Source organism: Hemicordylus capensis, chromosome 3 (genome assembly GCF_027244095.1).
Source record: "Hemicordylus capensis ecotype Gifberg chromosome 3, rHemCap1.1.pri, whole genome shotgun sequence".
Taxonomy (NCBI): domain Eukaryota; kingdom Metazoa; phylum Chordata; class Lepidosauria; order Squamata; family Cordylidae; genus Hemicordylus; species Hemicordylus capensis.
In genome coordinates, this window is record NC_069659.1 from 269,015,765 (window position 1) to 269,087,853 (window position 72,089).

General features: G+C 44.0%; 1 long non-coding RNA gene across 2 annotated transcripts; it reads right to left on the reverse strand.

Moving 5' to 3' along the window:
* Positions 1 to 25,352: 25,352 nt before the first annotated feature.
* Positions 25,353 to 35,044, reverse strand: LOC128352185 (uncharacterized). Of its 2 annotated transcripts, XR_008320250.1 has the most exons (4): positions 34,894 to 35,044; positions 29,064 to 29,172; positions 28,651 to 28,802; positions 25,353 to 27,044 (listed from the first exon to the last, which is right to left on the reverse strand). It is a non-coding gene; the product is annotated as an uncharacterized LOC128352185 (long non-coding RNA). The 2 variants fall into 2 exon arrangements; XR_008320249.1 differs by lacking the exon at positions 34,894 to 35,044 and having other exon boundaries at positions 29,064 to 30,093.
* Positions 35,045 to 72,089: the final 37,045 nt, after the last annotated feature.

Genomic DNA, 72,089 nt, shown 5'->3' on the forward strand with positions numbered 1-72,089 from the left:
AGTATGTGTGCCACATACACAGGATAGCTGCGCTTGTGTAAACTCTCTCGATTGTGCTTAATCCAGCATAAAAACAACATCAGTCCACTGCATTCACTCATATGAGAGACCTCAGGTATCTGCATGGTGAAGGCTTTAGGAATGTAGAGATTTGATACATTAGTGTCAACGGTCTTGTCGTTTCATATCCAACGTCACAGGACATGTCCTGTCCAGCAGAAATCTAATGACTGAAAAGCTAACCGGTCAAACTGCAAACTCTTTAAGGATTTAATCAGTATTTTAGAAACCTTTAATTCAGATTGGAGCTGCATCAAGCATAATTTGAGGTATTCTATCAGCACAGCTGATATGTTTAAAACTATTTTCCAAATTTGCTTTGGTCTTGGTATACTCAGAGTGAATCAAAATGTGGTTCAGATCACTTCAGAAATTGATGCTACTATTAATGACTCGTCTTGTTCCCTCCGTGTGTATGGAGATCTTTTATTTGCATCATTTTCAAAAAGCAAATCCTAAATATATACAGGTTTAATAGGCCGGAGAAAATATAATTTTGTAAGAAAAATTAATATATTGAGATGATTTAAAAAATAATTTTATGCCTTCACTAATCCAGATGCTTTGCAGATTAACTTGGTCTTTTAAGTTATTTCCAGCACTAGCAAATGTTAATTAGGAAATATTTTATTTTTAAGAGTCTAATGCTCAATAAAGAGACTTTTAAAAAAGTATTTTCTGACCAATATGTCTCTCAGGCTTCAAAGAAATCTATGTGTATACAGCGCCGCCTAGTGGAACGTGGCTGGAATAGTGAACGTAAATCTAATAGCAGTAAGCGAGGTATTTTTTTAAAAAATGGAAATTATTTTCTGTATATATTTCGTTCGTTACTTGTACCTTTCTCGACTAACATCAACGTAATTTTAAACACCTTTTCCATTTTCGAGATGTTATTATGTTCAAGATGTGGTATAATCTTAATGTCAAAAATTCCGAATCCATATTAAAAATTTAAACTTCTTTTTACAAGAAAGTTTGTTTAATATAAAAAATCCAACTTGGTCTCACTTGTTCATTCATATATCTGCTTATTAAGTTATCATGTTTTTATTACACATGTGATTGATATTTACCTAAAAGGCAAACTGAAACTGATTTCCAGTGGAAGTTAGTTCCAAATAAATGACCATGCTTAAAATCGGAATGTAAGATCTACTAGGAAGTAAGCGCCAAGGAATACGAAACACCTGAGTTTCCCAGTGCCAGTGTCCAACACCGTGGCTAGTATGAAAATATGTTTGTCGTTGCCTCTTTACCTATTTTATTTCTGAATTGTTAGTTAGAATCTTAAATAATGTAAATATAGATATATACTTCACAGAGAGGAAAATATTGCCTTTATCTCCCCCTACATTCCAGAGATATTTTTAAAAAAACTTGGATCCCAGAAATTTTGAAAAACTACTTTGCCTGAAATGTTTTCTGCAACAGAAAATATTCCTTTTCATACCCTTTCTTGCAATCCAACCTTTGTTTATATTTGAATGGAATCATCTCGTACTTTCAGATGGGTTCCGTTTAATGTCAAGTATTTTCAGCTGAACATTCCTAAATTCGCGTATCGGCTCCCTCTCCTAGATTTGCAGATAAAAACCCTTTGCACCAAAGCTTAAGTACGAAACGATGTTTTCTTCCACCTGCTTGTAGTTGGGACATCCCTAACACCTCCTCCTCCTCTAAGAACTATGGAGAGTGAATCCGCCCAGATCGCCCTGGGCGAACAAAGGGACGGGTCTGAAGGGCCTTCATGCCCCCGAGGCCTGCACTGCCTGCTGTTAAGTGCTTTAAGAAACCCGAACGTCTTGCTGAAGCCCACAAGCTAGTGAGTACCCCAGGTGAGTGACTCCTGGAAGAACCCCTTTGATTTCCAAAGGGACTTCAGTGGAGCTCTACCACACGGAATAGGTTGTGGGCTGCAGAGCTGCCAGCCCTCCTGTGTTCTTCTGTGACATTGCCCAGAGCTTTTTTTACCCCAGATCCCCTTGAACTTCCTTTCGGACCTTTCTCCTTGACAGTCCTTAGAGGCTCGCTTCTATCCAGGGGTGTAGCTAGGGGAGAGGGATGGTGTTCGCCCCTCTCCCTAGCGGCTCCTCAGGAGTGAGGGAGATAATGAAGAAAATAAGGAGGGATGGAGCTGGGGGCACTCAGGAGCTGGGGGGACCCAGGTGCTTTGAACCCATCCGCTCAATTATAGCGACAGCCCTGCTTCTATCCCTTCCTTCTCCCCTTCTCCGTCGATCTCTATTTAAGCCCCCCCCCCTTTCATCTCGACTCCCTTCTTGTTCTGCCTTTAGCCCACACAAGTTTGCACTCCCATCGGGCTGAATTCTGCATCTGCCTCTCGCCCGTCCTCTCACTTGGGACGGTTCCTCTACAGCTGCAAAGAGGCGCACCAGGTCAGGTTCTTGTTCCCTTAGACCCCCAGGCCATGAAGAGCTTTTCCAGACTTGCGGCTTCTCCGGACTAACTTTCCTGGCCAAACCAGGTTCGCTTGTGTGCTGGAAATTAATCCTTATTTCATACCAGCCACCAGGCAGAGAAAGCCAGATTAAAGTCCACGGGCATTCCAAGTAAAGAGCCAGATTGGATAGAATTGTGAGAACAATCTTGGGTGTTAATCTGGTGTGTTTGTGCCACATACTTAAAGCAGCAGCCCGCCCACCCCCACCCTGGCACCTTTGGTATTGTGGGGCGGATTTGTCTCACACTAATGATTAAACTCACTGGGGAACTTCGAAGGAGATTTTAACAGAATGTGATTTGTATGCTTGTATGTATTCGGTTTAGTACATTGACTGGATTAAGAACCCAGCGAGTCCAGCTTTCATTGATATTCAGAGTTTCTAGTCCTCGTGGCCGGGAAGAAAACTTTGGAACTGTATGAGCTGTGGGTGCAGCCAGGAATAATTGAAATCGTGTGGGTTTTGCTGTATCATAGTATTCCTCGGAATATATGGCACTCAGTTTCTGCTTCTGCAGGCCAGGGCTGCAGCCTCAGAAACTCCTCTGTTCAGGACCTCTGCATTCCCGAGGGCTTTGTGAGTTCCCTAAATCCCTGATCCCCTCCATGACATCACCTTTCTCACCCCTTCCCCCCCCCAAGAGCTTTCAACTCCCTCATTATTCAGAAGGGCATATTTCATAATTAAAATAGATTGGGCACATGATGTAGATGTATGTAAAGTGTATCCAGTTTACAGCCCCACCGCAGAATCTGAAGGCTGCTTTGTTGTGTTTTTGCCCTGCTAGACCTTAGCTGGATCTGTTTCTCATCCTTGGTTGCCCTCCTCCCCCACCTAACGTCTTCAATATGCTAATAATACAGACCTACCATACAGGACTGTAATAATTCCTGAGCTAATGAATGAGATCTGAGCTGGACACTTCAGTGCTATGTCAGTGATTTCACTTTAAAAAAAATTAAAGTATTTATTTCTATATCTGGTTCTTCCTCGAAGAAGTCCAGTATATGGTTTTGTTTATCCTTATAACAACCCTGTGAGGTAGGTTGGGATGAGAGATAAGTGAGTCCCAGAGTCACCCAGACCCACTGTGTTCCATGGCTGTGAGAATTTGAACTGGGCCTCCCCAGTCCTAGTCCAGCACTCTAACCTCTACACCACCAGTACACTCGCCCACCCACAGGGACTTCCGGTTCAGGAGGTCTCATTCAAATAAATAGCAAAAACTGCCATGGATTGCAAAGTGGTCAGAACCACTTCCCCTGTGGTGTGAGGTTCCATGTGTTTAGTAAACACAAAATAGGGGGAGGCCTTTGCATGTGGGTCTAGTTTCCTATAGTAAATGTGTGAACGAGTGAAACAATGTACTCTCAGGTAATTCTCTGATCAGAACAGAGGCTCCACCACTGGTCTCTTGTGCTGAGCTGGGCAAAGAGGGGACCCAGGTGCTCAGGAATAGATCACCTTTGTGTGCTCAAGTAACATGCAACCTGGTTCCTCCCACAACTCTGTGAAGGCAAATCCTGTCTTCGCCTCATGCAGCCTCATTGGCCATTCAGTTTCCAGGACTTCTGTTTATTTCCCTTTCAAATTGCAATGGACAGTCAAGTATGTGGAGACTTTTTTGCGTTCCCCTTTCTCTTCTTCTGTCTTCCCCGTCCTCTTTCCCACTCAGAATGCAGAAAGCGCTACTTGGTCCAGACGGTCACCTGCACAAAGCACCTAAACCGGCACAGTCGCATCGCATAGACCAACCTCAAAACAGCCCCATCGGGCTGGGTGCTGATATACAGATCCACTGAAGGCACTTGCGGATCGCAGACTCTGCGGCCCTTTTTGGCAAGTTTCATTCCTTCCAGAGCTGACTCTCCCTTTGTTTATTCCTCCTGCCCCGGCTCACAGCGTCTCTCATTTTCTTCCATCCTTCCCAGGCGCTCACTTCCAGCAACTGCGCACGTGAATTATAGTTGGAGGCAGAAGGAATTCTCCGCCAAGGAGACGGAGTACACATTCAAATAATAAGTCAGCCAGCTTCTAAAGCAAAGATTCAATATTAGCACATTAAAGTGTCATTTAGGATACTAATTAATACGTATTTCGTTTTAAATCATGCATTTTTCAAGGGCTTCAAGTGCGTAATTGCTTGCAGTGGCATCTTATGACTAGGAACATAAGTATGCGGAACTGAAACACACACAACCTTTGCTGATTGCCTTCTCCTCCTCCCTCGCTAGCCCAAGTCTGTTTCCCAAACAGCAACGCCGGCAGAACCCGAGCTATAGAATAGTCGGCCTCGCATGGCAGAACTATCAGCCTGCCTGGCCGCGTCTAGGTCCGGGTCGCAGGAAGTTGGGCCTAATGTAACCTCCACGGGCATTTCCGCTATGACGTCTTATACGCAGCCATTGTGAATAGAACATTTTCGACCCATGCATTTGGCCAAGCAGTGTATTATAGCGGGAACTGAAACCCTACCCTACCTGGTCTCCAGAGTCCCGAGCACTGACATTTAGGAAGCAGGCTCCCAATAACGAAGTGTGATTGCGTGGGTGAAGATCTGAAATAGAGAGACGTCCAAACCGCAATCTACGATCTCCTTTCTTCAGAAACCTACAACCTACTTTTCTCCTTTGATTTTTCTACCACCCCCACCCCCCTTTTAAATAGGATTATTCGTGAGAAACCCGCCAGAAATCCCAGAGGAGACAAACTTTTCAGCCAACAGACAGGACTTGAAAAATCGTGATCTTAACATGTACTTGGGCACCTTGTGTGCTTGCTTGTTTGGAAACAAACCCCAATAAAAATGAAGGGGTCGCTCTACCCCCAGAGTTTACACCTCTACTCTAAGCTCATGTACACGAAAGTCCCTTGGTTTATTAGGGCGTCATTCTACACATCTGGATTCTAAACCACACTTATTAAGGAATAAACCCCTTTGATTTTAGTGGGATTCGTGACCCAGTAACTCTATGTTTAGAGTCGGGTTGCAAAGATATATGCGAATTGGTAGAAAAAAAATCCAAACCTGCATTTGCAGGATGGTTATGTGTGAGTAAGCCACAAACTCTCCGTGGTATACTTTAGCAGCTTGATAGCGCGATCCTAACAGGCGTCCTTTCAAACGGTATGGACTTTTCTAGGAGCAGGACGCTCAGACCGGGAGGGATCACAAAGGAAGCTGCTAAGGAACTATCTGTTCTTACGATACATAGGGTTGCTTAAGATGGATTCTTTGAAAATTATTGAAGAGATTCTAGTTTATGGTAACAAACAGCAACTTAAACTTGTAGAAGTTGAAAAAACAAGCAAGGAAGGATGCGGGAATTCAACATCCCTTCAAGCCTAATGCTTTTCGATTTCTTTCATACCCACGGATTTACTTGTTTGCTTTGTTTGTTTGTTGCCTGGCACGCCTGATGCTATTCGCATTCTTTTGGAGAAAGTCAGTCTTCTCTGGAGCAGACTTTCAAGTAAGTGCGCTTAGGATCCGCCGCGGCCGCAACCAAACGTTTTAAGCCACGTTATGGGCGTCAAAGGGGGCTTTACATTGGGGTGATTGTCTCTGGGTGATTGCCTCCTATTCTCTCACCTTTTCCTTGTTGAAGCTGAAAATAACGTTGCCTTCTAATCATTTAATTTCAACCTACATTCCACAAGGTCAAGTACAAACCGATTTAAAACTACGAACTTGAAGACTACATTCTACTGAAAGTATCCAAGGAGTTTAATTCCAGGTGTTATTTGTTTTTGTTTTTTAAAGGGACGGGATGCATTTACTTCAATGGGACTTGGTTGGTTGGACAATCTGTCCTCTTTTGCCTAACGGGATTGTGGAGCAAGCCCGTTTGTTTAGATTCCCTCTGAGAACTAACACAGAACTCACGTAGAAGCAGTGTGATTGAAATCAGCGGGTCTACGTTGGTGGATTCAATGACTCGTTGTAGGTCTCACAGAGCTGGTTTCTATTCTCTCTCCCTCTCGCTTTCCCTCTCCCTCTTTCCTCTCTCAGAGAGAGAGAGGGAGAGAGAGAGAGAGAGAGAGAGAGATATGTTTGCTGGAGGTAACTGATTGATTCAGAGTCAGAGGGCACTGGAATTATATTTGGATGTGAGGACTGCGCGGTGTCCTCGATCCAGATAATATGCGAGGGTGAGTCAGAGCTTCCAGCGCAATATATCCTAAGCTGCGTGGAGCCGCCTAGAATGCAGCTCCTCTTGCCCGCGGATGTGTTACTCGTCGTCTGGTCTCCACATGCCGCAAAATCTGCTGGAGGAAAGCGCGTACTAAAGGATCCGAAGAGACCAGTCGGATCCCGGGCGGGCGAGATACTAAAAACTGAGGAGGATTTTGAGCACCACACAGACAGAGCGTCTTGCTAGGTTAGTGGCATTGAAGGGACGGAATGGGAGACTTTTTTTTTTTTTTTTTTTGCCAGGAAGGAAAAGGCATCTGAGCTGCGATTTACTACTGAAGTACTTGGGGAGCGATGCCCAGAAGTGGATTTGAAGCTAGTTTACGTCGTGGCTCTTGGTTATGACGGCGCATCAGCCCCAAAGGCACCTGAAAACAATCCGTTTAGAAGTATCCAATAAAATCCCCACAGCAGTAAGAGAGAAAACAGTCAGTAAAGTGGGGAAGTATTAGTTTTAGGACCTTTGAAATTATAGCCAGATTTCAAATTCAAGTTTCCGTGGAAGGAAGTCCTTCTAACTTACATCTAATTAGTAAGTGCCTGTCTCTAAGCTGCAATGGGGAGTGCATTTGCTTGGAACAGAAGGCTCTACACTGAAAACGATGTGGGTTGACTGATTTCCGAGTAAATCGAGCGGTCAGAGACCAAACGGCCTGGTATCTTTGTCCCTAAACCCAAACCGTTGGACCTGATTGGACCCGTTTTTGCGCCCACTGTACAGGATCGGGGTGTTCGTCTCCTTAGCGTAACGAGATAGAAACGTACATACCCTCCCATAAACATCACTGCATCGACTTAAGTGGACTTTCCGCGTTAAGCGTGCGTAAATATCGCCTAGGTTTAACTGGAGTGATGGGTACAGGCTAGAAATTCTCCTCCAACCCAGCACCTTGTCCGCGGAAACCAGGAGAAACTTCCCGCCCAGGCTGCGTATCGGAGACTGGCGCTGAAGTAGTAACCGATCTGCCTGCGCATTTCTTCTGCCCCGAATACCTATCCTATCAACAGGTTGCGTCAGTACAGAAGTCATAAGAACATATGACAACAGCATGTCCAGCAAGGCGCATTCAGAAGTGCTCCAGATTTTGCGCTTCAGCAGGGCATCCTGTGCGTGTGTGTATATGCAGGCCCGTCTAAATCTCCCTGCCTTCCTATTGAAACCGTGGTCATGTTGGCATAGAGGCGCATGGTACCCTCATCCACTCAGTTTTATGGGAAGTTGTGGGGAGGCGGGGGGGGGGAAGAGAAGAGGAGCATTGCAGGTGTCTTTGTACTAACCCGAGCCCTGATAATTCAGCTCGTTTTTCACATTAGCCTCTTGATCAGGAAACGGATTGAAAACAAATATTTGTGACATCCCCCTGCGCTTTCTGGCTCCCCCACCCCCATCCCTTGTGTGTGTGTTTGTGGATGCATCCCTTCCCCTCCCTTAAAAAAAAAGTATGAGGGATGCCAACTATGTAATGCTGTTGTACGAAGGAGAGAGAGTTGGATAAATGGCCTGGATTGATAGAACCTGTACACTGACTTCATGTTTGCTAGAAATGTGATGGTTAGTTTTCTTGTGGGGTACTGGTGGGTGGGAGGTAATAAAAATATTATCATTCTATGGTGATGTGGTTTTCTTTTTATATTAAAGCCCAATAAAATAATAGAAAAAACAGTTAAAATAGCAGTCTGCCAGAGTCAACTTTCAATAGCTGAAATTAACCAAACAGAGACACACACGTTGGGGTTATTTGGCTCTATGAGCAAATGACTTTAGTTGGACTACAGCTATGAAACTACTGGAGAGGCCCTTATTGCTTGGGAAGAGGTAGAGAGCTCATTATCTTTCCTTCCTTTCACCCTAGCAATGCTAAATGGAACCATCCGAAGTAAATGCTTCACAAGCCGTGTACAGTGAAACTCAAGAGATTTCTGAAAATGTTAACACAAAATATCAAATTAAGGCAAGGAAAGTGGTCAACAGTTCTGAAGAGAGAAAAATAAGTTTGTTAGAGATTTGGTTGGTCATGTTTTAATGACAGATTGTTCTCATAAAAAAGAACATTATCTCAAAGCCAGGACAGATGGTCAAGGGATGTTCAATAGGATATATGAACTAAAGAAGTTCTTTGTGAAGTTACCTGCATTATATACATAATAAAGCGGTTTATTGTATCATATGTAACACCTTGGGGCTAAATCTATTATTTGGAAATGTGCTCCATTGCAATCAGCATGGCTTACCTCCAAGTAAAGTAGTGGGATGTGGTGAAAGAATGAGGTGCAGAAAGAAAACGTTAAATGCACACACATCTTGCCATTACAAAATGATCTAGTCAACAGGAAGGAAGGATCTGTGCAGATATGTTAAATGCTGTGATATGTGAAGATATGATTTCATGGTGCAGCAGTACTATGTATATAAATCATATAGATACAAACATGACTATTTCCACACTCAAACCCCTTCACAAAACCTCATTCATGGTCCATCTTCCAAAGGATTCCTCCAGTTTCTAAATGTTTGTCTAGGATCTGGCATATAATTCATGATTGCTCACTCATTTTCTAGACAAGAAGAGCCAACTCTATATTGCAACTAAGTTTATGGTAGTTGAGCAGTGGTACTCAGTGTTGCTATCTTTGAATCATAGGAATTGCTCCCCTGAAACAATGGAATGATTACAAAGAATTTTGGTGAAGGCTACTCTGAATAAATAGGTAGGGCAGAGCTTAAGAGTATCCTCATCTCAACACACTGCTTCAAGGCAGGATAGAGAACTAGATTATATGGAGAAGCTTCTTGAGTGCTGCTGCTCCTCACCCCCTGGAACTTTCTTCTTCTGGAGATTTGCCAAAATCCAAGACTAAGCAACCAGAAAGGAACCAAGGTTTCAATATTTGTATTTAAGGCTGGAACCACAAATATTTTAGGGCTAGTAGAAAATTGTGTTGGGGATTGTTGGGGATAGAATTTGTTAGGAATGCAATATTTTTAATTTGAGTGTGCTTATTTTTTAGGGATATTCTCCCTCCCACCCCTTTTGCTTATTGTTACCCCCAAGAAACCTTCAAGATGAAATGGGTAAATAAAATATAGGCTGGGATCAGGCATGCCCACAAACCCATGGCAAGTTCTTCATGGGCTTAGAAAATTTGAAGATGTTTAGTCCTTAAGGGCCATTTTATTGGTTGATTGATTAAGTGCCATCAAGTCGGTGTCGACTCTTAGCAACCACATAGATAGATTCTCTCCAGGATGATCTGTCTTCAGCTTGGCCTTTTAGGTCTCTCAGTGGTGTATTCATTGCTGTTGTAATCGAGTCCATCCACCTTGTTGCTGGTCATCCTCTTCTCTTTCTTTCAACTTTCCCCAGCATTATGGACTTCTCAGGGGAGGTGGATCTTCGCAAAATGTGTCCAAAGTATGATAGTTTGAGCTTGGTCATTTGTGCCTCGAGTGAATATTCTGGATTGACTTGTTCTGTGATCCATTTATTTGTTTTCCTGGCTGTCCATGGTATCCTCAAAAGTCTTATCAAATTCCTCTGCAGCAGGGGTTCTCAACTTTAGGTCCTCAAATGCTATTGGACTACAACTCTCATCATCCCCAGCCACAATAGCCCTTGGCCATTTGTGGCTGAGGATGATGGGAGCTGTAATCCTACAACATTTAGGGACCCAAGGTTGAGAATCCCTGCTCTACAAAGTACATTCACTTGTTTGCAGATTTTATTTTATTTGTCTATATCTTGATTTACAGAAAAGTATCTACACTGATTACAACTGTGTTATAGCTAACTCAGTTATAACTACTAACGGAGCAAAGAGGCACCTTTTAAATTGGCGGTTCTCTTATACTTAGCAGGGGGAGAGCAACTGGCCCTATCCAACCCCAGCACAGCATCCCTTCAGTGACTGTTGCTGGTGACCACCTTATATTTCATTTTAGATTGTGAGCTCTTTGGTGACAGAGAACCATATTACTTTTTAAAAAAGTTATTTTCTACATAAACTGCTTTGAGAAACTTTGCTGAAAAGTGCTATATAAATACTTGTAGTAGTAGTAGTAGTAGTAGTAGTATAGGAATGAAACAATAGAGCTGGTAAAATACATCAACAGATATCAACAGCAGCAGTCTACAAAAACAGCTTATGATAAGAAACTAGCAAGCAATCCATAAATAGCTTCCCTCCAGAGTGCTTGATCAAATATTCACAAAAAGTCCTTGGCATAGCATGGTATAATTCAGAATGCAGAGGGCAAATTGTCAATTAATGCTCCTCTTTGTCAAAAATATCCTGAACATAGCAAGTAGGGCATAAGGGAGAAGGCATTATTGCAACCTCCATCTCTGAAGTTCTTCATCTCTGCTTGCAGGTTGTTGTTGTGTGTGCAGGGGCGTAACTACCGTTAGGCAAGGGGAAGCGGCTGCCTGGGGGCCCCCACGCCTCGAGAGCCCCCCCAGAGGCAAGTCACATGACTATATTGTGAAGTGTGTGTGTGTATATCAGCGAGGGGCCCATTTTAAAATTGAGTCTCTGGGCCCACTCCAGCCTTGTTACGCCCCTCTGTGGGTGTGTTTGGTTAATCTATGAGAGACATTCAAACATGGTGTACTCTTCCTGCATTCTGCATTCCTAACCAAGGCACTACCATATATTTGCACTGGAAAGCTACAATAGGCTATACACACAGTGAGAAACCCATGTATGAAAAATTAACCATCTTCACTTACATGTTACTGGTGACACGGTAATTCCTACAAGGAAGAGTCTGTCCTATAAAGTGAATGAATAAAATGTTGGGGGGTGGGGGGAGGAGTGTTGCAGTGTGCAGCAGAATCAGCCCAGGAAGGCTGCATAATCAGGGCTGCAGAGCAAAAAGGCATTTGCCAGACTGCTTTTCTTCCATCCTCATTGCAAGAGACCTGTAGACAAGGAGACAACCCACAGAGTCCTACCCTCTGGGCAAAGAGGCAACGTTTACAGTGGTTGGTTCTCTGACATTTAGCAGGAGGAGAGCAACTGTCCCTGTTGAGCCCAGCACAGCATCCCTGCCAGTGGCTGTTGCTGGTGCCCGCCCACCCCCTCCCAGGGTGTGTGTGTGTATGTGTGTGTGTGTGTGTGTGTGTTAATTTTGAGCACTTCAGGGACAGGGAACCACCCTTTGTTTTATTTTGCTATATCAACCACTTCAGAGTTGTTTTTGCTGAAAAGTGGTATATACATATTTACAGTAAAATAACTGTAGACAAATGGAAAAGTGTATTATAGATGTGTCTGAATGAATCAACATCTCTTTGTCACTGAGAGGTGTATTCCCCCTGCCCTGCACAAGAAAAGGGAGGTCAGAATTCTTGCTCATTTTCTAAAACTTTGAAGGGAAAAAAGTGCATTTGAAGCTCCTTACCATGCTGAGAGCAAAGCAAATAGCAGCAGCAATTATCAAGCAGCAAAGGGCAATGATTGACTGCACATGTGTTGGGGATCTCCAGCTATTCGAGGGTGCCTTGCACGACCAGTTTTGGGAAAGATCTCTCAGTCAGCCTGGATGGAACATGCCTGTGACACACAGGTGAACTGAATTTACATTCTGCCAGTCATAAAAGGTGCTGCTAAGTGAGTACATCCATAAAAACTCTCAGCTCACCATATTACTGCTGGCAGGCTGCTGCCTAGTGACAGTCAATGCTTCTCCTTGGCTTGAATCATAATTGGGCTACCCACTGTGAGCATAATTTGGAAATGCTTGGGGGGGGTTGAATTTGGGGGCCTTTTTTCTTAAGAGAAGAAGGCTTTTGAATGTAGGTGTGTGTGTGTATGTGTATGTACGCATGCGCACCCTGCTAATGACGTATGCTTACTGCCTAATACAAACCAAATTAACCACACATGGGAGGGGGGCCTAGGCAACCCTGACAAAGATTCCCTCTCCCCTCCACATTCCATCTTGGTTCAAGATGGTGGCTACTCACACTGCCTCTTAGAAACACATGCTGATAGTCTGAAGCAAACCAAATTAATAGCAGATAGGAGGAGGGTATCTTGTCAAGGTTTCTACATTATTTCTACATTAAAGAAGAGAGCTGGTCTTGTGGTAGCAAGCATGACTTGTCCCCTTAGCTAAGCAGGGTCCACCTTGGCTGCATAGGAATGGGAGACTAGAAGTGTCTAGACTAGAAGGAGACTAGAAATAAGATATTCTCCTCAGGGGATGGAGCCGCTCTGGGAAGAGCAGAAGGTTCCAAGTTCCCTCTTTGGCTTCTCCAAGATAGGGCTGAGAGAGATTCCTACCTGCAACCTTGGAGAAGCCGCTGCCAGTCTGTGAAGACAACACTGAGCTAGATAGACCAATGGTCTGACTCAGTATATGGCAGCTTCCTATGTTCCTATTAAAATCTATGCTGAACTGTGTTGAAAACAGATGGCAGTCATGTACGTTAAAAGCACCTCCCCTTTAAAACTGTATTGGGGGGGGAAAGTGGACAAAGAAGCCCATTTCCCCAAAATGTTAGTCATTTATGATCCAATAGGTTTCATTCTAAACCCTTAATGTGACTTCAGTGTTGAAAGCAGAAATAGGCTCCTGCTTAGATTTTCTTATTTTTCAGAAGTTCTGAATTGACTTGCTTTGTTTTACTCTTCTCTCTCTCTCTCTTTTGGCAAATGTCCATAAACTGTTGCCTTCAAATTGTAGCACACAGGGAGGTGGAGGAGGAGACAGCAGCAGCAGCAGCAGCTCTGCCATTAGAAGGGTGTCCTCTCGCTCCCTCCCTCCCTCCCTCCCTCCCAAACCCCAACTATACAATGTTGTAGTATATCTCCAATGTGCATGATATTACCTGAGCTTATGCTTGAGCATAGTAAAACAAAACCCACAACAGCAACAAAGACAGAAGGTGGGTCTTGGGCCATATCCAGCAAGGGTTTTCTTATGTTCTTAAGTGACTGCTCTAATTTGGATCTTACTTTTTATGCAGTGTGAATTTGTTTCTGTTTTCTGGGTGTTTTTGTGGGGATGGCCATTGGTGCTCAATGATCTTTATAAAACTAACTGCTCCTACATTAGTTAATGGGATGGGATATTCATGAGCTCAGATAGTTAACAGTTAAAAGACAAGCAGATGGACAGAGGTAACGGAACTCTGTGGTGAGGAGGGCTTGAACAAAATGAGAGGGACATTTATCAGCTTGAAGAACACTCCCTCAAGATAGTCACTAGCTCTCGTGCTTCTAAAGGGGAAGGGTGTGTACCACTCTTTTTTCTCATCAGCCATTTCACAGTTTTATGCTTCTGAGGAGAAGGGCTTTTAAAAAAGGAGCCACATTTCCCTAAAGTGGCATGTGGATGGAACCTTTATTAAATAAAAATCCTAATCCTAGAAAGGGTGTATACTGGTAGCATATATGCTTAGCAAAAGGAGTTGGATGACCTTCATCATTTGCTTTTATTTGGAAGCAACTGACAAGAGATAGAAAGGAAATGATTAGTGTAATTTTCCTAACAATTTATAATAGTACTGCTCAGATAAGCCCACATTTATGCAATTGCTGTCTAGAACAGTTAAGGATAGACTACTCAACTACTTAGGAAATATGTTACCAATTTTAAAATGGTACTGGTAACCTGACAACAGCATCATCCGACAATGCTTTCATCTCTTTGCATGTAACAACAGGGCCATGATCCCAAATACACGTCCTCATAAGTATATTCCACTGAAATTGATGACCTTTTCCTTTTAAAAAGGAATAGCAGCTGCAGCTGTCATTGCCTTCCTTTCAAGAACAAAAAGATATTTCTGCCTACTATGCAAAGCGAAAGCAAAAACAATTTGTAGCCCAATAGAAAGTGGCGGAGAAAGAAGTGGATTGGAAACCACCAACTGGGAAGACTTTGGAAATAAGTGCAAAAGCATGGAAATCTGGCATTATCCATAATGAATGTGTGTGTGGGGAAAATACTGGATAGCTTCCCTTTGCAGAAGAATGGAAATAACTGAACAGCTTTTCAGGTGTTCGCATAACCAGGAACACCTTTTATAAAGGGGAATAGCAACATATGGAGGGCTGCTCCTTGAGTCTTCATCCGCCTGAAAGCTTCACCAACAGGGCATTTCCATACTATGTTCTCACAGACATGGAGAATCCAGAATCACTGGTTCCTGGAGCCTGGAAAATCTGAGGAACAACCCTCCCCAACCTCTGATCCCCCATCTTCCATTGCTGTTTCTGGATCTTTTGGAGAAGAAGGAAAGGGAAAGGAAGTGAGCAGCTCAAAATGGGTTGAAATTACAGACACAGTGGTAAAGAGAGAGAGAAGAAGGCCACAATGATCTGCAGCAAATACTTTCTGCCTAACTTAACTTATTGTGAGGGCAGCCCCCTGTGTAGGGGATCATGGGAAATTGTCCATTCTCCCACCACCACCACCTCAGGGTAAGCTCTACCCTGGCTCTGAACTGGAAGCAGTTAGCTCCTACTCCTGTATCCATCTCACCTCACAGAGAGGCTCTAAATGAGTTGTGCTCCCCCTCCCCCTGATAACTTTGGGCAAGTAAGTCAAGAATAACCCAAGAAGTGTCCTCTTCCAGTGTTCAATGGTGCAATCCTTGAGAAATTGGTTTGAGAAATTCTCTCTCTTATTCTGATGTTTCAGGACACTTACCACACCACAATTACTTGCACAGCATTATTACTCTCTGCCATTGGAAGGGACTAACTCTGCTTAGCTCCTCACCACCACCTGCACATAATTACCTTGTGCAAGCCTTGTTGGTGTCCATTCTGGGCTGTAGACAACCTACCATGGAATAAGTCAGACTATTAGGGGTGAGAATCCAAGAGTGAGCCAAGAGTCAGAGACATAGCCAAGGGTTAATGTCAGACAACCAGGAAAAGCAAGCAAGCAGAAGTAAGGAGTAAAACTCCTTTACCCAGGAGTCAAAGTCAAGCAGATAACCAGCAAGTGTAAAGTTGGAGTAAAAGCCAGCCAAGAATCAGAGAAAACTTACTACGGAGGCAAGGTCTTAGTCCAAGCAGGAAGTCTTGATAGTGTTTCCTGTTCTGAAAGGATCCAATGGCTGCCATGAATGGGCAGGGCCAGATCAGAATCTGAGACCCCTGTATTCTGATGAGGCAGTCTGCCACATGGCGCAGCTGTATACAGAACCTATGACTCTCAGACAGTTCATGACAGTAGCATATCCCTCGGGAACATGTCATCACTTTTGTCTGAGAGATATATCCCATCACCCCTATAAAGATGTGACAGTGAATGTTTTATATTGGGGAGGGTCACATAATGCCCCCCCATCCCAACAGGGGGACCTCCTTCTCCAGATTAATTTTCTGGTGAGTAAAGTCTATACATGCCCCTCCCCCACACCCAGTACAATTTGGATTCTCTGCTGTAAAAGCAGAGACCTTTATTTATTTATTCATTCATTCATTCATTCATATCCTGCTGTTCCTCCAAGGAGCCCAGTGCCCTTTGGGGAAAACAACAACAACAACAGCTATTCCCTATTCCCCAAATACTTGAAACTTCTGTGCTTCACAGATCTCCCTAGCAGCAGCCTTGAGCTCCACTGTAATCAGTGCACATGGTTATGTTTGTCCTCACAGCAGTGCTGTGAGGTAGGTTAGCTTGAGAAATAGGCAACTGGCCCAGAGTCACCCAGTGAGTTTCATGGCTGAATGGGGATTTGAACTCAGGTCTTCCTGGTCCTAGTTCAACACTCTAACTACTGTACCACACTGGCTCTCATTATCACTACCCCAGGCCAGTGAACAACAACTATGCCCCTATCCCACAAGGACTTTGGCCACAAGGACTTGCCAGTAGTGGTCAAAGCCACCCCTAAAAAGTCGAGCGCAAGAGGCCTGTTCATGACCTCCCACAGAACATATGGCTGGACAGTGACTGAAATGGAAGTCGAAGTTCAGCACTATCTGTTGACCCACAATATCATTGCTATTATTCATGGAATGCTACAATTCTTTAGTTGTATAAAGGTGGTTTTAGAGCCCTTCCTAAATATTCTGCTTTCTTTTTCTTGGCAATTCAGTAGAAACACACATGCTATTGGCTGGTTGTGTTTCTGCCAGACCACAATTACAAACTGCTATTGCCTTCAAAAAGCTCTTGGTGGTTTTGGAAATAAAATGTGTCATTGGTATGGAAACAAACTTTCAGGCCAATTCACATAGGCCCCAATCCAGCAAAACACTTAGCCTTTGGGCAAGTGAATAGCTTCAGTGATTTCAAAGGGACTGGTCAGTAGGTGGGTTCAATCAATGGAATTCCTTGTGTTGCTAGATGAGGTGTTAGTGGTCTGTTGAGAACTGAAATCAATGAAATGTAAATTAAGATCCAAACAAAACAGTTATTTGCAGTAACTTTATTTGGTGCCATGAGAGGTTTGCCTACCCCTAGGGGGGAGTTATTGTCATATTCTGCCACTATCAAAAGTAGATTCCTGTAGTAGCCATATTGAGTTGTTTGAGAATTCCTAGGCCCAAATGTCAAGTCTTTTATCACTTTATTGATGTAAACTGCCCTGAGCCATTTTTGGAAGGGCAGTATATAAATCAAATAAATCAAACAAGTAAGTAAGTAAGTAAGATGGTATGCAGGCATGGTGGAATCAAGAGTTGTGTTTCTTGCCATTAGTGACATGACAGTAACTATCCAATAGGTGCCTGTGGCAAGCACACAATCATCTTGCACACAACAGTCCCTTTGATGATGGAGGCACTTAGCTAGGAAAGATAATCGTATGTGTGGTTGTATTATTTTATTCATTCATGCATGCATGCATTCGATTTCTATACCGCCCTTCCAAAAATGGCTCAGGGCGGTTTACACAGAGAAATAATAAATAAATAAGATGGATCCCTCTCCCCAAAGGGCTCACATTCTCAAACGAAACACAAGATAGACACCAGCACCAGTCACTGGAGGTTCTATGCTGGGGTGAATAGGGCCAGTTACTCTCCCCCTGCTAAATAAGAGAGAATTACCACATTAAAAGGTGCCTCTTTGCCAAGTTAGCAGGGGTTAATGTTTTACTGAGTTTCTTGCACTAAAAGCATGACCTGGGGCCTGTAATCCCCTACACCCAGAGGGTTACACTTTCTTCATCAGGAAAAATGATCATCTGTACAAGCCTCACCAGATTTTGAAGTATGATTTTACAGTTAATAACAATAGCCTAATATATATTAAGAGTTGCAAGTGGCGAACCCTTCCATGCACGCATGCAGAGGATGGTGAATTCTACAATAACTCAAACATTGCTTGCTTGCACCTCTTGAAAGTATGCTTCTGAGGGTTCCACAAACCTTAGGGACATATTTTTGTGCTGCACAAGCAGCTGCAGAGGGAAGGCTAGATTTCAAACAAAACAAACACACACACACACACACACCCTCTTCTGTTTGTTCATGGGTGGAAGTGTTCCCTGTGTACAAGTCTTAGTTTAGATGGAGGCCATTGTTTGTATGTTATGTTTTATAGAAGATGTCATGTTGGTGTTTAAATAGATGGTTGTCCTCTGTTCTAGGCAAGAGGCACCTTTAAAATGTGGTGATTGTCTTTATTTAGCAAGGGGAGAGCAACTGGCCCTATCCATCCCCAGCACAGTATCTCCAGTGACTGTTGCTGGTGTCTGTCTTATGTTTCTTTAAAGACTGTGAGCCCTTTGGGGTCAGGGATCCATCTTATTTATGTAAAGTAAAGTTGTGCCATTGAGTCAGTGTCGATTCCTGGCAACCAAGAGCCATGTGGTTTTCTCTGGTAGAATACAGGAGGGGTTTACCATTGCCATCTCCCGTGCAGTATGAGATGATGCCTTTCAGCATCTTCCTATATCGCTGCTGCCCAATACAGTTGTTCCCCATAGTCTGGGAAACATACCAGCGGGGATTCAAACCAGCAGCAACCTCTTGCTTCCCAGGCAAGTTACTTCCCTGCTGCACCATTAGGTGCTTATCTTATTCATGTATCTATTTATTATTTCTCTATGTAACCTTTTTTTGAAAAATAGTGTATATTTGTTGTTGTTTAGTCAATGCTGGAATGGGACAATCCACTAGGTAATAAAGTCCTATACAACCCTCAGCGAAGCAATGAAAGGTTATGTAGTGTGTATGAAAGGTTATGCAGGGTATGAAGCAGTGTGCAGCAGATTGTGTACTGGGTAATTTGGAAACATTTGTGCATGTCCCACTTTGCAGATCTGGACCATGTTGTAGCCAATTTCTAATTAAATGTAATTCAGGTAAGTTTATGAATCATTTTAGGTAAAGCCTAAGTGCACTTTAACATGCTTACTCTCTAGCCTGTAATTTGCCACTTTTAAGAGCATCATGTGCTAGAACTCAGAGCTGCTCCCAGGCATCTAAGAAATAAAAGTGAGTGTAAAGATTCTAAATATATCCTCTGTTAAATCAGAATGGTGCAGTGATGCATGAGAAGAAATATGTGATGTGGGTGCAAATTGTCTGAGGGAGAAGATTTTTTTAAAGGAGAATTCTCAAACAGGGATACAGGATGGGGTGATTTCATGAAGAAACCATTCAGTCACAGAAAGAGAGAATAGGAAGGGACTCAATTGGTCATTTAATCCTGGGAGGGCCAACTTTGTATTCTCGGGGATCCCTCTGGTCTCCAGATGGTGACCCACAGGATGGAGATATATTTTGCTGCACAAAATTACACTTTTCATCAAGGGCATAGCAAGGTTGGAGTGGGCCCAGAGACAAGATTTCAAAATGCCCCCCACCTCACTGAAGCTCAGCTCATGAAGTAAAGAAATCTTAAATGAGGCTGAATAGTGGTAACAAAAAGGATAGTGTTACACACACACACACACACACACACACACACACACCCCTATGTGTCACAATAGAACATCATCCTAAATTATTTTTTAAAAGGTTTTGTAAATTGTGGATGATGCAAGTCATTTAATGGTACTAGAGAAAGACATGCTGTTCCGGTAGCTCCAGGTCTTAACACTCACATCAGTTTCGGAGGATGAATACAACTGAAGGAAGCTGGGGCGGGTGTGCGGCTGGGGGATTCAGTCATGTGACTTGCCTCTGGGGGAGGCCCAAGGCAGTGGGCTCCCAGACAAATGTCTCCCCTTGCCCTATCATAGTTACGCCCCTGCTTTTCATGAATGGTCCGGTTCTGTAATAAACTCGGTGCCATTTAGCATAAATAGCTTCACAGTTATGGCATAGAATTACTTAGAAATGTGAACATTTGTATGTTGCCCTCAAAAGCCAAACATGAGATTTTTTATTCATTAAAATGTGCAATATCTCTGCAGCTTGAATTCCCACCCCCCACCCCTGTTTCTGAAAACAGAACTGTAGGCAAACTATTACCATATTTTAACTAATATGTCAGATAAGTTGCTTTGAAGGTTGGATCTGGTCTGCAAGTTCCCAGTCTGTTTGGCCATCCCTACCTGCCCTTAGAAATCATACCTTACACCAAAAGCATCCTCCAAAGAATGCCTTCCTAGTCTTTCCCTGCAAAATTAGCGATCTTCCTTGGCCGCTTATTCTGCTGCTGAACTGTTCTTCTAGGCAGAAATAGTTTCCTAATATGTAGTGTAAGACTACATGCTTGTAGTAAAAGGCCCAACAGTACAATGGCCTGTGAATGTCATAGGAGGAACCATAGCTGTGAATAGGAGGAACCATCGCTCAATGGCAGAGCACATATGTTGCATGCCGAAGACCCCCAGGTTCAACCACTTGCATTTCCAGGTAGGGCTGAGAAAGACATCCATTTGAAAACCCGGAAAGCCACTATCAGTGAGTGGAGACAATATTGAACTGGGATGGACCAAAGGTAGTTTCCTGTGTTCCAAACCACCCTGTTCAGTTTCCCCCCACTCTTCTTTCTTTGATAGTGATAGGCCTGCCATTTGGAAGGAGGTTGCACCATTAAGAAATGCACAGAAGAGGGAAAGGAATTTCAGCAGGTGAGCCTATCATGCAGGAGGAAGAAAAGCTGCACTACCTGAAATTTCCAATCCTGTACATTTATTAAAGGTAAAGGAGACCTTGTCCTCTTTTCCATATGGCAGCCCTAGGCAGTAACATCACAGCAATCTATATGGCTAGGGCATATTCACACAGAAGGTAAGGTCAGACAAGCGTAGGGTGCAAGCCAGAATGATAATATTGTAGTGGATCTCTGATCAGTGGCAGATCATATATAAATAAGGTTTCTAATACTAATGATCTCAATCAACACTGGCTACCAATATGTTTCTGAGCAAAATGCAAGGTGCTGGTTATAACCTATAAAGCCCTAAACAGCTTAGGCTCTGCGTATTTAAGAGAACATCTTTTCTATGAGCCCCACTGCCCATTGAGATCATCCAGAGAGGTCTGTCTGCAGTTGCCACCAGTTTGTCTGGTGGCTACGCGGAGATGGGCCTTCTCTTTTGCTCCCCACAAGACTTTGGAATGTGCTTCCTGCTGAAAATAAGAGCCTCCCCGTCTCTAACAACTTTTAAAAGGCTCAACACATTTATTCACTAAAGCTTTTTAATTAGAATTGTGGATTTAAATTGTTTGTTTTAATCAGTTTTATTTGGTTGTAAACCGCCCAAAGACTATGTTTGGGGTGGGGCACAAGGAAATGCTTGACTAACACTCAGAAGGTTGCTGGTTCAAATCCCCACTGGTATGTTTTCCAGACTATGGGAAATACCTATATCGGGCAGCAGCAATATAGGAAGATGCTGAAAGGCATCATCTCATACTGCAAGGGAGATGGCAATGGTAAACCCCTCCTGTATTCTACCAAAGAAAACCCAGGGCTCTGTGGGTGTCAGGAGTTGAAATCAACTTGATGGCACACTTCACTTACTTTTACAAATAAAATAAAATAAAATAAAAAGCAGCTAAATGTCACTCTCAGTTATACTACAGAAGATACACAATGATTCCATGACTGCAGTTCTAAGCGTACTCACTTGAAAGTATGCCTGCAATCAGCAAGAATGCATGTATTTTACTGAATTTCAAGTCCACTGAAATATACCTGCTTCTTAGTAAGCATGGTTGCTATTGACTTTCAAGACTATTAACTGAGTTGGTACAGATTTGCATTCGTGAATGCTGAGTTGTTAACCTGAAGCTTGTTCAAACAGACAAGGAATCTCAAAGAGGCTCTACACACGATCCTAATTGGGCTCTGCAGGGAGCACAGGTTTAGCCCACTTTCCCTGCAGATGAGCAGGGAGCTCGCCCTGGGCGGCTGGATTGTCTGCCTACACAATTAATGGCTCCATCACGGAGCTGGTAGGGGTTGCGGGGATCAGGGACCACCTGGCCCCCCGATGTCCTGGAACGTCCTGTGTGAGTGTGCAGGGCTTTCTGGGGAGACCTCCAAAGCCAGGAGGCTTGCTGTAGCCTCCTGGTCAGGGGTCTCCTTGTGACTCACCACAGCGTGGAGCTGCGCCGCACTGTCTCACGATCAGGAAAATGGGTCATTTGCCCGGGTGTGGGGGGTACTTAGTGAGGTTTGCTGCCGGGAGCAGCGCAGCTCCCATTGCAGCACACAACCACAGAAAAGCAGGCTGGGCTCCCTTAGCCCGTTTTCCTGCAGTCGTGAGAATAGCCTCAAGGTGTTTTAGCCATACATTCTTGTTGGTTGTTTTGGATCACTCTCCGGTGTCTTTTATGTTCTGGATACAAATGTGACCCCACTCATAGCCCCCAAATAGTAAACATAATATTATCTAGATAGCTGTCCTGAAAACGTTACACGAATGAACCCCCTCATTGTTGAGAGACTCTTTCCATTGCTTCTAATGTTCTTCAGACTCTGGGTAGTCTTTTGATTGTGTGAACAGAGACTGAACTAAGACAAGGGACTTTCAGATCAGAGTCTGCCCTTCCATATGGAAAGTGCCAGCAAGACATATTAAAGACACTGACCTCTGTGTTTAATCTTTAAAAATATCTCTGTTCTTGGAAAAGAAGAACCTTAATTGCCCTCCCTGAAGTTTGAACACGGAAAAAGAATGGCAACTTATGGGCTTCCATACCATCCACAGAATAATCCGTAGATCTATGAGAGAGGCATGTTTGCAGCTGCAATGAAGCTTGAAGTACACCTACACTGCTTGTGGCAGCATAGCTGCTCCAGAGAATTACTAAGCAGTGCAAATAATGTAGTTGCGATGGTATTCCCATACTGATAGAAGCTGGATTAGAAGAAGATGAGCATGGTTTTATAGCTGGAGGAAGAAACATCAATAACATGCGCGATGATGACACCCCTCTGATAACTGAGAATGCAGAAACTCAAGGAGCACAGTTAAAAAATGGGACTACTACTAAATGTAAAGAAGACTAAACTAATGTCAATGGGCACAGCAACCAGCCTCAGAATTGATAATGAAGACGTTGAAGTGGTGGATAGCTTCTGCCTTTTAGGATCAACCATCAACAGTAGATCCAGCTGTCAAGAAATACACTGCAGACTAGCACTTGGTAGGGTTGCAATGAAGGCCTTGGAAGGGATATTTAGATGCCATGATGTGTCTATACATACAAAGATTAGAATCATTTGGACAGTGGTTTTGCCCGTGATGCTCTATGGATGCGAAAGCTGGCCTTTGAAGAAGCAAGATAGAAAAAGTGTTGGTGCTTTTGAACTTTGGGGCTGGAGAAGAGGATACCATGGACAGCCAGGAAAACAAACAAATGGATCATAGAACAGATCAATCCAGAATTTTCACTCGAGGCACAAATGACCAGGCTCAAAATATCATACTTCGGACACATTATGTGAATATCTAGCTCCCTTGAGAAGTCCATAATGCTAGGAAAAGTTGAAGGAAAGAGAAGAAGAGGACGACCAGCAGCAAAAACCGTCCAGAGCCATTTTTGGAAGGGCGGTATAGAAATCGAATGATGATGATGATGATGATGATGTGGATGGACTTGATTACGACAGCAATGAATGCACCACTGAGAGACCTTAAAGGCCAAGCTGAAGACAGATCATCCTGGAAAGAATCTATCTATGTGGTCACTAAGAGTCGACGCCGACTTGATTGCACTTAATCAATCAATCACCTAAATATGATTTTTAATGATTTTTAAATGATTTTAAAAAGATTTTTAAAGTTCTATTATTTCTCCCATAGGAAATAATGGGGATTAGACTATTTGATGTCACATAGATTTTACATGTATCCCTATGTATAATCTATGTGCCATCAGAGAATCCAACACTATTGACATCAGAGAATCCACATATTTTGGATTCCATGATGGAACATCGATGGAACAATCGATGGAACAATCGATTCTACATAGGGATTCATTATGTAGAATCTATGTGACATCAAAGAAACCCACACATGTGGATTCTCTGATGCCAATAGTGTTGGATTCTCTGATGGTGCATAGATTATACATAGGGATTCATTATGTAGGAAAAGATGGGTCAGAAAAATGGGCCAGAGGCCTGAAGCCAGGCTAGCTGGCTGAGCAACAAGCAAGAGGGAGGATTAGGGCCCCACCACACACTCACTCACTCACTCAACACAAAATTTTAAGCACACTTCTGCCAGCCAGGAAAATACTAAAATATTGGTTTTTTAAAAATAGACGGGATGGGTGGGAAAGCAGGAGTGAGTCAAACCTCTCTGGAGACCACCAGTCCAGACTAAAAGGCAAGGCAACCAAAGCAGCAGCTCCTCAGGCAGCAGGCAGAGCAGCAGGAGACACAAGCAGTAGAGAGAGATTCCAAGCCACAAAGTGGTCTTTAAGTATAGACTGAATAGCCCTCCTTGGAGCACCCCCCTTTCCTCTCCCCCCTGGCCAATGGGGTGACAGGTCACCCTGAGTGACACACTTTCAAAGCCACTCAAAGGGGCAGACACATCTGGCCAATCAGGGGATCTGCAGCACAGCCAATTGCTCCAAGTGACGCAAGTGTTACAAAATGGGTGGTAGTCTCTTTATTGCACAGAATGGAGGCTCGAGCCAGTTCAAACCTGTTTTATTGGAACTGGGCTCAGTCCAGTTCAACTTAGAACCGGCTCTAATTTTTATTTTAAATTTCAGGCTCTACCTAGAACCTTCAAACCGGGGTGGTTCTATCTAGAATGGGTTCTGTCTAGAACTGGTTCAAACGTCCCTACTGCAACCATCCTAATAGCTTGTTTACTAAGTAGCTGGGAATTTTTGGAGATTTTCCTTCCTTCACATCAGCTCAGCTGATCAGTACAGCAAGATCCACTGCTAGAAGCATAATATAATATATACATAATATAATATGTGTACCGTGCATTTATTGTTGATGCAATGTAAATTTTATGCATATCTATTCAGAAGTAGGGTTCAATGGAACTTACTCCCATGTAAATATGCACTGGAACAGCCTTTAAAGGCTTATTAGGATGCATATCCAAGAAATATAATTTCAGCTCCAGAACTGCTATACCCAATGGAAAAAGAGACTGTTAAAGTACATACAGTTAATGATAGTCATATAAATGTCTCTTTAATTTAATAGCAGACACAAACGTGGCAATTTTAGTGTCCAAATGTTTGGCAATTCTTTACACATTTTCATCACAACTACCCTTTGACATAGGTTGGCATTCCCATTTTACAGACCATGAAAAGAAGTCAGGAGCCTTGCCCAGAATAACAGGCTTAGGATGGAATTTTAAGTCAGATCTTTTTTGTCCAAATCCAGCAGCATCCTAAATTGTTTCATCCTCAAAGATAATTGGGTGAATGTCCCATCATTCTTGTGTTTTTCATGAATTTGGCCATTCAGCTGGAATTTTATGTCTCATTAGGATGTGCTGATAAATCTACTTCATTCAACGACTGCATATGAGGATAATTATATTGGCATTTCCTGATCCTGGCATTTCTTGATCCTTAGAAGCAGCAGAGTGGGGGGGGGGAATCATTATTTTTCATAATAATATGTACATGGCGTATACTAACAACTTTTTAGGGTCCCAGTGGTGGGGGCATGCACTATTATGCAGCAAAAAGGTAACCATGCAGGACGTGAGAATAAAAACGTACATCTGTTCTGCGCATAGTCATATGAGTAAGCACTCCAGAATGTGTATATACAGTATTATACATGTGCCTTTCTGATTGTCTGAAATGCATAAATAATTGCTTGGGTCCAAAGGTGCCTTGTGGAACCAGAAAGCCCCTTCCAGGACTGCTTTTGACCAAGCAGAAGAGTGTTGCATGAGAAAATATTCCAAATCCAGAGACAATTACCGGGGCAGAGGCAAGGGGGCCAGGTTTCCTCACCTATTGTGGGGGCTTCATTCGCTACTGTTTTTAGAATGCTACAGGGGAGCCTGACTACTAAAATGTGTGTGTGTGGGCAGGGGGCAGAGCTTTTATTAAAGACCTTGTTTTATAGCTGCTTCCCTCATACACACCTTAGGTAGATTTAACTAAAGGTTCATTCAGCAGCAACTCCATTTTCTCCTCCTCTTTCCCCTCCCCTTTCCTTTCTGATGCTTTCCCAACACTCTCTACAGGATGCCTCTTGGGACAAATGTCCAAACAAACTGCAAAAGATTACTGGATGAAATACCACAGACCTCCTCCCTTTCCCTCCATCATTCAAGCGCTGCAGAGGAGTTCCTCCATTTACTCACATGCTTGCACAAGACTGAACAAATACTTCTCATAACTTTTAAAGTAGTCCTCAACAGCTTATATACCAACAACCTATATTTTACTTATTCACGATCTTTCTTATATTGTGATGCAGCAGTTTGCAAACTTGGGTCCCCAGATATTGTTGGACTAAAATTCCCATCAACCCTAGCCACAATGGCCTTGTTAGACCAACAACATCTGGGGTTTACGAACCGCTGTTGTAATGCAACTCCACACACGTGAAAACAAAACCCTATATGGATTCAGCAATATATCAAGGTGTCCAAAAAGAATCCAGATATGTACATATATTTTAATATAATTATGATAAAACTGTACCCTTGGGGAACACTACCCAGTTATGTAGGGAGTAATAAAACTCAATCAATATCACTATATCTATATATACACACACAACATAGTCATTTAGATGGTCTCTGTATCAAATTAAAAAGTCCAGTTGTCCAAGAGCTCATCAATGATGAGAGAAGTCCAAGTCAATCTTCCCAATGTCTTGTTTTCGCCAAGAGATAACATATCATAATTTTGCCAGCATCTGTTCATGGATATGCTGTTGCCAGACGTGTTTCAACTCTGAGTCTTCTTCAGTGGCAAACGTAGTATTCAACAAAATATCACTATAAGACAAAACATGCAAGATAAGCTATCTCAATGGAGGCTGGGAAGAAATATAGTGTAATACAAATTGCCACATGGAAATCCAAGGTGATGAGCTTCTGAACTACTGGACATTTTAATTTGACATAGAGACCATCTTAATAACTATGTTGTGTGTATAGATATAGTTTTATTGATTGAATTTTATAACTCCCTGTGTAACTGGATAGTGTTCCCTAAGGGTATAGTTTTATTGTAATTATATTAAAATATATGTATATATCTGAATTCTTTATGGATGCCGTAACGCAACTCCAAAACACTGCAGCACTGCCCTGCAAGACATCTTCCACCAGCACTTGTGGAAAATTTCAGAGAACAGCAACACTAAAACATTTTCTTCTGCTGTTCATGGTTCTTTGGACCAAGCCCACATACTTTCATAAAGTAACTTAATAAAGCCTGTCACTGAAATTATCATTATTAACAATAATCATTATTGTTATCAAACCAGACATGGTTGTCACATAATGTATTAGAGTCCTCTGTTAAAATGAGTTTTAATTCAACCTGTAAAAAAAAAAAGGGATATGATAATGTCATCTCATAATGCACATCTCTGCATTATGTGTCTCTTCAAACTGTGAATGTCACACCACCATTCACAGTTTGAAGATCAGATTGTGTCAGGGAAAAATATGGATTTCACTAACATCATATAATTACTGTATGATACAATTATACTGTATCATATAATTACTGTATGGAGTACAGGAAATTTAACAGTGGAAAGCACCTGGTTTCTGTCTCTCTTCTGTTCATTTCTTCTACATACTTTTCAGGATTATGGCATTTTGCCCTCTCTCTGGTATGAATAGGATTGCAAATTTTAAGCAACCTTTTCAGAGAAATCCAAGTGTCATTTAAAATTAACAGATCACATGTTTATGGACAGCCCAGTCCTCAAAACCATTGTGAGGAGAAACGTTAAAATCCTCACCCAGCAGAGTATGTGCTGGTGGTAAGGCTAAGACCAAGAGGTTATCTGAAAATAGTAGGTTGAGTTAAAAAAATAAATAAAGATTTATTCAGAAACTAAAACATCACATCCTGAGAGACAGATGTAGAACAACATACCCAAACAGGCACTGGCCTTCAGCAACTGAACAATTCTAATTGACCAAGAGAGACCCATTAAGAGAACTCCTCATGCCATCCCCTTCCCCATGCTCCTCCCGCACCCCCCCCCACCAAAACAGGAATCACGGCCACCTGGGCGCTTTCCAGATTAACCCTTACCACAGTGTCACTACAAATCTGCAAAGTGTGCTTCCATACTTCCTGCGTTGTGACACCACAGTCCCTGTGCTGACAGCAAGGTGCCGTTCACATTCTCAATGCCTTATTTTGGATTTTATCTTTGTGATTTAATGCTACAACATTGCAAGTCCGTTGCAGAAAAATAGCTGTATTTTCATGTTGTAGGAGTTTGAGATTCTGGGGATTGTTTTTAATATGATCCTGCCAAGCCGAAGCATTTTACTGCTGTTCTAGAGTGTAATCTGGAAAGCACCCAGCAGGAAAATATAAATATTGTTCATGGAATATTGTTGAACATTTAATTACCTCCAATAAGTCTAGATAGTCTCCTTGTCTCTTTAGCATTTTTCTCTTGGCATACTTCCCCGTGTGACTGGAGGGCAAAGTTCCAGCTCCTTGGAGGTTCATCAGACTAAAGCAATGACAACACAAAAGGACTTTTTTCCTCTTCCTTTTTTCTGTAAGGCAGTGTGATAAATAGGCATGGTTGATTTAGCAGAAACCAACATAAAATTGCTCAAGCTGAATTTTCTTTTTTTAAAAAATGATTAAAAAAGCTAAAATTAGTTCATGCTAGTAAGATACAAAAGCAAGTAAAATAATTAAATTTCATAAGCGTATCCACAAACAAGCAATGAAACTGGAATTCTAAACACTCCTGCTCTCCCTATACCTGCACATACTTCCAAGATGTTTTATAAGGGAGGCCCCTTTCTTACCTTAGTTTTGAAAAGTTGATTTGAGATTTGGCCAGACCCAACGTCCTTCTGCATCTCTGCAGACTCTTAGAAATGAGCTGTAATTTCTGTCCAGGGTGGTTTGTCTCCACTGGAGTGAAGAAAGGGGATCCTTAACTAAAGAAATTACTCCTCTCTCTATACCTTTCTGCTGATTCCGCCTCTTCCTCTTTGGAATGTGATGCAAAAAACAACACAGAAGTGTGTGCACAAACAGTGACAGATTGTGAGATGTGGTGTGAATTTTGCCACCTCTTTGTACAACTTTCCAGATACGATTGCACAATAAACTGCCAGTCTGGACACAGCTGGACTGATGCATGTCAAAGAGCTGCACAGAATTATGTGGTTTATAGTGTGCCCAATTATAGCACGTATACTGTAATATCTAGTGGTCTACTGTGCTGGCACAAATAATTATTGCATTTCATGCAAACATTATGTTGGTCAAACTGAAGGCTGAAAGTAAAATTGAGAAACAACAAAGTTAACATTACTGCCCAGTACAGTATCTGTTACAAGATCACATATGTCTGATGAAAGAAGCGGCACTGTGCAGTCAGAATGAATGAATTATAGTCACTGAAGAGCCCTGCTTGATTAACTACAGAGGATGGATGGTATGTAATGTATGGGGTACGTGGCCATACATCTAACAAGGAGGATAAAAATAAATAGTGAACAGCTGCCTCTTTCATTAAGGTTGGACCATCCTGCTCACTCCCATGAGCGTGGGATCCTTCTGAAAGACATGGTATATGGTCATGTTAGGCAGATACATGCAAAACACATTAATGAATCAATGTGAGCTGATTTATATGGGAAGGATACATTTTGGACTCCAGACCAAGACGTTAAAGTTTAAAAAAGGGGGAAAAAGTGCATCTGGTAATACAGATCAACCTAAAAGACATGATGATCATGCAAATAAAATGTTCATGATATTTTATATGGCACCATTCATATATGATTGTTAAAATGCTTTGAAAAGATTCCTAAGCCTATGGTAAAAGCAAACTCTCTTTTTTCACTTTATTGATGAGTAAATCACAGTGAAGAGAGATAATGTGCTTTGCCAACATCAGGACCACATGTTCATTTTCTGCATGTGTTTGAACCCAGATGACTCAGATGGAAATCTCAGTGATAGAGACTCCCATTCTTTCATGATGTTCACTAAAATCTGGAAACCAATCCAAGGTACAGTAAGCCTGATCACATGTTCAAAAGCTGGAGAGGAGGAGCCAGGGTCTTCCTGGATGCAATCAGGATTCAACCCCAGGATCCCAGACCCATGCACATTCCTGAGAACCAGTTGTGTGTTAGCAAAAGTTGAGGTAGGAGGACAGGAATGTGATTGTGTGTTAAGAGTTGTGGTCAGCTACCCTCAGTACAACCAGCATTGCACTGAGGATAGAGAAAAAGCATGTCCCGCACCATTCTACCCAGATTGCAGTTAGCACATGATCACTTTCCTGCCCTTTGACCTTGATTTTTGTATTGAGGCTAGAGAAAAAGCATGTCTCGCACCATTCTACCCAGATTGCAGTTAGCACATGATCACTTTCCTGCCCTCCTACCTTGATTTTTGCTGACCCACCACCAGTTCTCGGGAGCACATATGCTCCTCCTACCCTGCTTCTGATAATGTAAATAGGCTCATTGTGTATGGATCCACTATATTCCAAATGGAACAATGAGGTTCTTGACTCATTGTTCTTGAAGTTCTTGACTACCTGAGCAGAGACAGCATAGTAGAGATGTTCCAAATTATTCCTTCAAGATTAAAACATGTTCTGAAAAATAACAAATGGTCCAGAATGTCAACACTATGTTTCATTAAGGGTTTCTTTAAAAAACAAATTATTTTGGACTTAAATCTCTGCACATTTCCAGCAAGATAATAATTATTCTCAACTCTTTGCACAGTTCTCCCTGGAGTAATATGATTTAGAATAAATTGCTGCAAATATGGGATTGGGGAAGAATTTCAGTTATCCTGCTAGTAGTGGGAATTGTAGGAACATAAGCTAGAGAATGCTATTTCCAGCCAAAGGATGCCCGCTGTATTATTACATCAACAATTAAGGACAGTTCAAGCACCAGTATGCCAAAATACGACATGAAAGCACAAGGATGGTTTAAAAGATGATCACATTTGTTCTGGCTAGCAGTCCACAAGGGGGGTGGGGGTGGAAAGAGCCTTTCCAAGTTGGATGTTCCAGTGAACATAGAGAGACGAAGCAGTTCAGCTGGCTTCGTGCCACACAGATGTTTATGAATGAATCTTTCAAAATGGGGGATTTGGCTTTAAATGGCAATTCTGTAAGATATAAAATAACCCCAAATCAGTCTGTGCTGGAGAGAGATATAGAAAAATAGAAAAGCTTCCCCCACTGTCTAGTCTCCATTATAGCAATGCAGTGCTGAGCGTGTGCTTGGTCACTTGTTGCTCTCGAGTCAAATCACGGGTCTTCTGCTCTTGTCTCAAGCACCTCCTGTCCCACTCAATGCCTCTTACATATTTTCATTGAAAGAGCATCTACATTGCCCAGTCAGTGTAGCAATGCGTGGTGGCACATGCTCTGTGTAGAATCCAAGGGAAAGAGTTGTAGCATGCAAGGATAAGGCAGTGGAGTGGAATCAGGAATATTAATAGTTTAATGAAATAGATATTATGTACCGAGAGGCAAGTGCAGACTGCTTTTCAGTAGGGATGTGCACGGAACTGGCAGGGGCTAGCTCGAAGGTGGGGGGGACAAATTTAAGGGTGGGGGAGGGTGCACTTACCCCTCCATTTTTCCTGACGTGCATGCACAAGCGCCCAGTGTGTGCACATGCACCCGATACTTCTGGCTAAGGAGGGAAAAGGGCAGCAGGAAGCTATGCTGATGCCCTGACGGAGTCTTTATAAACCCAGTGTCGGCGAGTGGAAGCAGAGGGAGGTTTAAGTGTGCCCTCCCCTGTCCTTGAAGTTGTCTCCCCAACCTCTGAGCCTCCGAACCGCCTGGTGTTCAAACCTGTTTGGAGGCCCACAAAAGGGCCTCCGAACAGGTTCGTGCACATCCCTACTTTTCAGTGCTCTTGCTGCTGGCAGTTTGTTAGCCTTGCCTCTGCTCCAGGACTGGAATACGAGTAACTAAAACCCCATTCAAAAGCTGGTCTGGATTAAGGAATGGATTGTGCCCAGACCCAAGGAGACACGGAGACGTTACTATGGTGGAATTGGTCACTTTATTGAGGCTTAATTGTATCATGCCTACAAGGCATGTCAGCTGGGATTTACCCTCCTCCCCTCTACAGTGTGGTCCCTATCAGGCAGGCCACAGCCGTGGCCGCCCGCGCCTAAATGACCATGGCGATAGCACCTTGGCTCCAGGCGGTTCCTCTGCGCTAAAGCGGGGGCACCCTTCTTCGCTGACCTAAGGTCAGGTCTCCGGTATCAAACGCCACCCCTCCGAGGCTGTAAAGCCATACAGAAAGGATGTTGCCTGCAGAGAGGTAGGAGTTAAGCAGTATCCCTGATCTGTCAAGCCTCAAGGGATCCGCCCCTCCTCCTTGATGTACAAAGCTTACCTAAGGTGCCACACCCATTTTCTTACCTGTTCCCCACCTCACTGTACCTGCCAACCCGTGATGAGAGTCACCCCAGTTAACGCTCTAGCTAGCTACCGGAAACACAGATATAGCCTGAGGCAGGCGAAAAAAGGCGCACACCAATGGCCAATTAGGTGTAGACCCCCAAAATTCCTGCCCGGCCCTGAATGGTGACCAGCCAATGCCCAATCTATATCTGAGGGATGGGAGGGAGGGTTCGCTGCCAAGAGGTGGACTGATGCCAGCGCTGGTGTGCTGCCAGCTCACCTGTTCCAGCCCTGCCCTGGAAGCCAAGTCCTGTGTGCTCCTCCGAGGTGGGGGCTGCGGGCAAATCAGCCACGCCGCCAAGGAGGGTGGCAAGTGGCTTGATTAACCCCAAACACCACACTCTTCAACCCATGCACAGCAAAATATCACTAGGTACATTAAAGGATTCATATTTCCTCATCATAACAAGTGTGAGTGGGCAGCTTTTTGAAGTAGCAATTCAATAAAATAAGCCATTTACAAGTCACTCCTTGCATTCAAATCACTTTGGAAATATATAATTAGCATATGCATCCAGACAAAAAACAAGAGGCATTCAAAATGGGGCACAATTCAGATGAAAAGAGCTTGAGAAAGTCAGTAGTCAGTGACTGTCGCAATGTATGAAATTGTTTCAGAATGATCCCTGCCAGCAAGCTCCAAAAATGGATCCACAGTAGGCTGAATTAGCCAATTTTTGGTGGTACTTTCAACTGTTTGATTCGACGACCAGAATATCTGTGGGAACTGCAAAGTCTCTTCAGTGTATTCACCTATAATATAATATGAGCTAATATCTCAGCAGCAAATGCAAGCTATACTATAGAACAGGCATCCCCAAACTGCGGCCCTCCAGATGTTGCTGAACTACAACTTCCAGCATACCCAGCCACAGAAAATTGTGTCTAGGGATGCTGGGAGTTGTAGTTCAGCAACATCTGAAGGGCTGCAGTTGGGGGATGCCTGCTATAGAATGACCAAGAGATGCACTGAAATGAAAGGGGATGTGTTAAGTTTGTGACCCTTGGATGCTGCTCCTGGCTTGGGAAGCTCCCTCACTGAACTAAACATGTACCCCCAACAAACACATTGATTGATTGAATGATTGACTGATTGATTGATTAAGTGCTGTCAGGTTGGTGTTGACTCTTAGCGACCACATAGATAGTTTCTCTCCAGGATGATAACAAACATATACACAAAGTGCCTTATGCTAAGTATCCTTAGTGGACTAAGAATATACTTATAATGCAGAGGGTGGGGCTGTGATTAGTGATAGAGCCATAGAAGGGGCTGGAAGGGCAGAAAATGAACTCAGTGGCGGCTGAAATGGGGAGGGGGCAGAAAACAAATCCCACTGCAATTCACACCCTGGCAAATGGCAGCCCATGTGCCTGGGGTTAATGCTGAGGTGGGTCAAGGGGAGAGACAGAGAGGCAGCCAGGATGGGGGAGATGAGTGCTAGTGAGTCACACCTGCAGCTTGTTTCCACACACCTAGCCCCACCCATAATGGTTACCACTGGGTAAAGCATCTGTTTTGCATGCAGAAGGCCCCAGATCCAATCCCTGGCATACCCAGCTAGGGCAAGGAAAGACTCCTGCCTGGAGAGCTGCTGCCAGTCAGTGTAAACCAGGGGTGCACAACTCAAATGTCCCGGTGGGCTGGACCCAACTATGGCAGCGTGAATCAGGGGCTGAGGTCAGTTTTCAGCACATTATTACGTTCAACTTAATTGTCAAACATATTAATGAAAGCAATTATTAATTACTTGTCAATCTTTTCCTCTTATCAAGGGTCCCACAATTTTAAGTAAGCATAGAAAAAAGGAAATATTGTGCCATTGAGTCTGTGTCAGCTCCTGGCGACCACAGAGCCATGTGGTTTTCTATAGTGGCCAGAATATAGGCCCTGTCCCTACTTAGTCACTGGGGCACCGAGAGTGACGCCAGTCTCAAACACATGCAAAGTCCCCTCCTCTCCCAATCATTGCTGCTTTCAGGTTGCAATCCTCCTGGCCATGCTTACTTAGGAGTAAGCCTCACTGGGAACCCTGTGGGAATATTTCCACATAAACATGCATAAGATAGCACTGTAAGGCAGTTTCAGAGAGGATGGAGAAGAGGGACTTGACCCAAAGAGTGTCCCTCTATCTTTCTGGAGTGCTGTTGCTGAAGGTTATGCTTACCTGAGGGCCAGCAAAAAAGTTCCTGTGTGCTGGATCTGGCCCCTGGACTTTATGTTGTGCAGGCCTGGTGTAGACAATACTGAACTTGATGGTCTGACTTGGCACAAGGCACATTTCTATGTTCCTAAATCAGGCTGCTGATCCATCTAGCCCAGGGATTCCCAACCTGTGGTATTCCATATACTGCTGAGGGATGATGGGAGTTGTAGTTCAGCAACATCTAGAGTACTACAGATTGGGAACCCCTGGGCTAGCCCAATCTGGTCTACTCCAGCTGAGAACAGCTCTCCAAAGTGTCAGGCAGAGTTCTACCCCAGTCAGGGGGCATAGCTAGGGGAAAGGGGGCCTGTGTCCACCCCTCTCCCTGGCAGCCCCTTGGAGTGAGGGAGAAAATGAAGAAAATAGGGAGGGGTGGAGCTGAAGGCCCTCAGGAGCTGGGGGGGGGTGCTGGGTTCTCTGAACCCATCCACTCAGTTATAGCTACACCCCTGGCCCCAGTTCTGTCCCTTGTGATCCTTTAACTCAGGCCTGCTCAACTTTGGCCCTCCTGCAGATGTTGGCCTACAACTCTCATAATCCCTGGCTATTGGCCACTGTGGCTGGGGATTATGGGAGTTGTAGTCCAAAAACAGCTGGGAGGTCTGAGTTGAACAGGCCTGCTTTAACTGGAGATGCCTTAGATCAGGGATTCTCGATGTTGGGTTCCCAGATGTTATTGGACTTCAACTCCCATAATCCCCAACCAAAGGTCACTGAGGCTGGGGATTATGGGAATTGAAGTCCAATATAATCTGGGGACCCAATGTTGAGAATCCCTGCCTTAGATTGAACATTAAGCTTTAGGCATGCACAGTCCATGTTCTACCAGTGAACTATAGCATTTTTCTTTTGAAGGCACAGGCCCTTGCTGTCCCTCAGCATGAGGGATAGTAGGAGATGGAGCCCTGGGTACAACCTGGAGGATGGAACCAGGCCAAAATCACTGCACTCCATATCTCCTGAAGTGTTATAAAGGATCTTAAATTTCTGAGATGTGCTTTTAGTACAAGCAGGGTTTAATAGTCTGAGGTCCAATAATTTGAGTTTCAATTGCTTTTCCTTTTCTTCTTGTTTTCAATACCCATATCTTGGGTATGTTTGCTTGAACATATCTTCTAATTCACACAATGCACAGGAGCATTTAACACACATCAAATTCACACTTTTAAATATTTTTTATAAAGGATAAACACTGTGACATTAATTAGGCTGACTTCTTGACAAACAAGAAACATCTGTGGGAAAACTGGACGTTGTGATGGTGAATTGGGCAAGATACAGCTGGCTAGAAACCGCAAACATTTCCTATACCACCTGGACACATTCTTTTCTAAGATGAACTGGAAAGAAAACCTTTGATTTTTGCTGTCTATTTTCTTTGTTAAATTCCTTCCCCCAAGACTTGCAAACTGTATTTACATTTTTAAAAAAATATTAAAAATAGACAATTTTGTCTCCCTCCTATTCTACCCTGCACAGCATACTTCCTGAAATAGTAAGATTATAAATCGGAACAATCTTTGTAAAGCAAGTAATATGTTTGGACAGCATCAGCATTAACTCTGGGACCAAACAAGCTATCTTAACAGGTTTCTGAACCTGCGGTTTGTTTGCTCAGGAATGTCAGCTCCCAGAGCTGGAATCAAAAGAGAATTCTTCATCCAAGGAGGACCACTGTGAGTCCCAGTGTCAACCAGAACCAAGGAGAGACAGGGCACCCTGGGACCATGTGCCAGGAGGATATTCCACCTAGGGAAGCTGCAGAATTGGAGGACCCACTGTGTTCACCTACACTCACCCCCTCCACACTGAAGTCCAAACTGAAGCTCAAACCCAATGGCACGGTGTCTGCCTATCAGAATGAGGCAACTCAGTCCAAAGCTCTCCTCAGGAGGTAGAATCCTGACCATAATTACAGTCAGAATCAAGGCCCCTCTAGTACATCAGGAAGGATGAGGTAGACAGGCTGTCTTCATAAAGCCTTTTCTGGCTGGAAGCTGCTGGAGCTACGTTTAATTTGCATTTACTAACATTCACATGATTGTGCAAACCCACACCAAGTTCATCTCAGTTTTCATCTCAGGCCAATTTATGGCCTAAGATGAATCTGAGATTTCCACCTTGGCATGGATTCACACAATCATGCAAATGTTGGTATCCCACATTAAAAACTAGATTTAGACTATTGTATGAACCAGGCCTACATGGTGGTGGATTCATTGTTACAGGAAGGGGCATAGCAATAATTGAATGTTGGGGTGGGGGGATATCCCTGGATCCTTAAGGGAGAGGGGGCCCTCTGGCTGATGACAGCTTGCTCTTTGCTGTCCTCCTCCTGCTTTTCTGAAGAAGGCAGCATGGGGAGAAGGGGCCCAGCTTCATATTTTGTCCCAGGGCCCATTCCAACCTTGCTATGTTTCTAGCTGGAGTGAAAAGCATAGTATCTCTGGTGTTCACCAAGTTTTTGCCCCATTCCAGATCTGTTTTGTTAACCATATGAACATCCCCACTGCAGTGGTACAGTGGGGAGTGTATGTTAAGGCTCTGTGGTGATAAATACAAGCATAACATTTTCCAAAAGTCTCAAAATGAGTACAGTTGCCAAGGGCCAGAGGATGTGATCAGGACAGGGGAAGCTAAGGTAGAACTTGGTTGGACAGCCTGGAAGAATCTGATGATTCAGGGCAAGGCCAGGATCTGGTGGTTCTTCAGTGGATCCTGGGTAAAACCTGATGGGTTATAGGAAGCATTAGGCTGAAACTGATGGGCCATGGATGAAGCCTGGGAGAATCCTGACATTACTGGTTTTTAATGATTTTAACTTCTTGGACCAGTAGTCAACCCTAAAAATGGAATTGGTTTGGGGGTAGGTAGGGTTTCTAGCCCTTATGACCTAATAAATATACTTAAGGTTATAGAAGTTTAAGCTTATTATCTGCACTATGGACAACCCACACATCAGGGATGTGAAAATATGGTTTTGTCTGGTGGTGAATACATTTGTGTCCTAACCATCTATCTGCCTTGAAATGTTGTGTCTCACTGCTCCTTGATCTCTGCCTCCTTGTGAGCACCTTACCTTTCCCCCTTTGGGGCTCTGGCCTGATTCTGCTTTGGAAGTAGAGGTACAGCAACACAGACAAGCTTTTCAGTTTTCAAAGACTAGTGGAATAATGCTTTGGCTGACCATCTCGCCCGTGCTAGAATTTCTTACTGGCACTGAATGTTGTACCTGGGCAGCAAGAGTGTTCACAAAGCAGAGGAGCCAGTGCTCACCCCTCTGCTGTGTGCATAATGTGTCTGATGCAGCACGGTTCCACCAAGGCTCCCTTTTCCCCCCGCACAGTTGTGCAAGCACACAAATGGACTGCACATGCAAAGCCCAGCAACATGAAAGAGAGCCTGCCTTTTTAAATACTTAGCCAGCCTGCAACCAAGTTATGGCCTTGGAAGCACAGCAGGCACGTTATCAAGATGGACATTTCTTCCCCTTCTTCTTAACTAAATGTGCATGATGTTAGATTGCTAGGAATCTTCAGGGAGATTAAGTTTCGGAACTGGCAGCAAAAAAAGGAGGAGCAAACTTCTGAGCGACTCCGGCCACTTTTTTTGGTTTCATCTGTTTTCTTCCAGAGAGAAATCTTGTCCAGCTGCAAAGTATGTGGAGTTAGAGTGACAGCCTGTGGCAAAACAGAAGAATTTCAATACCTTAATCCTATTGATTTTCACTTGCTTTTGATCTTCTTCATTCTTCCTGCTTGTCAGGCAAGATAAAGGTACTGGCGTTTGGGGGCTAACTCCACTCATGGCTGCACAGAAAGCTCTTAAGCAATGGGGAAAAATTGCCTCCATTCCCCTCATACCTTTCATTCAGGAAACATATTGTCTGTCAGGACTGAAGCCTGCAATGGATTCTGAACCTGGGGGCTGTTGAACATGGATTCAGCCTGTGTACCATCATCACAGAGCCCTGGCCAAGGGAAGAACTGAAGGATTATCAGTGGGATAATAAGAGAATCAAGGGGGTGCCACCTCTATTGGAACTGTTAGCATGAAACTGAACTGGTTGCTGCTCCCATTGCCAATACCAGGCATATAGGGGTGGCGAGAGGAGAGAGGGATAGGCAGAGAGGGAGGAGAGGCAAAGAGGGAGGAGAGCTGGTCTTGTGGTAGCAAGCATGATGTCCCTTTTGCCAAGCAGGGTCTGCCCTGGTTGCTTTTGGATGGGAGACTACATGTGTGCGAGCACTGTAAGATATGCCCCTGAGAGGATGGGGCTGCTCTGGGAAAAGAACCTGCATGACTGCATGCAGAAGGTTTCTAGTTCCCCCACTGGCATCTCCAAGATAAGACTGAGAGAGATTCCTGCCTGCAACCTTGGAGGAGATGCTGCTAGTCTGTGTAGAACAGTGCTTCTCAATGTTTTTGGAGTCATGGACTGGTACATTATTCATGCACAGTTTCCTGGACCAGCTGTTAGTAAGGGGGTCACCCCCCTCACCCCCACCCCCAGGCACCCCCCCCCAAAAAAACAATTTTGGGCAGCTCTCTGGAACTTATTTCCAGGCAGCCCTTGCTGCTGGATAACGTTCATTTCAAGGAAGTGAAATGAACATTATCCAGCAGTGAGGGCTGCCAGGAAATGAGCTCCGGAGAGCTCCTGGTGGTCCCCAAAGCCCATAATTGATTTTTTTTGGGGGTGTGTGTGATTTTTATTAGTGATGCCTCATGGACCAGTACCCAACGCTTCGCTGACCAGCACCAGTCCACAGACTGGTGGTTGAGAAACACTGGTGTAGACAATACTGAGCCAAGTGGACCAATAGTCTGACTCAGTATAAGGCAGCTTCCTATGTTCCTAAGTTCACCCTATAGAAATGTAGGAGTAGAGTGACACCTACCTGAACCCATAGAAAGTCATGGTCAGTGGTAGCTTTCAGTTCAGGAGCTGAAACTCAGGTTGTTTGTCATCTTAATCATTTTTAATCTTTATGTTAGGAACTGGTTGGAAACCTATAGGCCAGAACAGGTCAAGGAACAAGGCTTGGTCAATGAACAGCCCTTCATTAAAGCTTTCAGGTCAAGCCTAATGTGGTTTGAGCCACCTAAGGTTGCAGTCAACCTGCTCCTACATTCCCTGTTACTCATCCTCATAACCTGGCTCTGACAGTGGCCACGTTTGGATGTATCACGTTTGGATGTATCAAGAGCTGTTGCTCTTGTTGATGCTAGTTCCACAGTCTTGGCTGCTGTACGTAGCATTATAAGGAAAACAGGCATCTGCAAGTTGGGAATGAACAGCTAGTGGTCAGGAACAGAGAAATAAGATCCTAAGCTTAAAAAAAAAGCAGCAACTTTCTAATAAATTTGCCTAGAATGTATTTCTATGAATATCTACAGAAATAGTTTACTTAAGGAGGTAAATAGTTTACCTCTAGGAGTAGACTCTTAAGCATATCAGAGGATATATTTAGTTGACAGAATGTTTAGCCTTTGGTCAATAGGTGGCTCACAGACTCAACCATCATGACCAACACCAACCATTTCCAGTCAGCCTATTGAACTTATTCAGCTGCCATTGCTAGGAGCTTTACATATCTCTTACTCTCAGTGTTGTGGGGGAAATGCAATTTATCAAAAAGCAATGTAGCTCCTCTAAGGGATGTGTGTAATTCTTTGTTAGTCATTCAAGAAGAGTTCATGCCAATGAATCCTAATTTAAAGGCATGGACTGACCAAGGGGAAAACTTTTGTCAACAAGTGTTGAAAGAGCAGCTAAAACCAAACTTGTTTTGGCCATCCTGATCTTGAGACCAAAAAGGTACTTCATAGATGCATGAAAAGGTAACTGACCTGCATTATGAGAATTTGCCACAATAAACCCAAAGTAGGGGTCACCTAATGGCACAGTGGGGAAGTAACTTGCCTAGGGAGCAGGAGGCTGCTGGTTCCAATCCCCACTGGTATGTTTCCCAGATTATGGGAAACACCTATATCGGGCAGCAGCTATATAGTAAGATGCTGAAAGGCATCATCTCACACTACGCGGGAGGAGGCAAAGGTAACCCCCTCCTGTATTCTACCAAAGAAAACCACATGGCTTTTGGGTCTCCAGGAGTCGATACCGACACAACTTTACCATACCCCTAGTGGGTAGGCAAAGGTCATTGTGATCCTTGATACTGATTTTGAAAACACATCTGGGGTGGCATTTATTCCGGAACATTTAACGTGAAATAAAAGTATGGCATTTTGCAAACACTCCCTTTGATCCTTTACCAATATCGGTAGATCAGCCAGTTATTCTAGCCCACTTCCTTTGTGCTGCTTGCTCACTTCGGCCTTCTGTGCTCTTTATGGTGGCATTGGGCCTATAGGATATTAAAGCCATTCCTCAGCTGAGTTCTTCCAGTTGGCCAGGCAACAATCCACTATCTCACCACCAAGGCAGTAAACTTTGCTCTTATAATAATAACATGCTGACAATTTTTCATTCCTGCAATGTCTGTGTATGGTTGGGTTTTCCTTTTCTTCTCCCACTCCTGAGTAGTAGGACTAAAAAAAAAGGAGGGGGAACCCTCTTATATTCTTTCTATATTCTGCCCGAATTAATCAAATAAATCTTCTTTAAAGCAGCACTAAATGAGTCACAGATGGGCTCACCCTTTTTCAGGTTGCAGAAATCACCCATTACAGTTCTTTTAATTTATCAGAGGCAGGGGAGGAAAATAAGATGCCCTCTTGCACCCTTGCTGTAATAATCAGAACCAGTCTATCTGGCAGCCTAATTTACTCCAAATATGTAATGATAGTTGCAGTGAGGAATATGCGACCTATCTGGAAGTCACTAACAGAGAGAGTGGTGGATAGCTTTTATAAAACCAGGTTTAATAAAATAGAGTGTTATATTAAGTATGGTTGCTGGTGTATTTAAGCATATGGTTTCCATATCAGGAGCCAAGATGGCAAACACATGGTTTACCTTTTGACTAACCTTTCTTAAAGTTTCTGCTCCTTGCGATGGGAGCTATTCTTTTTGGAATAATTTTTTTTTAAGTGACCAAGAATCTTCCCAAAGGTTGTCAAGACTAAAAAACTCTTCTGGAAAACCACTGCAGGCTCAAAGTGTCACCTCATCCTCCTGAGTTCCTGCTTATCCAAAGAGTGCAGATTACATTTAGGATGCAACTGGACAGCAGCATCAAATGTTGCTGGTGGCATGATTAAGCCCTAAACCAGAAGTGCAGGGAACAGTTCTCCTCTGAAAAAAGAAAAAGGAACCAAATTGTTAGCGCTTTGCATAATTCGCATTTGGATTGTAGCATCTATGCTGAGATCTTCCCAGTCTGCTACTTAAATGAGGGGATCAATGCTTCTGTATAGCTTGAAGGTTTTGGTGTGCAGAATCAGAACGCCTGGCACCTCAACTCCATCCCAGCATGGCCCTAATCGGCTTCATCCCCATCATTGTGATTCTCTCAAGGCTGGCTTGAGCAAGACTTTCACACCAGTGACTCAAAGTGCTTCTCACAATGCATTGGTGTACACCAAGGTCTGTCGTCATGTCTCTAAGCATGTACCTGCACCCTTTACAGTTTGGTTCCAGAATATCTGAAGACGCTTCTCCTGCAAGGGTTAACCTGATCTATAAGATCATATAGGGAGGGCCTCCTGCCTGGACCACCTTTGTTTGGGGTTCATTTGGTAGCCACATGGGATAGGACCTTCTTTGTAGTGACCCTGTGTAATTCCCTTCTTGCAAAATCTAGTTGTCCCTTCTCTCCTCCTTTTCCAATGGCTACTGAAGGGATACCTGTTCAGATAGGCTTTCTCCATCACTGGCTAATCAGTAAGGAGGTTCATCTCTGCTTTTAGGTACCTTTATTGTATTTCTGTTTTTAACTTGTAAGTTGCCCTGAGGCTTTGATTTTAAGAAAGTTTATCTCATCCTTCACCAATAAATTGAAGTCTTCATGGAGTTATTCGCACTTGGCTTCAGGCTTCGGGGTAAATGTTGAGCGAAGTCACTTCGAACGACGCTCGCGTCATTGAGGGAAGCAGCCCCTTCCCTCTGCTCTTGGTTTTCTTTTGAAACAAGTCCACATGCAGGTGTCACTGTTTTTCTTCAAGCCCTTGTTCTGTTTTTCTTCTACCCCTTGTCAGAGGGCTGTGGGCCACCTCCAGCCTCAAGGGCAGGGTGCCTCTGAGTACCCGTTGAGGGGAGTAATGGCAGGAAAGAGGGCACACCCTCAACTCCTGTCTGTGGCTTCCAGCGGCATCTGGTGGGCCACTGTGTGAAACAGGATGCTGGATGTGTTCTTATGTTCAATGGGAGGGGGCAGCTCCCTCCAGAGATAGATCTGCATTTCGGAAGACAGCATGCCTCTTATCATGCTAATGATTCTACATCAGCACTTCTCCCTATTTGCTCTGGTGTTTTCAGAAAAAGCAGCTTAAAACCAGCATTTTAAAAATCTGGAAATATCTTGAGATAAGCTAGAATTTACAAGACAAAGCCCGACTTGTGTGTGGAGCGGGTCCAAGAATCTTGATGGGACTTCAGGGGTAAGTTTGGCTGGTGTGTGAACACACACACTCTGTCTCGAAGGAGATTTGGGGCAGAAGCCCTGTGTGTAAGGCCTCCAGAAGAGCCTTAAAGACCCATCTTTTTAGCCTGGCTTTTAATGATATTTAATTTTAATCTGCTTTTAAATGGTTTTTTATTTTAATTGTTATGTATTTTGATCTCAGTGTTAACTGCCCTGAGCCACTTTAGGAAGGGTGGTATATAAATTGAATGAATGAATAAACAAATAAATAAATACTGATACAAAACTTTGTTATTACTAGATGTACCCTTTGTATATAAAAATGTAACTTAAGAAGAAGCCCTCAAGTGTACAGTGTACTTTCAAGATTCTGTAGAATATGATCACAATACTATCCCCGTTAGTCACCTTAAGTGGCACAGCAGGGAAATGCTTGACTAACAAGCAGAAGGTTGCCAGTTTGAATCCCTGCTGGTACTATATCGGGCAGCAGTGATATAGGAAGATGCTGAAAGGCATCATCTCATACTATACGGGAGGAGTCAATGGTAAACCCCTCCTGTATTCTACCAAAGAAAACCACAGGGCTCTGTGGGCGCCAGGAATCGGAATCAACTTGTGGGTGCTAGGAGTCAGAATCGACTTGACGGCATGCTTTTCCTTTATCTTACTATCCCTGTTGGGGTGTTGTGATTATTTAGCAAAGTGCCAAGGAAGCTACCACTCCAGTTACAAAGTGCAAAATTTTGTTGTTGCAGCTATTTAAATAACATGCATGGAGATCACTGTAGAGCAGGGATTCTCAAACTTGGGTCCTCAGGTGTTATTGGACTTCAACTCCCATAATCCCCAGCCTCAGTGGCCTTTGGTTAGGGATTATGGGAGTTGAAGTCCAATAACACCTGAGGACCCAAGTTTGAGAATCACTGCTGTAGAGTCTAAACGAAATTGATTTATTGGTGAAGTACATTTGAGATAGAAGAGACCTGTCCTAGCTATCAGCTACATAATGATTAGGTAGAGGGAGAGAGAAATATCTCCATCTTCTCTCTGGGAGGAAAGGAAGAGGACTGACTCACCACAGGAAGTACCTGAGGAGAAAAAGTGGGGTCATAGTGTAAAGGCAAGCAGGGACAGGTAAGGAGACCCTCACTAACTACTTTTACTCCTAGTTCTTATAGTGGTCATTAGGATAGTTTGTGCAAAAGATCAATGCACTGGTACTCCATCTCCAAGAGTCCCAGTGTTCAAATTATGAAAGTGAGGGTGGGGTGGCTTAATGAAAACCCCTGACTCCGCCCCCCCCATTTTAGCTAATACATGCTCCATTGTAGCCTTCTACAAAAGGTGTTAACGGGGGGCATCACAACAGGTGCAGGGGGGGGGGCAGGTCCTTGCAGCCCCTCTGAGATCTGAGCACTTTTGTCCTCCTGAAGGAAAAGAAAACCCACCCTTTGGCTTTCTCTTTTGGAAGAATGGCTTAGGAGGACAGCTCTTTCCTGTCATGATTTGTAATTATTAACATTCTTTGTGTTGGCTGCGTTGCATGTGTCACGGAAGAAGCAAAAGAGGATGCATGAAGAAGTAGCTTGTTTTCTTCTCCACTCTTCTTGGGCATATATAGACACAGCCTTTGCATATCTCTTTCACTGGATGGGAAGTGGAGGTTGAGGAAGCTGAGTCACCCACTCACACAACTTCTCCTTTTACTACTCTTGCCATGCACTAGCTCAGAGCTGTGAAGTTTCATCCCACTTGTTCATTTGGGCTCAGCCAAAGATTTGCCACCAAACACTGGAACATACCCAGGATCTAAATTCTGGGATTCATCCCTAAAAAAACTGGGGTAAAGTCCGGAGGTGGTGGTGGAATTTCTAGATTCTATCTCAGGGCCAGAAAGGGATTCGGAAATCCCCCTCCAAAGCTGGGCCTTATTAGGCTTGTGCTAAGTAAGACTGGGTATACTGCTACCAGTTGATGCCACTGACAAATAGTGGGACATCAGGCATAGGGAAATAACTGAGATTCCAGAATAACAAACCAGTTGCCCAGGAGACATCGGGGCAGCGGGGAGGGGATGGAGTTAATCACTTGATCCCAATTAATTCTAGGCAAGAACCAATAGGGTTCACTTATCTTTGCTCAGCAATCCCCTTCTACCATTCCACATTCTACAGCAGAAACAGATGAAGACATACATACGTTGGCTAGTAGCATCCAGAGTGCTAGCCTAAGAGGTACTAGCCAAAGAGAGACTTAGTGGGAGCAGTTTCCACAATTGCCTCCTCCTGGCTCAGGATCAAGGAACTCTTAGCAACAGTATAGATTATTGCTGCAGAGGGAATAGGGAGAGCCCTCAAACTGGACAAAGATCCCTTCTGCTAGAGGGTTTTCACTAGTAGAAGGTGTTTTCCCCATCCCTCTGCAGCCACCTGTGCAGGAGACCATGCGATTAGCAAGGGTTGCTTAACCTTCAGGCATGGCTTTTCAGGAGGCTGGGGGGAGGAGGAGGTGGAAATAGTGAAAGTTGCTACTGTTGATCCTTCTTTTGCTCTCACCAGAGGCTCTCCACACAAGTGAGGCTAGTCCTTCTCTCTCTGCACACGAGCATTCTGCCCTCCTTGGGCAGCTGGATCGGCCGCCCACATGATTACTGGCTCCATCATGGAGCTGGTAGGGGCAGCAGGGATTGGGGCCACCTGGCCCCTGGAAGTCCAAAGATGCCCTGCGTGAGTGTGTGGGGCATTCTGGGGAGACCCCTGAAGCCAGGAAGCTTGTTGTTGCCTCCTGGTTGGGGTCTCCTTGTGAGACACTGAGCTGTGGAGCCACACTGCAGCAACTCATGATCAGGAAACGGGGTTAGCAGAGCGCCTACTCCGCTAACCTCATTTTAGAGGAGGGGGCTAGCCACGCGGCTGGCTAGATACCTGGTTCACCCGCAAGTCCAGTAGTTCTCACGACTGCTGGAAATTGGGCTGAGCTCCCTTAGCCCTCTTTCCAGAGGTTGGGAGAATAGCCTCCCAATCTGGATGACAGCCACAGTGTATTGTTTTCATGGAATTTACAGTCTCACCTACAGTACATACATAGATTTATTCACCCACTGATGTTTACATCTCCATTTTTCCTAATGGATGTCTACAAAGTATTGTGTGAACTAGTCTTTGGTTGTTATAAACTGGTGCTTTCCACCTCATATGCTAAGCATCCCATTGGTGTTTTTTTCTTTCGTAAATAGCCAAAAAAGGGCAACTAGGACTGGGACCACAGCACGTGAGGAGAAGAAATTTAAACCTTTGCTTCCACTGAGGTCCCAATCTGGATAGCACCTCCCCTGCCCCATGACAGCTATTCACCTTGTGGTGGGGAGTTGACATTAACATCAGTGGCAGCTTGAGACAAATAGCAGTTGTGGGGGAACCTGATTCAGTTCGGGACTGTGGTGGGAGCAAAGAGTTTCATCTCCTCTCTCCCACACACAGCATGGTCCCAATCCTGATTAGGACTACTATTTGGGGAATATGAAACAAGGATCCAAATGAGCTTGTGTGGCTCTGAACCCTTTTCAGATATTTTAGGGTTTGACCACATGTTCAATGTTCCCTGGACATGTTTAGCTCAACAGAATATCTGAAGAGGACTTTTGTTACTCCAAAGTGGTAACATTTTGAATTTAGCCAAATTCAGCTTGAGATTGAATTTCATCAAATTCAGTTTGAGATTGAATTTAGCCAAATTCAGCTTGAGATCGAATTTAGCCAAATTCAGCTCAATGACAATAGCTTTTAGAATAGCCCTCACTGGACAGGATTTTGCTTAATTTCTCCTGTGCCAGGGGAACCTAAAGATGTCAGCAAAGTGAATTTGTACTGGTAGAGCCCTGTCCTTATGCTGAGAGAACATCTCCAGTACTACAGGAAGAAGTGGAAAGAACTGAGATGTTTTAGGGAAGTAGTGGAGCTTAGAAGGCATCCTATGCAAGCATTAATTACTTCAATGTATTTTAAACATAGTCCTTTAATGTTTTAAGTTAAAACACTGCCACTGAAGTCCCAGATGTGTCCACATCCCCTCTTGCCACTGCTAGTCAAGCAATCATGACCCATTTGCTTTTGCAGAATCAAGGGCCAAACAGTAATAATGGAGAGTAAATTCCAGTGCAGATCCTTAAAATGGGTGACAACCTTGGCTGCATTCACATGTAATGGGAAACCATGGGTCCAATGGACCCGCGGTCCCCACCCCCACCTGCCACTACTTGCTTCTCAGATGTTCAAAAGTTCGGTCTTAGATATTGCAGAGAGGAGGGGGAACTGGCTGCAAGGGCTTCCTTCTGGCATGAAGGGACAGCCCTGGCAGCCAATCACAATGGGAGCAAGGGAGGAGCTTCCTCTCTTAACTCTGATTTCAGATCAATGTAACTCCAATTCTGCCTTTGGACGTAATGCTGTCAAATACAAACTTCATGCAGGAGTAGCAAAACTCACTACAACTTGAGGGTTCAAATTGGAGTTTAGGCAAAAGTGACCTTGGGTTGCTTTTTTGACAGAACCATGGTTGCATGCATTTGGATGTACAATAAATTCAACTTTAGGCTCCTTAACCTCCAGTTTCCACCTCTGGTGAGGCTGAGGAGGGCTGGGAGAAAGGCAGTATCCTATCTGCCTTCCCCCAGGTGGTTGGAGCCTCCTCTGAGCTTTGCCCCACCATGCACCCATATGATCAGTGGGGTGGTAAGCAAGGTGGTAAGTGAGACAGTGAGTAAGAGGCAGGGGGTGTGCAGCCCAACCACTAGATATCCCACAATGCACTGCATGAGCAGTGCCATGCATTAGGATATCCCCAGCTACTAAGACGCGCTTTCCTCTGACCTCTGTGGTGAGTATGGCTGCCAGCAGCCTGAAAGGAGCGGCCAGCAACCCACACACCCACACGACTGGGTGGTGAGGTAGGATAAACATGTCCTCTTATCTCACTTTTAGCCCAGGTACAAAACCAAAGATATCAGGGGGAGTTGCTCCAGTATTGGTAGTGATCCCAGTGGGTCTCACGACCACTGTCAGGCTAACACTGCCCTACCTGGGTAGGGCGGGTTGTGAGAATGACTTTACTGTCTAACAACCCCTAATAAACACCTCCCCATAGGAATTATCTATTGCAATTGTTACTCATTATTCATCTTTGTCTCCATTAGGGATGGGCGACCTGGGCACACAAATGGCCAGTGTGCATGTTCAGCAGTCTTCAAAATGGCCACCATGAGCTGGGAGAGAGCCAGAAAGGCCTGAAAAAGACCAGGGGGAGGCCGGAAGAAGGAGGGGGAACTTTCTGAGATCCCCTCCCCGACCCCATGGCCAGGGCAGCAACCCCCGGAGGCCACAAGATCACCCAGACTTGGCAGTGAGTTTAAAGGATTTTTTCATATTTAGAATCCCTGAACTGGCTCAAATTCGAGCTAAACTGGGGGCGGGGGGTGTTCAGGGGCGTGTGTAAAACCAAACATGCCTGGTCTGGTTTGAGTTCAGGCAAGACTCAAATTAAACTGGGCCAACCGGTTTTGTGCACACTACTAGTCTCCATGCCTTGTATCAGGCAACCAAGCAGACATCTGTTACTAGGCTTGTGCCCGAAACGTTTCGGAGGCCATTGTAAAGGCACAGCCAGGAGGCCATTGTAAAGGCCTCCGAAACGTTTCGGGTGTGGGGGCTGATTCGGCAATTTGGCGCCGGCGGGGGTAGAGCTTTAAGGGCGGGGGAGAGTGTACTCACACCCCCCCCGCCGCGTTTCCCCTGCTGGCGCTCTCCAAATTTTAAGCCCCTCGGGGCGGCAGCGTTCCTCCCTGCCACCCCGTCCCCCCCGTCGGCCGGAAGTGGCCGGAAGACCCGAGCGCGTGTGCACGACAGGCGCACGTGCGCTCGGGACTTCCGGCCACTTCCGGCCGACGGGGGGAACGGGGCGGCAGGGAGGAATGTTGCCGCCCCGAGGGCCTTAAAATTTGGAGAGTGCTGGCGGGGGAAATGCGATGGGGGGGGTGAGTACACTCTCCCCCGCCCTTAAAGCTCTACCCCCGCAGTGCCAAAAATTTATTGTGCACATCCCTATCTGTTACCATTCTTGCTTGCTTGCACCTGTGCATACTATCCATTTGTCCAACTATGCTTTGAGACCAGCATGGGGAAATTACTCAGAACCATATTTAAAAATGTAAGTAGCAAATGGACTGCAGTCCAGAGACAGTGACAAGACACATTAGAGTGCTCCAGAGGAGCCAACAGACTCATAGGCAAGACTTTTGAAAAATAAGAACTGAAGATGGTTTTTGTACAGAGTAGAGGCACAATGTGAAAATATGGTAAATTGACAACTTTGGTAATACTGGGAATGAAGGCAATTCCCAGGAAGAGTGGGGAGGTCTGGAGAGCAGGGGTGGAAAGCGGGGGGAGAGGGAGGGGGAGAGGGAGAGTCTGTTGTCTCACAGGCAAAGTCAAGGGGGTACATCTCGTGAGGAAGATTCAATGGGTCCTAGCTACAGAGGTTCTGCCAAACCGGCAGGCAAGGAGAGGCTTCAGGGTGCTGGGCTGGCACCAACTTCCAAGGGGCTAAGATTGCATGCTAACAGCTGGTCAGGTGAGCCGTGGGATTTTCAAAACAGCCAGGTGCCATAGTTAGCCTGCAGCAAGCCCACACAGTTCCTGAGCCTTAGTCCCAGTGAGTCCCAGTGATCCAGCTCTAGGGTCCAAGTTGTTCCCAGGCAGTCGGGTGCAGAGATTTGCCTATAGCAAGTCCACACAGAGAGTGGCTCAAGGACAGTGGTTTCTGTTCCAAGTTCCGGGGGTGTCCACAGCAGTCTTATGCAGGTCTTCCCACAAAAGCCCACACGAGGAATTGCCCAAATATAGTGATTTCAGCTCAGGATTGGGACTCAGCAGACCAGTGATCAGCTCAAAAGGGAATGAGATGTGAGCACACACGTGGGCACTCAGCCAGGTGAGGTTTCAGAGTAGTGCAAGTCAGACCCTGCCCCTATGGTCCCAAGTAGGACACACACATGTCCCAAAGCAGATTATTTATAGGTTTTTCTGTTTGGGGCTTCTCACAGGGGCTTCAAAGGCATGAAAGTTAGGGGCAGGCTCGGACTGGTCTACAGGGCAACAGGGCATATTCCTGGTGCGTCCCACCTGTGGGGCACCCCTGTGCCCTGCCGCACTCAGCAGCAGTGAATACTCCCACCCTTAAGTATCCATTCTGCTCAAAACTCGGTGCCCTCCCCACATACATTCCACCGCCCTTTCAGTGCCCCCAGTTTGGCCCTGGTTAGGGGTGTACACAAACCAGAACTCACAGTTTGGTTCGAATTTAAATCGAATTCAAATCAAATTCAAATTGAACCACATTCTGCCGATCAGCCAGTCCGGTCCATTTGACCCAAAGGGTTCAGCAGTTCGGCTATACTTGTAAAGGGAAATCCAGTGAGGATTCCCCTTTACAAGTAAAAAGGTGGGGAAATCTACAAAGGGGTGGCAGGATGGTAGTGAGAAAAAGTAACATAAAGTACTTCTTACCGGCTGGCGCAGCTGTGGACACCACCGCTTGCCTCGTCCCCAGTGGTGCCAAAGTGCACAGAGTTCCATATTTAACAGCCCATGTGGTGGTGGCGTGGCTGTGGCCTCTGCACCTGCCCAGAGGCTAGTTGTGTTGCCACACAAATGGCCTCTGCATATGTGCGGAGGCAACAGAAAAATTGCCTCCTGGCATTTGTGGAGGCTGCAACTGTGCCACTGCCGCGTGGGTGGCTTGGTAAATGTGGACCTCTTTGCGCTTGGACAGCACCTTACTAGTTGCACCGGCCAATAAGGAGTACTTTACATTACTTTTCTCACCAACCCCCACTCCCGTTGATGTAGAACCGGTCTGCTTGAACCAGGCTTGGTTCAGTTCAATCAAAGAGCAAATCAGCTTTGGTTGGGTCTGCAATCGAACTGCCGAACTGGCCCAGTTTGAGACAGACTGGTTCTACTTCAAACGGTTCGTGTGCACCCCTAATGAAAGTTCAAGACAAAGAGGAGATAATTAGATACTTCTATCTTGCTGGTCAATGGACCAAATAAAGATGATTGATTGATTGATTGATTGCTATTTCTATTGTTGTGGTGAGGTTACTGTTTAGATAGAGTGGCAAAACAAAAAGGTACTAATAAGGCAAATCTAATTCATCGTCTTGGAGCTTGCCTTGATTGCCTTAGGACCTTTTTGCTCTGATTCTCAGAGTTTCTCTTTTTTTCTGAGACCATGACTTGTTCCATTTAGAACGGTATCTTAATTAAGTATGTAGAGATTCAGGGTAGGTATGTTGCCACTCCAGGCTGATTGCACCAGCTTGGGTTCCCATGACTATTCTATTTGGTCTAAAGAGGAGCCAGCTTCTCTCCTGGCACTGAACACTTCCATGCAGATTCCATGCAGGGTTGGAAGGCGGTTCCCGTGCAGGGTTGGACACTCCCCTACTGGCACTGAACACTTGTCTATACATAGGAGCTGATGATCAGTGGGAAGCGGGCTAAGGGTGCTAAGCCCGTTTTCCACTGATTGTGAGACTCAAAGCTGGTTGAGTCAAAGTGGGTCACCCGCTTATGTAGCCCTCCCCTAAGCCCGGGTTAGCGGATCGAGCACTCTGCTAACCCAGGCTTCGCAATTGTGAGTTGCTGCGGCGTGGCTCTGTACTGCAGCTACTCATAAGTAGACCCCTGGAGGGGAGGCAAAAAGCTGCCTCCCAGCTCCGGGGTTCTCTCCAGCATGCCCTGTGTGCTCGCGCAGGGCATGCTGGAGCTTCTGGAGGCCGATTGGCCCCCGCTCTCCCCAGCACCTGCTGGCTCTGATACAGAGCCGGCAGTCGTGTGAGTGGCCGGTTTGGCCGCCCAGAGCAGACTGTCTGCGCATGTGCAGAGCACACTGGCTAAGCCCGCTCTCCCCGCTCACCCTTACAAAGCGGGTCTCACTGATTGTGAGACCCGCCTCATAGTCTTGCTCAATGTGAAATCTGCATTCCAAGAGGGGGTGGGTGGTGGGTGGGAGGTTGCCTGGTAATTTGTCCAACAGACACAGAAACATGGATATCCCCCATCTCTAGTGTCATGCAAGCAAGACCTACAGCCTCAGCAATGACCAATGGGGAGCCAGGTCTTCTAATATAAGTTGCCATCTTTTTTGCTACAGGCCCTGTGACTGGAAGCTGCATTCCTCTATGTGCCATCAGGATACAGTATATGCCACAAATGAGGTCACTCAGGCATGCCAGTTTCAGCTGTCTCTCTTTTCTTCTGATATTTAGCTGTTGGTTGCTCTTTGCTTGTTGCTCTTCTCAGCTGTCTTCATGATGGAACACACAACCAGAGAGGGGCAGAGGGTCCCTCACCAAAACCACCCTGGTGGGTCCACTCCCACATCTCATTATTATTAATAATAAAATGCTGCCAGTGACACATGCAAGGAACTCACTAAACTAAACTCATGCTGTAGCAAGACCAAACCAAACCCCAACATTACCATAGCAACGTGTTTTTATTCATTGGCCTAAGGGCTAGTTCATGGAGAACATTAAGTCGACAAACCAAGAACAATCACAGCACATGAAAAGAGCAGCCTCCTAGTGCCCATTAGCTTTGTCGGTGAGTGCAGCCAAGAAAGGAATTGTGCAGGAGGCCTGATGGGCACCACCAGGTGGGTCGAGGGGGAAGCTGGAGCTTTTTCAGACAGCAGGCTTTACCACATGTTTACCGCGAGGCTTTACTGAGAGTTCCGGGCATAATGGATACTCTGATGGAAAAAAAGAGCATTTTTTAACCCTGGACATAAATTGGGCAAGGTTCCAATATGGAGGGGGAAACCTGGATCATGTGTGAAGTGCTTTCTGAAATATCTCATGGACTTCTGGGTAAATCTGGCCGATATGTGAACACACACACACACCCTCCCAAAGTAAAGTTGCGGTAAAGTCACCATCTTAAACAACTCCAGTTTGGGCTTTTCTTCTTTGCCCACACAAACACCTTCTTTTGCCTCCAGAAACATGTCTATGAGGGTTGTGCAGTGCAGTTCTTGTGACGACTGAGCTCTTGCTTCACCCTCATAAGCTTGCCTGGCATGTTAGCCAGCGTGGTGTAGTGGTTAGAGTGCTGGACTAGGACCCGGGAGAACCGAGTTCAAATCCCCATTCAGCCATGAGACTTGCTGGGTGACTCTGGGCCAGTCACTTCTCTCTCAGCTCAACCTACTTCACAGAGTTGTTGTGAGGAGAAACCTAAGTATGTAGTACACCGCTCTGGGCTCCTTGGAGGAGGAGCGGGATATAAAATGTAATAATAATAATTATTTTATTTTATTAAGAATATTTATATACTGTGAAAGCACCTACTGTATATTGGGCATTAGCGATACAGGAAGATGCTGAAAGGGATCATCTCTTACTGAGTGGGAAATGGCAATGGTAAACCCCTCCTGTATTCTACAAAATAAAGCCACATGGCTCTGTGGTTGCCAGGAGTCAATACCGACTCGATGGCACACTTTACTTTTCAACTGAAAAAAGTTCTAAAAGAGATGTACACAGGGGAAGGGGGAAAAAAGATGATTCCCTATACCAAAAGGTCTCACATTCGAAACACAAAGTAGACACCAGCAACAGCCACTGGAAAGATGCTGGGGCTGAACAGGAACAGTTGTTTTCTCCCTTCCCAAATATGAGAGAGAGAGAGTCACCACTTTAAAAGGTGTCTCTTTGCCTCTTTGCCCAGTAAGAAGGAGGATTATTAGTTTCATTGGAGAGGAAAAAGTCAAACTATAGTACAAGAAATTTCTAACTTGGGATCAGTAGTTTTCATACTACTAATACTCAATCTGTGGTCACCAGGAGTTGACACTGACTCGACAGCACAACTTTACTTTATCTTTAATACTCAGTCTGAGAAGATGTTAGCAGAAGGACCATTTATATCTACTGGAAGTGGAATACAGTGGGTTTTGTTTTGATAAATGACAAATTTTTTAATCAGTCATCTTATAATGCACCAATCATTTGATGATTGCTTTGCAAGTTCTACATGGGGAGACAATGAGTGATGACACCCCTGGTGTGAACTTTACTGGAAGAATGAGAGGTAAATGCCGACACTTGTTACACTCAGCTTGGTAGTTTCTGGTCTGCAGCAGTGGGTTATAAATCTACAACCCCGTTGCTTTTTCGTCACTTGCCTGATCCTGTGCCCTTCTTTTCATGTGTTGTAATTATGAACATCTGCTTTCTGATCCTGGCCTGTGCGGAATTTGCAAAGGCACTTTCTATCCAGAACAATGGGAACAGCTGTTTCATTTAGCCTTGGGCCAGCACTTCCTGTTCAGTCTACAGCTGTCCTCCTGTGACCAATTTACATTGCACAGCTCTTTCTTTTTCCCCTTTCCCTCTCTCTCTCTCTCTCATTCTCTCACCCATTTGAAAATTACATTGACTACACTCTGCTCTGAAACATGGCAGAAAACAAAATCATCGAGACCACGCCAACCCAGTTACTTTTACAGAGGATATTGAGACATGGAGGATAGTCATAATTAGAGGACTATGGAAATGATAAATGGAAAAATACAAACTACAAATATCTGGCCTTCTTACAACATATTTTCAAGGCATGGGCTGCTTAACCTGTAACATATCTCCTATTCACACAACATGCTCTTTCAAAGCACTTCTAAGGCAAGAGTTTCTGAATACTAGGAAATTCTGCCAACACAGATTAAATAATTTTTCATCTGTGTTGGCAGAACTTACCTTCCCCTCTATAGACCTATTCAGACATTATGTTGTACTTGTTGTATACAGATGTCTGTGCACATGTACATGATTTTGTGTGAATTTCTGGACATGCATCTGCTTTTAAAGTGAACATGGGTACAGGCTCCCTCAAATGTAGAGAACAGATTGGAAGTGGACTGGACACTGCTGCTGAACAGTGAAGATGAAAAGACACAGATCAACATGGTACAAGAGAGGATGCCTTTACTATATAGATGGTAAGAATGAAGTTTGTTAAGTGTGTTCCAGGTTAACTAATTCATATTGGGCCAGTTCAGATGAATATCCTCCCTGTGAGGAGGACGGGGCCATAGAAAGAAGGATGTCCTTTATTATTCTTGCCGGTGTGTGTGTGTGTGGGGGGAAGTTTAATTATCAAAAGGGAGGCTATGAACCCAGGGCCTGCATCTTTTAAGAACATAGCAACACCCCTGGAAAGAAGCAAGGAGGGCAGGAAGGCAATCGAGACCTGAGAGTCATTTGGCAAAAGTAATGACATACTATTTGTTATGGAGAAGCTACCAACAAGATCCTCTTTTCTCATTCCTTCTGAAAAAGGCAACTGGAGTGCACTACAGACAAATGGGAACTGTTTGCTTTTCTCTGCTTATGCTGATTGGAGGGAGCAGCTGGGAACTGGAATTCTAATAGTTAATGGCAGAAATTAGTCCCACTTCTTTAAAGTTCCAATGCTTCTTGGACTGAGAAATTGGGGCTTATTCCTACACTAAATCCTGCTGATGAAAGATCAGATCTTCGGTTGTTCTCTTAAAATGTCTGCCCCCCTGAAGTTTCCTTAAGACCGTGTTGAGTTGTCTTGTTTCTATGCTCTTGAGCTTGCATTTCTATGATGGGGTGGGGGTAAGCAAGAGAGAGGTGAATTGCCAGATCAAAGTGATTTCCTTTCTCCCCCACCCATCCCAGCTCCTCACAGTTGCACCTCATTTAGTTCCCAGAGTAAAGGCTACATGTGGAGAAGTAACAGGTTTAGAGATTTGCCATTCATTGGGTTCATGGGATAATGAACACTCAAGATCACAGCCAGAAATATTGTGGGGAGGCCTAAGGAAGGCAGAGAATCATTGCAGAACAGCCAGAATATCAATACAGGTAACATAGTGTGTTTAGAGCGATTTAAACACAGTGGATCCCAAGCTTCCCTTCCTCCTGCAGGAGTCAGTCTTCCTGCAGGGAAGAGAGTCCTTCTTTCAGAAAAGCTCTTTCTACAGAAGGACGGAATGGATCTTTGGCTCCAATCCATTGATTGGTATGCAAATAGGTAGGATTCTGCCTATGTACTATTCCTTATAAACCCACAAGTGAAAGAGCTAGAGAATTTGCTTCTTAAAATAAAAGATGGCATTTAAGGGAATGCCTAGAATATCCCTGAAGGGTCCAGGACTCCAGGCACCCTGTGACTATAGTCCTGAGTATGCTGTTGTGTGAGCACGATCTGGGAGATCCCAAACCGCATTGAGATACTAGGCTTGTTCACATGACCTCCTGCAGGATAGGAGAAACACTTAGCCTGGGTAGGAGAACCAGGTGTGCTCCTGATTTTCAGTCATGTGTTCCCAAACATTAAAGTAGGAGGAGGGGAGCATGATATGTGTGAGGCAGCAGCTGGATAGGACCGCTTTTCTTCCTACTTTGGTGAAAAGCTGGGGACAGAATCTGGGTAGGGCACACTTGTCCTGTGGGGGGTTGTAATTTTTATCCCCCAATTAATTAGCAGAACACTAAAGAAGCTACCCACTCCAGTTACAGAGTAGAATGCAGAGTTTAGTTGTTGCAACTATTTAGAGAAGACACATGGAGATTCTTGTAGAACTAAATACTAAGTATTTATTGATGAAGTACACTTTGGATAGGAAAGACCTAATCCTAATCTATAGAACTACATAATGAATAGAGGGAGAGGGAGAGGGAGAGAGATGTTTCTACTTTCCATCTGTTCGCTAAAAGGAAGGGATTTTGACTCAGCACAGGACAGAGGCGTAACTAGGGAAAACGGCGCCCGGGGCAAGCACTGAAATTGCGCCCCCCCCACCGCCCCCCCCCAACATACATCTGACTGAAACACGTTTCAGAAAACTTTTATTTAAAAAATTTAAAAAATTACAAAAATTACCAAAAATTTCAAAATGCGATAAATAACAAAAAATGCAATTTTTCTTTTCAAGAAAAGAACTTTCAAGAACTTTTCAAGAGAAGCTGGCATTGGGCAGAGACACAAACAAGACTAGTGTCTGGTTTAAAGTGATTCCTGCCCCCCTTCCATTGAAGGGCCCATCTAAAACTCCTTGGAGGAAGAGCGGGATATAAATGCAATAATAATAATAATAATAATAATAATAATAATAATAATAATAATAATAATAATAATAATAATAATAATAATAAATAGGAGTTGTGTCAAACGGAGCATTTTCCAAGGGGGCGGGGAAAGAGGTGGAGTTCTCAGCTACTTCCATCTTAAATGTATAGAATGGGGAATGTTCTATTGATTTGTTATGACTTAAAGCCAAATTGCTGTATTGAGGGAATACTGAGCATGCTGAGAAGTATATGTAAACACACACACTCTTTATGACAGATAGATAGATAGATCTATCTTTGGGAGATAAACTCCCAAAGCATACGCCTTAGCCTGTTCTGGAGAGTTTAATGGTACAGTACATACATCACTTGACCACTTGTTCCAGAATAACCCCAACCTCTTCAAATGAACTGTTTCAGAATAAGTGAGGTTAGCATTTACAGACACCGCCACTTCTTTAAACTGGAAAACCATGGAGGCAGTTTCGATCATCAAAAGAAAGTGACAATACTGGCAAAACACACATGCAATATAGCACCCAAAACAACACTGGAAAACAGAAACTTAAAAGCATCTCCCTATCCTGGGCATATCTGCTTCCCAAAATGAAAAACTGTTTTTTTCCCCTCTGACATTCCTCATATCTTTTACCCTTCTCTGAAAAGAGAGACAAAAAAGATCTAGGGCATTGTTAGAAAACATCCAGAACCAGCTCAAAAGTCTCCAAACCCCTCTGGATTTTCCATCTTAGCTAAACAGAAGTGGGGCCAGGGGGCCGGGTGAACAGCCTTGTTTGCATGTGATGGACATTGTGTTCACGTTCCAGCCCGGTTACACTATACATATTTACTCTTTTGTCATCTTCAGTTTATGCTTATTCCCCCTGTTTCCAAACCCACCCCGCTTTCACATTCTCACTTTAGTGGACCTAATCCAAATGTTAAAGGGTGGAGCAAGGAGGGGGGGATATCTAGGTTTTGGATAGATCACTTGTGACATTAATAGCTCTGGGGAGGCTAATAGAGACAATAGGAGTTAAACGAACTCTTGAGATTACTAGTAATAAAAGAGCCAATTATCATGTTGACTTGGAAAGAGCATCTCTTTAAGATTTATTCCTTGCACATCTAATTTGACATGACAAAGGCTCCCCAGATTGGGGGGGCGGGAGAATGAAACTTTAGCTTCTCTGTGCAGCGCTGAGATTTCGAAAGGAGAACATCTTTTAGAGCAACAGACCCCGGTGGTGCCTAAAATTCCCAAACGCTCTCCTGGAGTGAATGCAAACACGCGCCCTTTCCCACCGAATAATAGCCAAGCATTCAGTCCAACGATTTTCACTCCAACAACAGTTTTCCGAACAGAACTCAAATCGGGAGCCAATCATTTTGCTCCTTTGCCAGCACTGAGAACCACCTTAAAACAACAACAACAACAACAACAACAACAAAACCCAAGCAGCACGCTATTTTTTCATAATCCTTGCACAGTAGTTTGAAGGGAGATGGGAATGAGAACACTGCATCTTCTAGACACACAACTACTACAGCACACCATTAAGAAGTTAAGAACCAGTAGAAGAAAGCCAGACTCTGCTGTTCAAAAAACAAGCGACCGACCACCGCCACCACTGAGACGCACCAAGCCAATATGCACCCTTCCGCCATCCTTGCTCGCTTCGCTTGTTACAACAAAGCCCTTGGATGTAAACAATCCAGAAGAACAATCTCAAACCTGAAGTGGCCGGGGGGTAGCGCCGTCTTCCTGCCTGCCTGCCTGCACCTGCAGCCCCAGCAATGCTCTCCTGTCTCCTCCGCGCCACGTGCAGGCGAGCCGAGCTGGGAGGACGGATGCACGCATGCGCAATTGCGCAGCGCGACTCGGCACGCCAGCCGAGTCGCGCGTGCGTGACAGTGACTAGAGACTCTGGCCATAAGTCCCGTCAAGCCAAGGCAGCATGAAACTAGGTGCCCACCGCCGCCAAGCCAGGCAGCAAAGCAATGGGGGGGGGGCACAGGCGCCGTGCGGAAGGGACCGCTCGTGGGGGAGGGGGCACCGACGCGCTCCCTTGACTGCTCTGCTGAGCCGGAGAAATTGTTATTAAAATTAAAAAAAAAATTTGGGGGATCGGCGGGGGTCGTGGTGGCACCCCCCACGTGACCCGCAAAGATGGCGCCGGGGGCACGTGCCCCCCTGCCCCCCCTATTATTACACCTCTGGCACAGGAAATACCTGAAGAATCCAATCAGAGGTCATAGAGTAGAGACAGGTAGAACAGCCAGGGAGACCCTTACTCACTATCTCTACTCCTAATTCCCCTAGTGGTCATTAGAATAGTTGGTGCAAAAGGTCGATGCACTGCAACTCCTACATGTCCTACCCAGCGGTCACCTTGCTTCCTATCTTAATGTTTGCAAGTGTGTGGCTGGAAATCAGGGACGTGCCCAGCTCTCCTATCTGGGTTGGACGCCGGTGATTGCATGAACAAGCCTATTGCATTATACATGTATGCAAATGTCTATACATACTGTATATACATGTTTGTGTGACTGTACATGCACTCATTTTTAAAGCAATCCTGGGTACAGGCCCCTTGAAATGTAAAGTAGAGATAAGAACTAGGGATGTGAACTTCAGTTTGTGCACTGGTTCGGCGCCAAACCAGTGCATTCACATTCCTATTAGGAAATACATTACTGAATGTGTGTGGAAGATAATGTGTGAATAACACTACATGCATATACAGTACTACACAGATTGTATGTGTTGAACATATCATGAATAAAGCTCCAGTTTCAAATTCCTACCTATGGGAGCAGACAGTTAGTAAGGAACTACTGTCTTTCATCCTGCCTCACAGAATATTCATGAAGATAAGTTCCATTAAAACTGCAAAGTGTTATGTACTTTGCAAAATTAATTATAATCACAAAATAATAGTTGTAACAATAATAGAATAATCTAAAAGAAACACGTTTATGTCTTTTTTGCTTAAATGTAAAAAAATGGTTATGCTTCAGACACATCACCTTATTAAACCTTATTAAGTGAATTGAGTACCTCTGATGAAGCAGCAGCAGCAGTAACAGAGTTTGAGAAATTTATCTTCACCACATCTGGCCAATATGGAACAGTGCAGGACTATCTGATCTCCATTGAAGGATTTTTTGGGCCTCAAATTGGTACAGGGTTCAGGGTTTTTCCCTCACCTACTCCACACTGTTTCAGTTAGGTCAAGTTAGTTAGTTCAAAGTTGTGAACTGCTTAGTCACAACAGGAGGATAGGTGTGGGTAGAGGATTTAAAGGACCAAGGAAGTTGGTGGGAACACTGAAGCATCGTTTCCTTGGACCTGCTCCTTATGGTCACGGAACTTTGAAGACTGGAGTCCCTTGAGGAAGGAACGATTCTCACGCTCAGGGCTGTGGGGCTTGGGTAGTGTGAATAGGTTCAGAATCCCCCTAGACACCTTACTGGATGTGATGAGAAAATGCTGGATCAGGGGATTAGGCCCAAGGCCCATCTAGTCCAGCATCCTGTTTCATACAGTGGCCTACCAGATGTCTCTGGGGAGCCCACAGGCAAGAGGTGAGGGCATGTTCTCTGTCCTGCGGTTGCTCCCCTGAACCTAGGCATGGGACTAGAGTGGCTTTACCCTACAAAGATGGGCTGGGGTGGTGGGACAGATCTTCACCATCACATTATAATAGTTACCCACACTGACATTGGGTAGTTTAGTTAATGGCTGCAGATCTTTCAGTGTACTTAGAGTTGTACATTTTATCCAAAAATGTGTCATCACACTTCTCTATTGCTGTGTCCAGGAGCACTGAGTAAGCAGAAGAACTGCGGAGAAGTTCATAGCAAAGAGCTGTAACTATTCCCATGGAAATATCAAAGATAAGCCAACTTCCAGAAAGTCCGGCAGGGTTTTTACCTTGATTTTCACTATGCCAGGAGTCAAAATCGACTTGACAGCACACTTTACTTGACTTATCAATAATGACAAATTCAATACTGCATGACAGCCCATTATAAAAACTCCCAACATCTTTTTAAAAAGATGCCTCCCTGTGTGTGATTTGAATTGGGGCTGTAATGTGAAGGAAGGGATTGTCCCTGCTCCGATTCCTTTACTTCAATTAAGAATTTTCTCTTCACAGCTAATAGCTTTTGGAGGGGGCAGTGGTTTGGATTGGAGACATGATAGCGGGGGGAAAGGATACACACACACACACACACACACCATGGTCCCAAATGAAACCACCTGCACCCAAGTATGCTTTTTGAAAAATAAACAAATCATTCTAGTAAGAACTAATTGGCCTACTTTACTTTCACTGTCCCTACAACTGGACTAAATTTGGTCCAAATCAGTTAGGCAGTTCACTTAGCTGGCAGTTCAGTTACCCACTTGCAACCTCAGATGTTCATGTGTCTGCCATCTTGAATCAGGGTGGATTACATCATTGCAAACTATGCCCTTGAACCATCCCTATGGGTCCCTACACTTGAAGCAAATTTGGTTCAAATTAGTTAGGTGATTCATAAGTTAGCCCAATTGCGCCTCAAATGTTCACGTGTCCTCCATCTTGAATTGGGGTAGATGACATCATCACAAATAATGCCGTTGAAGTATCCCTGTGTGTCACTCACCTGCATGTGCATTGGGTACTTCCGGTCACTTCCAGTTCGATGAGGCAATGGGGTGGCAGGGAGGTAGGCTGCTGCCCCACCGGACCCCTTTAATGTGCAGTGCGGCAGGAGGGGTAAGAGCACCCTCCCCCATCCTTAAAAGTATCCCCAGCCTTCAAACTGGTTGAACCATCGGTTGTTCAAATCTGTTCAGAGACCCGTAAAATGGCCTCCGAACAGGTCCGTGAACATCCCTAAACTTTTGTCAAAAAGTGGTATATAAATATTTATTGTTTGTTTGGAGTCTTACAATGACATCATTACAAACTACACCATTGAGGTGTCCCTACGTGTCACTCACTACAACTTTACCAAATTTGGTTCAAGTTAGTTAGCCTGTCCACAAATTAGCCCACTTGTGCCTCAAACGTTAATGCATCCACCATCTTGAATTGGGATGGATGATATCATCACAAACTACGCTGTTGAGGTGTCCCTCTGTGTCCCTACAACTATACCCAATTTGGTTAATATTGGCCCAGGCATTGCTGGAGCTGATGGTGGGGGGCACACACACGGACGTTCACACGGGGACACACACACACGGACACACAAACGGAATGCTGGGTGATCTCATATGCCTACTGGAAAGTAGGCTTTAAAAAGCACTGAGTGTTCCAATCACAGAGTGAGAACTTCTTTTCACACATGTTAAGGGTTTTGTTGTGCTTGATATTTGATGCATGAGTGTCAGTAGATTTGTCCTTCAGAGTTTGATTTCAGTCCTGGAAGTTTTTCACACCTGGCTTTTTGTTCACATCTCCTCCAGAATGGAGGTGTGCATTCACATATTGGCCAAATTTTCCCTGAAGTCCCTGCGAGCTATCAGGAAGCACTTCACACACAATTTGGGTTTTTCATCATGCATTAGAGTGTAGCCCAATTTAGATCCAGAGTAAAAAAAATCCACTTTTTGCTATGGTTTTCGGGAGCAACTTCAAACTTGCAGTAAAGCTTTACAGAAAACCAGCAGTAAAGCCTGCTGTCTGGGAAAGATCCTGGAAATCAATGAGAGCTAAGGCACTAACTGGGAAAACAAAATAGGTTTCAGGATCATACAAGTAAAATTAAAACCAGTTTTAATTCAAACTGGTACTAATGTTTTCTCCTTTCAGGGAAATCACTTGGAATCCACTGTACCCATCAGCTTCTCAAGCATAAAGATGAGAAATACATGCATAAATCAGTTAGTAAAAGATTGGTTGAAATGATTTCCAAAACTGGACTCTGCACTCATTCTTCGATATAGTCTTCAATATTGTATTTTCAGGAAGGTACAACACTTCCTCTTGTCTTTTAGGGTTGTTTGCAGTATAATCTGTTGTTTGCACATTATCCATACACTCTATGAGAGAGAAAAGAAAAGAAGTCAATGGATATAAGCTGCATTATGGTAAAAAGAAAAAGTTACTTTGATAAACTAGACAAAAGAAACATGTTTTAAAAGGGATGAAAATAAAGAGCAAATGGGGCAGCAGTTAGAAGTGATCTAACCTGATTAACTTGAAGATGGGTCAAGGCAGCTGGATCAGGGTGAGCTCTGAAAGAAGAAAATTTGTATCAACTGTATCTTTCTTCTCAACGAAAGAGAGAGGAATCTGTGTTTTCCTGTCAAAAAGGGAATGAGGATGAGATGACAGTCTTCAAGCACATGACCAGTCAAATCAGTCAGGCAAATAGAGGAAACAAATAAAGGGATTAAAATGGGCAAGGGAGGAAAGTGATCATTCACGTTTGTCCTCTATGAGTTGTGTGTAATTGCCTTCAACTCCATCATATAAAATGTGTTTCATTACACAATTGCTCAAAAGCCAAAACTTTTTGTAATGATATCCCAGGCCCATATTTATAGTCAGTGCCCTTGGCTTGTTACCAATCTCTGAATTATCTTGTTTTTCTGAAATATACTGAAATATAGAAAGAGTTGTGGACCTGGTTCACTGTATACGATATCATTAAGGTTCCCTGATGGACTATCATGTTGGTGCAGCTGGCTTTGGGAGAACCTTCTTGATCAATATTTTCCAAATTCTCAAATGCTTAGAACTAGTTTCCATCATTCAATTAATCTGAGTTTTTTATTCAATGAAATGTCGTACTTTAAACTTATTTTATTTGTTTGTTTGTTTGTTTGTTTGTATACTGCCCCAAACTTTAGTCTCTGGGTCGTATACAGTTAAGTTTAGTGACTTAAGTAACCAATTACAACAAATATTAACGTAATAATCCTTCGTTATGCTTTGATGATGTGGAATTATGTTCAGTGGGTTCAATCCCAAGCCAACCAGTATTTCCATAAATGGAAAATGTTGCATTTGTGTGAGGAACTTAGGTGAGAGAAGTGATTTTCACCAGTCCCCCCTTTGATTTGCAATCCCCTGAAAATCTGCTCCTGAGGCCCTCCAACCTGCAAGAACATGTTTACAGGTGACTGAAAAGAGAAGAGGAATGCGTGAACATTGCCCCTTCCTCTTTCTTCCCTTCACTTATTCCTTTCACAGAAATACTAGTTAAGATCCAACTCTTGACTAAAGATACAAATGATTTATTGCTTTAAAAAGAACTTTAAAATACTTTCCTGTCTTGCATAGGGATAGTAAATGGTTTGAAACACATTTACTTGGAAGGATGGCCCATGAAAACAATTGGACTTTTAAGGTGCACGGAACCATGGAGGTGTGGTCTGGTGCCAGCAGGGGTCTCCCTTTAAGGGCGGGGGGGTTGCACTTACCCCTCCCACAGCTTTCCCCCTGCTGGCACTCCATTTTTTGGAAAAGATTTTGGGGCGGCAGCATTCTTTCCTGCCACCCCTGCCCCCATCATTTGCAGGAAATACCGGAAGTAACAAGTGCTTGTGTGCTTGCCACCGTGTGTGCGCCCGCCCCAAAATCGTTTCCAAAAAATAAGCGCCAGTGGGGGGAAAGTGGCGGGAGAGGTAAGTGCAAGCCCCCCGCCCTTAAAGAACCACCCCCTGCTGGCTATCATGGCCTCCGGACTGGTTCGTGCACATCCCTACTTTTCAGTAAACATACTTACCATTAGAATGCAAGATTCGAATGCTTTAATTTGCAGCTAATGAAGTAATCAAGTTATAGTAACAGACAGACATTTACAGGGACAAACCTTCCATAAATTATGTACAGAAAAGTCCCATTAACTCCAAGAGGCATTATGTGTAATTAGGTGGAGAATTCGATCCATAATTCTTTCAGTCCCAGTTGACAACTGAGTCCCCTTCCTTATGCTGAAGCAGTTTGTAATTTCTTAAATTAAAAATATAACCTTCTCTTTCTCTGTATTATTAATATATTTTGTTTTTCTAATTTTTATATATCATTCTGTAACTTTCTAAATTACTACCTTCTTTAGCATTGCCTGTTTATTTGCTTTAGAGAATAGAAAATGACGTCAAGAGTGTCTCATAAATAGTTATTACTGCTATTTCATTCATTTGATTAACTGATTAATTGGTTGACTAAACATATCAGCTTTTCCTACATCTTATACATTAAATGCTGATAATACAGTCCGAGTGCAGTAGCACATCTCTGTTACCAAAGTGCAAAGGATGCAAAGCTAAGTTGTGTGAGTCCAAGAGGACTTTTGCTTTGTTTCTTGAGCAACAGTTCTGCCCCCATCTTGTGTTGAAAAGCAAGCTGGTTTTGAAACTGAGTTCAGAAGCCATTTATGATACAGGATGGGAGCCTTCTGTCCAAAGAAGAAAAGTCAATAATTCTGCTGGATTATGACAGATCTCTTTATGTATACCAAAATTACTCTTTGGGCTCAATATCAATCATTCAAATATAATCCAGTATAAATGGCACTGCCATTTATCTGGGTGGATTTATTGTTCAGATTATCTGAGCATGCAATAACATATGCATAACAATTTTGCAAATTCTCAAGGGCTAATTATTACACTGAATTTTGCCTCTTCTGGGAATCTTGTTATTATTGTTGTTCCTTTTTAAATTAACCTTCTTTACCAGGAAAAAGTCCTGGGTTCAGGATTGGTGAAATATTTCATAGGTTGAATCTAAGCCAATCTTGGTAGCAATCAAATTTTAATTAGGCCACATGTTAATGTAATTTTAATAACGGGTACACACAGCACATCCCTAGATAGTGATGCACACAGCTGAGCTTTCACAGTTCCACAGTTAGCTAGAAGGCATTTTTAAATTTAAATAATGCTTACAATTTACCAGCATTCACCTGAGAGGCTAAGTGAGAAGTACAATGAACATTATTTGTGAACTATTTCTGTTCTGAGCTTCTGATTACACCTTTTCTGGTTGTTTCTGTTTGGCTGGTTTAAGAATTTGCATCAAATAAAATATTTTCCATGGTGCAAAGTGGAAAAGAAAAATACAATTTTCTGGTGTGGCTGTACAAAACAATGCATTGTGTATGTGTACGTTTTATTTGTAATTTCTACACACTAATCATATTCAGAAACTCTTTTGCCTGCTGTTTAAAATGTCTCTACTTTGGCATATTAAAAGTGATCAATCTCAAGTTCTCTAGAGTCGGAGACAATTTTTCATTATAATTACTCTATGATCCATAAAAGGGTCAGGCGTTTTGTCATATGCAGACAAGAACTGCTCCTTCCAAGCCATTAGTGGTGGGCCCTGAATATTCTACCAGGCCAGTATTTTCTAGGAACACTAGTAGCATGTAAAAACAGATTCATTCAAGAGAATTTAATGGCTCTACTGCCACCCCCACCCCCACCCCACCGACACACACTCTCTGATTAACGCTAGCTTTCCATGTCATGGCTAGCAACTTTCTTGCTTATTAGTGTTAGCTGATGATCCTACCAATCCAGCACTTGCTAAGTAGGCCAAACATGTCACCAACAAATTAAAAGTTTCTGGATGAACAAGATAGCTCTGTGAACCCAAGGAGCTCTCCAGAAAGGAGCCAAAGTGCAGCTATTTAGATATGAAACCACCATTTATACACCATGCAATAAAAACAGTGTGACATTTATTGAAACAGTGCAAAAACGGGCACAATTCCAGAAAGGTAACTATGATATTAGGGCCGAACCAGATGATAGGACCAAATGAAGTGTTTGGGGGACCACATGCTTGGTTTTCCAGATGTACATAGCAGTTGCATGAGGCCCCAATGCAGATTGATAGTGTGGTGCACAGAAGGGGACTTCATAATCCTTTGCTCCCTTTTCCGACCTGGACTGGCCACCTCCATGACTGCTTGACCCCAAAGAAAAGTTCATTACTGCCAACAGCAGGTATGGAGGCGGGGGCTTGAGATCCTCCTCTCCCATCAAGCACTGCCTTGATCTGGATCAGGACCCAAGGAGTTGCTATTAAAATTTGGAAAAATGAACACCCAGACCCTAATCATGCAATAGGCGTATCCTCTTGTTTGTCACTTACTCCAATTCTGAAGTGCAGCAGGTCTGGGTTCAATTGAGAACAGACCTCTGCCCCAGCCACAGTACAATTTGGCAGCATCCCAGATTTCTGTATCATAAAAAGCAGTGATGACTGTATGTGATGGTGTGGGCTCACTTGTGCCAGGTAGTCTGACAATATTTTAGAATACTGAAGTTGTCCTACAGCTTGCTACGTAGTCAAAGAGGAAGGGCTGGGCTACTCGCATGGAGCACTGGGACCCACGCGGATCCTGGTGCTCTCACCCAGCCTAATCTCACTCCCCAAACCTGGCTCTTAGCCAAGATTAAGGGAGCAAGTGCTTCCCTAACCTGGCTGCCATGATTGTGTGTCTCCTTGAGCTGCACGCTCAGTACCCATCTGACAGGGGATCCTGCTCGTGACACAGTGCATTGTGGGATATCCAGAGGCCAGGATATGTCATCCTGGCCTCCGGAGCACCGTGCTGCGTGGTGTAATGCAGAGCATCTGGGCGCACGGTCCGCACTCCCAGAAGCATTTTTGTGCTTGTTTGGGGGAGAGGGGGAGTTTGAGCAGCCTTCCCCCCCCACACCGCCCACCTGACCCCCACTGCTTGTCCAGTCATGAGAATGGCCCCATAGTTTCCCAATCATGTGCTAAGGAAACCTTGCTGCCTGAACAGTGGGGGCCACAAAGGGGCCCAGGACAAAGGATACAATATAGGGAAATTTTCTCATAGATATACTCTTAGGTCCAATGTAATATAATGGCTGTTTCCCTGTGGCTGGTCACACAACACTCCTGTAATGTTTTATAGGCAGAATCCCATATCAGATGGGTGAGTCATCTGTATATTACATAGTTGAGCCCTGCTGAACCAAGCCAAGGCATGCAGCATCCTGCTTTTCCACAATGACCAACCAGATGCCTCCTGGGAACCCCATAGGCAGGAGATGGAGGCATTCCCTCTCTCCCATTGTTGCTCCCCCGCAATTAGTATTCAAAGGGATCTTGCCTCTGAATGTGGAAATGGCCTATAGTCATCAGAATTAGTAGCCACTAATAGATTTGCCCTCTTTGAATTTGTCTAATCTACTATTTAAACTATCTAAGCTGGAGACCAACACCACATCACGTGGCAGTGAATTCCATAGTTTAATGCACTTTATAAAGAAATACTTCCTTTTGTCTCTCCTAAATGAGCAATCAGCTTTATTGCTTGACCCCTGGTGCTAATATCATAAGAGAAGGAGAAACTTCTCTCAGTCCAGTTGCTATTTCTTACACGAGCACTCTGGGTGTAGGGACATCACAGCCCATAGAATTATATTGGCCTCCTTTACTCTAGGTAAAGCTGTGCATGCTAATCTTAAGCCCCCACCCATCCCACCACCTGGCAATATTTCATGGCTTTTGCCAGATGGTTAAACAACACCATTTTTGTCATTCTCTGTTTGAAAATTCAGACTTACTGTGAGCCAGTCTCTCTCTCTCTCTCTCTCTCTCTCTCTCTCTCTCTCTCTCTCTCTCTCTCTCTCTCACGCACACACCCCTTATGGATAGCAATCAATCAGTCCCTCCAAACGGCTGTGGCCTTGCTACCAACATCACTGGGGATTCCTTGCTTATCTCTGCATGGTTGCCTGACTATTTTATTTTCGGTTAAGCTTGTTGGGCTGGATGAGCAGAGAGATACAGATTTCTCTCCTCTGCATCTTATACAACCAGCCTGCCATGTTCCCCTAGAAAATGGTTGCACATCACGCCCATGACATTGCAGAGCCGTACTTGAGAGTCTCACACTGATTAATTTTGTTCACTGTGAGGCTCCTCACCCAGGTAAGGCAACTCCCTTGTGGGAGTTTTATCAGAATCAAGACTTCACTGTGTATGCATTTGCAACACAAATTCTTCTCTAACTGATGAAACTGTAGCTTTCTTCAAACTAATTGTATATCTTCTATTCCCCCAGTCAGATAAGCCATATCTCATTAGAGAGGGAAAGAGAAAGATTTAACATGAACCCAGAGCCTCCTCCTGAACATTAAAGTAAAAGAATCTATAATCAGCACAGTATATATTTTGTATAATTGCACCTTGGCAACTCTTTTCTTGCTCATTAAACTGAAAAATACAAATGCTATGTTTTTAGAAGGCGAGAAAACTCGGGGTCTATTATTGTTTATACATACAGAGTATGCCTGGGATCTGCAGAATCATCTGATTTCCTAGATATAACCGCTCAAGTTTTATCATTAGAGTATCAAGTTTATCTGAAAATGAGAAACCCAGTTTTCAGCCAATATAAACTGACCTCGCTTTCCCAAAGTTAATAAGTTCAGAACTGTTGCTTTTTGCATCTGGCAAAATCTATGAAGGTCCACTCTGCCAACTGAGAACCTAGTCCAAGGGCACAAAGGAAAATGTGATTTGTGCATTGTGAGCTACTAAGGATTAATTCTTCAGCAAGGTTCTTCCAGATGAATTATGAAAAATGATGGGATTGGAGAGAGCCAATGAACTCATACAGATTACCAAACAACCCTGGGTTGAACTTTCGATCCTGGGATAAGTTGGTTGTCTATATCATCCTACCACTACGTAGTAGGGAGGATATTGCCGCATAATAGATCCAGATGCATAGTAAAACGTCTGGCAGAACAAGTGGTTAAGTGGTCATGTGAATGGATTCTATGGCGAACCATATTCTGGGGCTCTTTCTCACCTGATATGCCATACACTCTTCTTATAGGGGTAAAAACAAGGACAATTCCTCCCCTGAAAAGCTCCTTTTCCATGGTAGTACTGCTGTCTCACTATGTAAAATACATTTAATAGAACATGCAGGCGCAGAAAAATTACACAGATTTCAAAAAGCCCAAACTGGCCCCAAATCAGCCGGACTCAGAGCCCATTTTATGCAACACATCTTACTATTGGTGGGTGAACCCACCCAAGAAGATTCCTTAGAATAATTTACCCCACCAAATTTTGAGGGCAGATTATTCCATGGAAATTGGAGTGGGGTGGCAAATTACAAAACAGGGTACTAAGCAGATTTTGTACAGTCCTTTGTAATTCCAGGCGCAGATGCCTCTTTACTGTGGCACACATCAATACTGGTGTACACTAATGCTAAGAGGCCTCTGGGCAGGTTTTGTGTAAGCTGGTGTGGTGGTGGAACTTTAGTTAGAACCCACTGAAAAATGAAATTAGTCCCTTCAAATTCCATGATGGATTCTGCCCAGCTGGGCCCCCAAATCTGTCACTGAAATCTGTTCCCCCTTTGTTTTCCATAACTTGGGGGGGGGTCCCCTTAACCTTTTTTGTTTTGTTTTCCATGACTTTGCATTTTGGGAGAAGCTTCTTGGGCTAAATTGCATTCTAGCATGCAACAGACCTAGGAACATAGGAAGCTGCCTTATTCCAAGTCAGACCATTGGCCAATCTAGCTCAGTATTGTCTACACTGACTGGCAGCAGCTTTCCAAGATTTCAGGCAAGGGTCTCTCCCAGCCTTACCTGGAGAAGCTGCCAGGGATTGAACTCAGGACCTTCTGCATTCAGATGCTCTCCCACTGAGCTATGGCCCCATTCCCTAAGGGGAATATCTTATAGTAGACAGCTCTCACATGTAGTCACCCATCTAAATGCAAACCAAGTTGAACCCTGCTTAGGAAAGAGAACAATTCATGCTCACTACCATAATACCAGCTCTTTCCCCCACATCCCACAAAGGCACAGAAGCCCTGACAGAAAAACCCTGGTAACCTGCAACCCAAGATAAGATTTGCAAGGGGTTAACTCTGTATGGCCATGTTCAGACATAACACCTAACCATAGGTAAACATGCCAGAGATTTGAGCTTGTGATCGTCTGAAAGTGTGAAGCCGCTCCCAAACCTAAATTTGAACCCTCAGTTTGTAGTGAGTTTTGCTGCTGAAACCTGAGGTTAGGGGGCACCATTGTGTCATCCGATTTCTGCCGCCCGCCCTTACCTGGGTTTCATGCCCAAGCTCCTCCTGCCACCATAAAGAGGCTGGATCAGAGCAGCCAATAAATGCATCATTTCTAGTGGGGAGACATATCTTGCTGGTTGCCTTTTGGAACTGATGCCCTGCCTCTCAGAGCTGATGCCCCTTGCTCCTCCTGCCGTCGCTTGGCAACAGCGATGCTGCATCCATGCAGTTCCTGAATTTAAAGGGATGAAACAGCATTGGGGAAAGCATGCCTTAAAGAAAAGGAGAAAAGACACACATGCAAGGAGCCCTTTCATTGACCTAGCACTTCATCTAGCCCCATTCCTGAGGCTCTCAGATGCTATCAATGGAGTGTGGTCTCTTTGGCCTTAATATACTCA